Source organism: Hevea brasiliensis, chromosome 8 (assembly GCF_030052815.1).
Source record: "Hevea brasiliensis isolate MT/VB/25A 57/8 chromosome 8, ASM3005281v1, whole genome shotgun sequence".
Taxonomy (NCBI): Eukaryota; Viridiplantae; Streptophyta; class Magnoliopsida; order Malpighiales; family Euphorbiaceae; genus Hevea; species Hevea brasiliensis.
The window spans coordinates 38981846-39053934 of record NC_079500.1 but is presented as its reverse complement, the minus strand read 5'-3'; the positions used below and the strand labels follow the sequence as shown (position 1 = coordinate 39053934).

Below are 72089 nucleotides of genomic sequence, written 5' to 3'. Positions count from 1 at the left end.
AAAAAAGAATTATTATTGTAAGAATTGAATTGAATTGAACTGAATTTATTTTATTATTTTGGTTTGATTTTGATTCTTAATAAAAAACTGAAATAAAATTGAAGAATCGATTTTATACATATGTGTTTTTTTTTTATATTTTTTAGATATATTATATATTTTCAATAAAATTATATATATTATATGCAATTAAAATTATCTTATATATATATATAACTTATTTTGTCTTTAATTATAAGTGCATATATGTAACCTAATATTAATTTTTATCATTTTTAATCATAAATATATTAAATCACTTTATAGTTATTAATTATATAATTAAATCACCTTTTAATCATGTAGTATACTTTCTAGTTAAAAGTTATATAATTGAAAAATATGTATAAAATAGTAGAACATACTTATTTAGATATTTGCTATAAAGTGACTTAATTTGTAGATATGTTTTTTTTATGAGATTGAATTATGACCTACTCAAAATGCTAGCAGTGCAATCTGAATAAAATATTTTGTGAGGTCTTCACGTTGCCATGAGTCTCCTTAGACTAGTTTGACCGTGATGTGAGCTTGTAAACACAAGAAAACAAGTGAGCTCAGTGGCCTATTGATCAGTCACTCCAACGCTCAAGTTAGAGATCTGTTTGGAAGAGTTTAGAATGGAAATAGAATTCAGTAATAATCTTAGTAGAGTAAGCGTACCTAATATTTGCAACTATTTTGATATTTATAGACTAAAGACTTGAGAACCATTGGAGGTGGTTCCTGGAATTTTAGATTTCTCGGTTGTAATCCCAAGATTCTCGGCGAGTGTGACCCTTTATTAGATTACATTCCTTGCAAATCTGTCCTTTCTGTTGAGCCAATTGTTCCTCAATTTGTTACGATCCAAGCATCTGAACATCAGATAGCTTAGGATTCCTAGCTTGATGTCTGATCCATTTGATGTTCAAGTTTAGTCTCCCTTGAACTCTTGACTCCTTGACCATTATGCTGACTTTTTGACCAAGCATTCAGATTGGTTGACTCTTTGACCAAGCCCTCTAACTGGTTAACAATTTGACAAAGCCCTCTGACCAGTTGACTCGATTTTGGATGGGCTATATCATTAATTATCCCTCCAGTCCTTTGAATCTTTAAGTTCATGTTGTTTGATTGTTCAGATTTTGTGTTAGGGTGACTTTACAAAATGTAGTGTGCATTAAATATCTATGAGGCTCAAGAGAAGAGCTGTGTGGCACAGTTATTTCAAGAGTCTCCTCGATTGGACTACATGCATTAAATGTTGCCTCAAGAATGCTCAAATTTCTTTTAGTGATTCCATTTAGCGATTTTGTTTCAAAAGTTGGGCATTTAATGCCCTAGCTTTCCCCTATATATACACCATTTTTACCTTTATCACCATTTTCTAACTCTCTACTTCTTTGTTTAGCATTGAAATCCTTCGTGCATACAGGTAGTCTTCCATTTTTAATCTTGTATTTATTATTTTGTTTTTATTTCTTTATTCTATTTTCTTGAAAATATGAGTGAGTATAGTGGTAAGAGGGGCTTTAGTAGCACCCAACAATCTCCAATGATAATATATAGCGAAGATTCAAATCACGATATGCCCATCACAATTTTGAATGCCCAAGATGCTAGGGATAAGGGTGATGTGGAAGTGCTTGGTTCTCTGGACATGGATGAGGGTCAAGGTGATATTATAGGTGTAAGGGAAAGATTGATGTTGACACTACACATGTGAGTGCTTTCGTTCCAACAATTCCAAGTGGTGTGAGTGAGACTAAGTCTCAATTGAATGGTTGGGAGATTTTATGAATAACCAAACAATATAGCACTAGTTTTGCCATTTTTCAACTATCTCTTAGAGGTGAGCAAAGGCTTATGGTACTTTTCTCCATCCTATTCTGATTGTTGTCAATAAAAAGCAATTGAAGGCAAGGCTAAGATTTCCTCTAGACCCACTAGATGTGGATGTTCTACGTTATTACCAACTCTCTATTACTCAGCTTCACCCAAATTCATGAAGGTTGCTTTCAACTTTCTGATCATTGTGCTAAAGGAAAAATATGCTCGCCTTTGCCCATATATTTGCTGCTTTCTTCCAACTAAACACTAATGAAACAAAGGAGTACTGGCACTTTCATGCTTAGAAATAGATGGGGCTCTTTAGTGATCTTCCTTCATCCTTAAAAAAATGGAAAGACAAATTTTTCCTCATTAAAAATAAAATGGAAGAAGAATAGGGTGGCATATGGGTTAGCTGGAATTGTTTTGCCGATAAGAAGAAGGGCAAGCTAAAGTATACCTCCAAGGAAAAAGTTGCCATTAAAGTAATTAAAGTTATAGCTTGCCAAGGAAAAATTTTAATCGAAAAGCTTATTGCAGCATAATTCAATTTGTGGGATGCCATCCACGTTACTGGGGATCTTGTGGTGGTCAAGCATTACAACAACACTCTACTAGAGGGTAAAACCTTTAACTTAGTCATGGATGCTTTTTTACTTGTTAAGAATTTTTCACTCATGCAGATAGGACAAGCCAAGCAAGGAGTATTGAAAAATTGATTAAGCAAAAGAAAAAGGTGGGTCGAGCTTCTAGCACAGCAAGGCTGATGTCCCACCCTCCAAGAAAGTAAAAAGTATGGCTCCATTAACCTCGCCAATTTCTGGCGAGAAGTGATTTGTGACTCCTCCAATTGCTCTAGAATAAAGGAAGGGAGTAAAATAAAAAGAAACAAAGACTGCTCTACCTCCTAACCAACTACACAAATCGTCGACCAACTGCTCACCACTCAAATTGTTGTGGAGAATTATAAGCTTGCCAACTAGTTCAGTAAGAAATAAACTCTTCCTTTGGATCGAGCCAGACTAGAGAACGAGCATGGTGAATGTCACACCTTACCCCTCTGTAAGGCATAGCATGCTCCCGTAGAATACTTAATGAACTACCGAACTTCACCTACCGATAACTCATTAAGTACCCTACAAGGGATTTTAAAACAATTTTATTACATTTTGGAAGTGGTGAGCATTTTGGTAAGAATTAAAAACCATTTATTTAAAGTTTAAATACTAGTAAAAATTTTTGTCCATTCAAATTTTGTCGCAAATTTTATAAAAATTTTGACAAAGTTCCCTCTGTATTTTGAGAAACCAGTTCTTCAAATACCTGTAAAAAGCACTTCCAAAACTATTTTACAACTCCCAACCTCCAATAATTCACAATTCAACTCAAGTCAATCCATTTCAAAACAGTTTCACAATCCAAGTCAAATTTGTCAACTCAGTAGGTTCAATAATTCCATTCACAAAACATAAGGCAGAAAATCCATATGTACAAATATCAAATTTACAGAAGAAAATCTAAAATAATATTATTATAGTTTATTTACAACTGCTCAATTTACATTGATACTTATGACATTACAGTATTTACATCAAAATAACCATAAGGGTATAAAACAATACCCGTACAAAAAGGGATCAAAAAGATCTTGTCAATCCCGCAGCTCACTCTGCTGCTTTCTCCTTGCTTTTATCTGCGACAGTAAATTAAACTATCACTGAGTATAAACATACTCAGTGGTGCACAATAAAGATTTAAAATGCGATACATAAATCATTTATTGATGAAACATAATTTGAATACTTCACAATCACATTTCGCAAATATCAAAGCTCATAACAACTCATTTTGTCAAATAATATATTAAACAACAGTTTAGTCAAACAATTGCATAAACACAGTGTTGCCAAAGTCGTACACAACTTAAGCCATGACACAAAATTTCCGATCAATGCCGTGTTGTACACCACGACAAAGCAATCTCAAACCCATTAATCGAAACCAATGAGGGAGGTGGCTAGCTAGCTAATGAGTACTCATCCGATCTACAACCTCAACTGGCAAGCCAGAGAGGGAGGAAAATAAACGATCTCAACCCCATAAATGGAGGAGGAATAATAAGTAACTGTCATGCTAAGTGTGAATCAAAAATTCGTTTCAAACATTTCATTCAAATATTGCATACAAAAATCAATCCATTTCCAAAGTTACAATTTGACCACAAGGTGGCAACACAAAAGTTCATAAATTCATAATGCGTAATAAATCAATTTTTCAAGGATAAAATGCTTAAATAGGGTTTATTGTGCACAAACCTCAAGCGAGTCGTCCCTTAGCCTCGACTCGTTTCCTCGGAGTTCCTTCGATATTCTTTTCAACTGAAACACAAAATTTTACAATGTTTCAGTACTAGAACTTAACATAAATCCCAAAATAAATTTTAACTTCGCATTTACCTATTTCTAACGTGTTAAATTCGACGTTTTCGAAATTTTGTGTTTCGGGTTACTATTCACTGCACTATTTAAGTCAAATAATTGACTTTCTAAGGATTAATAGGTATGGGAACTCCAACTTCACTCACATACCACATTTTGTTCATTAAACTTGTTGGTTTTGGTCACTTTTTCAAAGCATAGGTCATTTTGGCAAAATTGCCAATTTTCGGTTTTGTGCTCAGTTGCACTATTCCATTGGTCGATCTACTGTTGGAATTTGACAAAACTTCCTTCATAGAAAATGTTCCTTATTGTCTTAAGTGTATTCTCATTTTTGGATCACCTCAATCGGAGTTTTGTAGCTCAAGTTATGGCCAAAATAAGTTTCTTGTTCACGTGTCTTGTTCATCTTGAGATTTTGGTGCTGGCAGATTTTTGGTCCAACTTTGGTTAATAATTTGATCAAGTTAAGTTCATAATTTGGTCTCACTTTCTTCATATGAAATGTTGCACTATGTCTTAGGTTTCCATCGGTTCAAGAATCGCCTAAATCCGAGTTTTCTAGAGAGAGTTATAACCATCCAAACATTGCTGCTCAATGAAAAATCTGCAGAATCTCAGTACAGTAAATTTAACTTTGCTCAATGATTTGAATGAGTTAATGGCCTAATTTAGGTTGGTGTTCTTCATGAAAGTTTTAGGTCTATATCATATCTAATTGCTGGTAAAATTTCAGGTCAATTTGACCTACCTAGCTCGAGTTATGACCAAATGAACAGTTACTATTCATTTGGTCAGTTTATCTTGAGGCAGCCTGCTAACAAGTCACTTTGGTCAATTGTTTCACCAAGTTTTGGTCAGTTTTTGGTCATGGTTCCTTAATGAAAATTGTGCTCTTTTATGTCTATTTTCATCTCCAATTGGTGGCATATCAATTGGACTTGTAAAATTTGAGTTTTGGTCCTTCAAAGTGGGTTTGGTCATGCTGCCAGTAGCATGACCATTGACCTACGAATTTAGCTAAATTTTCCACCATTCCCATACACTTTATTTGGTCCTAATTGATCATTATTTCATTTCACAATAGGTCAAATATGCCATTTATGCATTTCCCAATTTTTGGTTCATAAACCCTTGCATTGAAACCCTAAACTCACTAACTCTTGCATTTAACCATAACTAGTGCACTTAACCTTAACCATTCAACTAATCAAAGCTTTTAAACTCCTTCTAATGCATCAATTTCATGTAATTCATACTCCTATCAAGCTGCCCAAATTTCAGTTTGGTCCCTCTCCCATATTTGTTTCATTTAAATCAAGTTCTAAGCTCACTTAATTACCTAAACATGCATTTAAATGGAAAAATAAAGTTTGATATGCTAACCTCACTTAAAGCTTCAAAACCCTAACCTTTGCTCTTCTTTCTTCTTGAAATCTCCTTCTTAAGTAGTAATAACAAGCTTTAAAGAAGTCCTTATGAGAGTTATTATGGTTGGGTAAGGAAAATTTGAGCTCAATGTAAGCTTAAGAGAAAGCTTCCATGGGGATTTAAGGAAACAAGTGGGTGGCAAAGAGAGGGAAGAAGAAGAAAATCCTAAATTTTTTCTTTGTTTTTCCTTTACACGTTTTGCTTTGGAAGACCATAAATATCAAAATTAATAAATATTTAACAAATTTGTTTATGACATCATTAGTGATGTCATCAACTTTGACTTTTCCAACCTCTTTCCTTTTCTTTTTTTTTTTCTATTTATTTTTCTATTAGTTCTTTAATTCTATTGTCGATTCAAATTTTCTTTTCTCCGATTTTATTTGTGATTATGTCGAGTCACTCTCGGGGTCAATTGACCAAATTGCCCCTCGCGGTTCATCGGTTTGCAAATAATCCAATATTTCTTCCGCTCCTGACCTAATTATTTGGTGACTTATGACAGTTCTTTTTGTGATTTTCTCTTTTCCACTTTGTGTTCATAAGGGTCCTAAGGACCGCGGCGTCACTTTACGGTTCGAAATTTGAGTTTAAAAGCGACTTGTAGTCGTTCAGGAAGTCACTCATCATTTGTGACTCTCGGCTCGTTTAACCTCTTATGTTCTGTTTTTCTTATTTATAGTTAACTAATTAAAAATTACTAATTATTTGTGTTTATGGCTTCTCAAATTGTCTTAGGTGTGGCTCTAATCCCAATAATTGTCCGGATGACACAGTCAGACGATGAAATATACCGAGCTATGCAAGCGGGGTGTTACAATTCTCCCCCTTAAAATAAATTTCGTCTCAAAATTTTACACAGTATCAATCTATGAATAGCTGTGAGTCTTTGTCTCCTCATGTCCTCCTCTCGTTCCCAAGTAGCCTCCTGGCCCGAATGATGGTTCCACAGTACTTTTACTAACGGTATCTGCTTGTTCCGTAGCTGTTTCACCTCATATGCCAGAATCTCTATGGGTTCTTCTTCATATGTGAGGTCTGGATTCACTTCAATTTCCTCTACTGGTAGTACATGAGATGGGTCTGATCGATACCTCCTCAACATAGACACATGGAAGACATTATGTATCTTCTCCAACTCTGGAGGTAGTGCCAAACGATAAGCCAAAGGACCCACTCTCTCCAGAACCTCATATGGCCCAATGAAACGAGGGCTTAGTTTTCCCTTTCTGCCGAATCTCATAATTCTCTTCCAAGAAGAAACCTTGAGGAAAACTTTCTCACCCATTGCATACTCAATATCCCTTCTTTTCAAATCAACATAGGACTTTTGTGATGCGATGCGACTTTAAATCGATCTCTGATCACCCTGATTTTCTCTTCAGTCTGTTGAACAATTTCGGGTCCGATCATCTTCCTTTCACCCACGTCATCCCAACACAACGGGGTTCTACATTTTCTGCCATACAAAGCTTCATATGGAGGCATCCCAATGCTTGATTGGTAGCTGTTGTTGTAAGCAAACTCAATCAAAGGCAAGTGTGTATCCCAACTGCCCTCAAACTCAATCACACAAGCCCGTAGCATATCCTCCAAAATCTGAATTACCCTCTCGGGTGGCCATGCATGCGTGGATGGAATGCGATCTTGAAGTTCAATCTAGTTCCTAGGGCTCTCTGAAGACTACCCGGAATCTAGAAGTGAACCTAGGATCTGCATGCGTCGATGAATCTTGGCACTCCATGCAATCTCACAATCTCATTGATGTACAACTTGGCCAATCTGTCCAAACTATAGTCCATTCGGACTGGCAGAAAATGAGCAGACTTGGTTAGTCTGTCAACAATGACCCAAACTGCATCATGACTCTTCTGTGTCCTCGGAAGTCCCATCACAAAATCCATTGTTATTCTCTCCCATTTCTACTCTGGTACTGGTAGTGGATGTAACAACCCAACGGGTACTTGATGCTCTGCCTTTACTTGCTGACAAGTTAGGCATTTAGAAATAAACTCTGCCACATCTCTCTTCATACCCATCCACCAGTAATGCTCCTTTAACCCTTTATACATTTTTGTGCCACCAGGGTGCATGGCAAAAGGAGACTCATGTGCTTCCTTCAAAATGATCTTCCTCAATTCAACATCAATAGGAACACATATTCTGCCCTGGTGTAGCAGTAAACCATCATCTCTAACTGAGAACTCTGGTTTCTTGCCCTGCCGGACTTCTCCCAACGACCACGATACTTCTGATCATTCTGAGTAGCCATTCTAATCTGATCAATCAACACTGGCTGTACATGCCATGCAACTGCTGCTTGCCCATCATCATTAACCTCTAAGCTGGCATGCAATGATCTTAGCTCATGTACCAAAGACAAAGGAGTAACCCGTAGACTTGCCATAGTCTTGCGACTTAAGGCATCAGCCACAACATTAGCTTTCCCTGGCTGATAGTCTATCAGACAATCATAGTCTTTTATCAATTTTAACCATCTCCTCTGTCTCAAATTCAACTCTTTCTGGGTGCCCAAATACTTCAAACTCTTATGATCTGTGTAAATGTAACACTTCTCCCCATACAAATAATGTCTCCAGATCTTAAGAGCAAACACAATGGCTGCAAGCTCCAAATCATGCGTCGAATAATTCCTCTCATGCGGTTTTAGCTGGCGTGATGCATAGGCAATAACATTTCGATCTTGCATCAACACACAACCTAATCCGTTGTGAGAAGCATCGCTATAAACTGTATATTCTTTACCCTGTGTAGGTAAAGTCAGGACTGGAGCCTCTGTCAAACATCTTTTCAATTCATCAAAACTTTGCTGGCATTTGTCTGTCCACTGAAATTTCACATCCTTTCTAAGCAGCTTGGTCAATGGAGATGCCAACATGGAGAATCCCTTCACAAATCGACGGTAGTATCCAGCTAACTTGAAGCTGCGAATCTCTGTGACATTTCTGGGTGGCTTCCAATTAAGGACAGCTTCAATCTTGCTAGGATCTACCTTAATGCCCTCTTCTGATACTACATGCCCCAAAAAGGATATCTCATTCAGCCAAAATTCACATTTCGACAATTTGGCATATAGTTGTTTCTCCCTCAAAGTCTGTAGTACAATCCGTAGATGTCTATCATGCGCTTCTGCATTCCTCAAATAGACTAATATATGATCGATAAATACCACAACAAACTGGTCGAGGTATGGTCTGAAGATAGTGTTCATCAGATCCATAAAAGCAGCCGGAGCATTGGTTAACCCGAATGGCATGACTAGGAATTCATAATGGCCATAGCGAGTTACGAAGGCGATTTAAAATACTCGCTCTTGTACTTTTAGTGATAATAACTCGATCTCGAGTCAATTTTAGAGAACAATTGCACCCCTCAACCGATCAAACAAGTCATCAATACGGGTAATGGATATCATTTCTTTATTGTCACCTTATTCAACTGCCGATAGTCAATGCATAGCCGGAGAGTGCCATCCTTCTTCTTTACAAATAATACTGGCGCTCCCCAAGGTGACACACTAGGGCGAATGAAGCCCTTATCAAGTAACTCTTGCAACTGCACTTTCAATTCTTTTAGCTCCGCTGGTGCCATTCTGTATGGCGTTATGGAGATTGGGTCCACACTGCATAACATCAATTTCAAATGCACTTCTCTTTGGAGGTAATCACGGCAATTCATCGAAACACATCAGGAAAGTCACATCTGATAGGAATGTCCTTGATCTTTGGACTCCCCACTTGGGTGTCTATCACATGTGCCAAGTACGCCTCACACCCTTTTCTAATCATTTTTCTAGCCGGTCTGGTGAAATGATGTTTGAAGGCAATAGCGCCTCTCCCCTGTATTACTACATCACCATCTTGAGGAAGACCAAAAGTGGTATCTTGATCTCTGATCAATCATAGCATGATGCAGCTAACCAATCCATGCCCAAGATAATGTCATAATCTCTGAAGGGCATTTCAATTAAATCAGGACAAAAAGTGTGTCCTTGGATCACCAAAGGGCGATCTCTATATAGCCTATTTACCACGAACTCTGGCCTAATGGACTAGTTACTAACACATCATAGTCCATTGGTACACACGGAATAGTAGTAGAACACATCACACTAGCACTAACATACGAATGTGTGGAGCCGGATCAAATAACACATGCACATATTTGTCAAGGATGGAGAAATTACCGGCTACAACATCGATGTTTGACCTCTTCCCTTTGACGCATGGTATATACTCTAAGCCAGTGCGCCCGGATCTTTGGTGGTTAACGGTGCTCGACTTCGGGGTGTTACCGGGACCCTACCTCTGCCTCTGCCTCTAGCGGTGATTGTGACCCTGCAGGTGCGAGACTTGGTGATCCTTGGATGTAGTGAAAGACCCGGACGGTGCGGACTAGTGCAATCCTTAGCGAAATGTCCGCTCCTCCACGATTAAAACACGCACTTGATGGCTCTGTAACAAACCCCACCATGAGTTCTACCATAGGTTTCGCCGCTGCCGTCTTGATAGAGCTCCTCGGGTCTTTGGTTGGGTCTGTGACAGGCGAGGTGGTATTTGGCCGGAAATTCTGCCTCGTCCTATACGTGAGCTAGATCCCCCAAACTGTTTCCTCTTCCCAGAACCACTTACAGATGCTTATTCAGTAGTCTTTTCAGTTTTCTCTTGTGGACCCTTCTTCACTGCCCCTTCTGATTCTATCTTTTCTAGTTCTAGGGCCTGTGAGATCAATTCGGCAAAATTCTGATGTCTGAATCCCACAACTTGTATTCTCAGACTCTGTCTTAGTGACCTCAAACCTCTTGCATCTGTCTGCAGGGGTGGAGACTAAGCTTCGACAAGATAGTGGCTTAATCTTGAAAAATCTCTCTCATATTCTCTGATTCGGTTCCCTTGTTTCAAACTCAAGAATTCTTGCAACTTCATGTCCACATATGCATCGGGAACCCATTTACGTGGAACTCCTCAAGAAGTCGACCGGAGTTAACACGGTGGCTCCACCCGGTGTGGGGATGGTCTTCCACCATTCATAGGCATCCCCTTGTAATAAGGAGCAGAATACTCAAACTTCATTTCTTACGTACCTGCAGACTTTCTAAAACCCGTTTCATTCTTTCCAACCAGCATTACGCTTCGGTGGATCCACGGTGCCTTTAAACTCGGTGGCCCCAAATTTCATCAATTTTTCATCTTTGAAAGTGAAATTTGTGGTTGTCTTTGCAGATCTTGGCATTTGAGCTTGGGGTGGCACATTACTCGCCATTTGCTGAAAGAAGGCAGCCATCTACTGCATAAATTGAGCAGGAAACTGCGGTCTTTGGAGCGAGGCGAGAGTGGTGACCCACTCACATGCAGGTCTTTGGGGCTTCCCCTTGAACCTCAGCCTCAACAGATTGTTCTTCGGAATGATCTCCTCCTTCCATTCCGTTTTTCACAATTTTCTACTTCCTGAGATCAAACACAAGGAGGTTGACCTCCGTTAGTGCATATTCATGATGTAAATATGTCATATGCATCAATTAAAGACACTTGAGCAGTTGTACTTATCAAAGAAATATTCACATACATAGTCAAAATTTATTGCAAAACCATGCTCTGATACCACTAAAACATGTCACACCTTACCCCTCCGTAAGGCATAGCATGCTCCCGTAGAATACTTAATGAACTACCGAACTTCACCTACCGATAACTCATTAAGTACCCTACAAGGGATTTTAAAACAATTTTCTTACATTTTGGAAGTGGTGAGCATTTTGGTAAGAATTAAAATCCATTTATTAAAAGTTTATATACTAGTATAAATTTTTGTCCATTTAAATTTTTTAGAAATTTGTATAAAAATTTTGAAAGATTTCAATCTGTATTTTGAGAAACCAGTTCTTCAAATACCAGTAAAACGCACTTCCAAAACTATTTTACAACTCCCAACCTCCAATAATTCACAATTCAACTCAAGTCAATCCATTTCAAACAGTTTCACAATCCAAGTCAAATTTGTCAACTCAGTAGGTTCAATAATTCCATTCACAAAACATAAGGCAGAAAATCCATATGTACAAATATCAAATTCTGAAGAAAATCTAAAATAATATTATTATAGTTTATTTACAATTGCTCAATTTACATTGATACTTATGACATTACTGATTTACATCAAAATAACCATAAGGGTATAAAACAATACCCATACAAAAGGGATCAAAAGATCTTGTCAATCCATGACTCACTCTGCCGCTTTCTCCTTGCTTTTATCTGCGACGATAAATTAAACTATCATTGAGTATAAACATACTCAGTGGTGCACAATAAAGATTTAAAATGCGATACATAAATCATTTATTGATGAAACATAATTTGAATACTTCACAATCACATTTCGCAAATATCAAAGCTCATAACAACTCATTTTGTCAAATAATATATTAAACAACAGTTTAGTCAAACAATTGCATAAACACAGTGTTGCCAAAGTCGTACACAACTTAAGCCATGACACAAAATTTCCGATCAATGCCGTGTTGTACACCACGACAAAGCAATCTCAAACCCATTAATCGAAACCAATGAGGGAGGTGGCTAGCTAGCTAATGAGTACTCATCCGATCTACAACCTCAACTGGCAAGCCAGAGAGGGAGGAAAATAAACGATCTCAACCCCATAAATGGAGGAGGAATAATAAGTAACTATCATGCTAAGTGTGAATCAAAAATTCGTTTCAAACATTTCATTCAAATATTGCATACAAAAATCAATCCATTTCCAAAGTTACAATTTGACCACAAGGTGGCAACACAAAAGTTCATAAATTCATAATGCGTAATAAATCAATTTTTCAAGGATAAAATGCTTAAATAGGGTTTATTGTGCACAAACCTCAAGCGAGTCGTCCCTTAGCCTCGACTCGTTTCCTCGGGTTCCTTCCCGATATTCTTTTCAACTGAAACACAAAATTTTACAATGTTTCAGTACTAGAACTTAACATAAATCCCAAAATAAATTTTAACTTCGCATTTACCTATTTCTAACGTGTTAAATTCGACGTTTTCGAAATTTTGTGTTTCGGGTTACTATTCACTGCACTATTTAAGTCAAATAATTGACTTTCTAAGGATTAATAGGTATGGGAACTCCAACTTCACCCACATACCACATTTTGTTCATTAAACTTGTTGGTTTTGGTCACTTTTTCAAAGCATAGGTCATTTTGGCAAAATTGCCAATTTTCGGTTTTGTGCTCCGAAGTTGCACTATTCCATTGGTCGATCTACTGTTGGAATTTGACAAAACTTCATTCATAGAAAATGTTCCTTATTGTCTTAAGTGTATTCTCATTTTTGGATCACCTCAATCGGAGTTTTGTAGCTCAAGTTATGGCCAAAATAAGTTTACTGTTCACGTGTCTTGTTCATCTTGAGATTTTGGTGCTGGCAGATTTTTGGTCCAACTTTGGTTAATAATTTGATCAAGTTAAGTTCATAATTTGGTCTCACTTTCTTCATATGAAATGTTGTACTATGTCTTAGGTTTCCATCGGTTCAAGAATCGCCTAAATCCGAGTTTTCTAGAGAGAGTTATAACCATCCAAACATTGCTGCTCAATGAAAAATCTGCAGAATCTCAGTATAGTAAATTTAACTTTGCTCAATGATTTGAATGAGTTAATGGCCTAATTTGGGTTGGTGTTCTTCATGAAAGTTTTAGGTCTATATCATATCTAATTGCTGGTAAAATTTCAGGTCAATTTGACCTACCTAGCTCGAGTTATGATCAAATGAACAGTTACTGTTCATTTGGTCAGTTTGGTGCAGGGCAGCCTGCTATCAATTCACTTTGGTCAATTGTTTCACCAAGTTTTGGTCAGTTTTTGGTCATGGTTCCTTAATGAAAATTGTGCTCTTTTATGTCTATTTTCATCTCCAATTGGTGGCATATCAATTGGACTTGTAAAATTTGAGTTTTGGTCCTTCAAAGTGGGTTTGGTCATGCTGCCAGCAGCATGACCATTGACCTACGAATTTAGCTAAATTTTCCACCATTCCCATACACTTTATTTGGTCCTAATTGATCATTATTTCATTTCACAATAGGTCAAATATGCCATTTATGCATTTCCCAATTTTTGGTTCATAAACCCTTGCATTGAAACCCTAAACTCACTAACTCTTGCATTTAACCATAACTAGTGCACTTAACCTTAACCATTCAACTAATCAAAGCTTTTAAACTCCTTCTAATGCATCAATTTCATGTAATTCATACTCCTATCAAGCTGCCCAAATTTCAGTTTGGTCCCTCTCCCATATTCGTTTCATTTAAATCAAGTTCTAAGCTCACTTAATTACCTAAACATGCATTTAAATGGAAAAATAAAGAGTTTGATATGCTAACCTCACTTAAAGCTTCAAAACCCTAACCTTTGCTCTTCTTTCTTCTTGAAATCTCCTTCTTAAGTAGTAATAACAAGCTTTAAAGAAGTCCTTATGAGAGTTATTATGGTTGGGTAAGGAAAATTTGAGCTTAATGTAAGCTTAAAGAAAGCTTCCATGGGGGATTTAAGGAAACAAGTGGGTGGCAAAGAGAGGGGAAGAAGAAGAAAATCCTAAATTTTTTTCTTTGTTTTTCCTTTACACGTTTTTGCTTTGGAAGACCATAAATATCAAATTTAATAAATATTTAACAAATTTGTTTATGACATTATTAGTGATGTCATCAACTTTGACTTTTCCAACCTCTTTCCTTTTCTTTTTTTTTCTATTTATTTTTCTATTAATTCTTTAATTCTATTGTCGATTCCGAAATTTTCTTTTCTCCGATTTTATTTGTGATTATGTCGAGTCACTCTCGGGTCAATTGACCAAATTGCCCCTCAGTTCATCCGGTTTGCAAATAATCCAATATTTCTTAGGCTCCACGACCTAATTATTTGGTGACTTAACAGTTCTTTTACGTGATTTTCTCTTTTCCACTTTGTGTTCATAAGGATCCTAAGGACCGCGGCGTCACTTTTACGGTTCGAAATTTGAGTTTAAAATGACTTGTGATCGTTCAGGAGGTCACTCATCGCTGTGACTCTCGGCTCGTTTAACCTCTTATGTTCTGTTTTTCTTATTTATAGTTAGCTAATTAAACATTACTAATTATTTGTGTTTATGGCTTCTCAAATTGTCTTGGGTGTGGCTCTAATCCCAATAATTGTCCGGACTGACACCGGTCACCGGAACAGTGAAATATACCAGGCTATGCAAACGGGGGTGTTACAGTGAAGATCTTTCCCTCCGAGCAATTAGCTTGCATATGGAGCAAATTGCCTGTACCCAACTTCCATTGGAGAAACTTAGATCTCTAAGGGGACATATTGGTGTTTAGACAACTGAAATTGCCCTTCTGACTGTAGTTGTCTCTGAGACTGAGATGAAAACAAAAGACTTGGAGGGCAAGCTTCAGTTTTAAAGAGGAAGATTATCTATACTAAAGTCCTAGCTTATTACTGAGAAGATGAGTCATTCAATTGATCTGGCCAAACTAAAGAAGAAAATTAAGGAATTGGAAGCCAAAGTTGCTACCTCTGAAAACCAAGTGGTTGACATTTATGTTAAAGCCCATAATGATATTATGGTTGAGATAGAAAAGCACAATCCAGGGGGCGATTGCTCTTGGGTTGATCAGCTCAGGGGCTACGAGGCTAATGAGGAGGCAAAAGGAGATGGTGAAACTGTTAGGCAACTAAGAGGTGATGATGATATAACTCCCTCTACTTGAAAATATTTACAAAAATTCTATCTTTTGAACATTAAATGAAATTTCTGCCTCGTTATTTCTTTTTGTCTTCATATAACTTCGTATATTCTTCCAAGTATAATTGCTTGGACCATGCAATATAATCTACAAACAGATTCAAGATAACTTGGATCTTGAGTAAATATGTTATGTAAAGACTAACGAATAGGATAGCCCTGACCATAGGCTGAGTAAGACAATCTCCACATAGATTTTAACAAGTTAAATAGCTCGGACCTATAAGCCGAGTTAAATACTCTGCATAGAGATTTTAACAACTCAGACCCATAAGCCGAGTAACATAATCTGCATAGAAATTTTAACAAGTGAGATAACTCGGACACCTAGGCTGAGTAAGATTAGTTGCAAAGGAATTTTATTAATGAAATCTGTCAAGTATAATAGCTCATATTCATAACCGAGTTCTAGGTTCGGCAATAATTCATGCAATTCATCAATTAACAAGTATGTAACCTAAATTCCATGTTTGAGTAATAAAGTTTGTAGCCACTTTACAAGTACGGTGGCTCAACTTTATTGTCCGGGATTATGTTTACCGGGTTATTGCTTAGCGATTTTCTTGAGTTTTTCCTTCATTTGTTAACCTATAGACTATCATTTTAGGTGGGCTGAGCACCTTCGATTTTTAAGCTTGGCAACCTATTGCCTTAAATGAGCTAAGCACCTTCAATTTTTTAAGAACATAGAGGTACTGAATAATTCCTCTTTATTGATACTACTTGCGAAGGTTACATATGTTCCAAGCTCATGGCAAAACTCTGCCATTAACCTCTGCTAACTTATAAGACCATGGGCGAATAACTTTGGAAACAACAAAAGGTCCCACCCAATTACTATCTAACTTTCCAACTTCGGCAACACTGTTGGTTATGTCATCTTTTTCTATGACTAAATCTTCAATCATAAATGCTCGAACTTTGACTTTCTTATTATATATGTTGACCATCTTTTTTCTATATTGAGCCATCTGAGCAAAAGCTCGATCCCCTAGCTCTTCTGCCTGATCAAGGTTCAATCACAGGTCTTTCACTTGTGCAGCTTCCTTGGGGTGCTCAATTCGAGCTAATAAAACACTTATCTCAATAGGAATCACTATCTCTAACCCAAATGCAAATGAGAATGGTGTTTCCCTTGTGGCCGACTTTGGGGTTGTTCTATAAGCCCATAGGACATTCAGCAAGTGGTCAGGCCTGCTTCCTTTGGCATTGTCTAGTCTCTTTTTGGAGTATTTTCTAGTTGGTTATCTCAGTCATTCCGTTAGTTTAAGGGTGATAAGTTGAGACAAAATAAAGGTCAATTCTCATATTATTGTAAAGTTCTTTGAATTTTTTATTGGCAAATTAAGTGTCGTTATCATTGATGATGACTTTAGGGACTCTAAATTTGCAAAAGATGTTTTGCTTGATAAAGGTGATAGCTCAGTCAACTGTTACAAACTGTGTTGCCTCAACTTCTGCCCACTTGGTGAAATGATCAATACTAACGATGACATTCTAATGAGGGCCTAATGCTTTTGGAAAAGGATGAAGCATGTCAATGCACCACTGAAAGGATAGTCAAGGACTTCCAATATTGATGAGCTTTTCTACAGGAAAGAAAGGGATGTGACTATGCACCTGGCATTTTCTGCATTTTTGAACTAAGTACTTGGAGTCCTACATTGCGCTTGGCTAGAAGTAACATTGCTTAAAAGCTTTATTAGTGATTGTTCTTGCTCTTTCATGGATCCCACATAATCCTTCATGAATTTCAAGAAGAATGAGCAAGCCATCTTCTTTGTTAATGCACTTGAGCCATGGTTGAAGAAAAGACCTCCTATATAGCCAACCGTTGATGACACTGTACTTTGCATATTTTTTAATGATCTTTTTTACCTCTAATTGATTATTCAAATGTGTGCCCTATTCAAGGTAGCAAAAAATTAGAGTCATCCAAGTGTCTCCTTTGTCGATTGATAATGCCTCTTCCTTGTCCACTATTGGTGTGTTGATCTCTTCAAAAGAAATTGGGTAGCTCAAGTGTTGTTCACTTGCAACTGCCATCTTTACTAGGGAATCCACCTCCGAGTTCTCCTCCCTTGATACTTGGAGAATGTTCACTTTTTCATCATCCATTCAGATTTATGTTAGGAAGCTCTAAATCTAAAGCTCGTACTTGCCTAGGTTCGGGTCTTGTACTTGCCAAGGTTCGGGTCTTTTACTTGGTAACTTGCCTATAATTGGTTAACAACCAATTATGAGTCATAAAAAATGTTAAACTTTTTAAGCTCTTACCTCTTTGATGATCCGCAATGCCATCAAGATAGCCTTATATTTGACTACATTGTTTATTGCTTAGAATGCAAGCTTTGTTGCATATTTTAGTTTCACTTTGTGTGGCCCTTCCAAAACTATCCTGATGGCAACTTCAGATAAGCTTAAAGCACCATGATTCCATATATTCCATTGTTTCTTTATTGAGTAATTAATTATGCTACAAAGTCTGCTAACACCTAGCTTTTAAAAGTGGCTCTAGGAACATAGTAAATATCATATGCACCAAGAATCACCAAACATGTTAAAAATCATCTAGTTAGTGTAAGATTCTTCTTAATGGGTAATTTGTTCAAACTTCCACTATGTGAGCTTTAAAAAACGATTTGAGTTTTGTCGCTTTAGAGAATACTGCAAAGGCTAGCTTTTCAAGGATCGAATAGTTTAACTCAGATCCTGATAGCTCTTGGCTTGTGTGGCATATTGGCCTTTGCTCACCCTCCACTTCTCAAACTAAGATCAAACTAATGGTCTTTTTAGTTACTGTAAGATACAAAAACAATACCTCCCTTGGCTTTAGCAAGTAAAGGTGGGGAAAATAGGAATTTTTTTTAAATCATCAAATACAACCTGATATTCCTTGCCCCATTTGAATTATTTTCTTGCCTTCAATACTCGAAAGAAGGGTAGACATTTTTGGGCTGAGTAACTCATGAACTTGCCCAACATTGTAATTTTTTCATTTAGCCTTTAAACCTCTTTGATGTTGTTTAGTGGCTGCATATCCATGATTGCTCAGATTTTCTAAGGGTTAGCCTCTATGCTCTGCTCGGACACCATGTAATTGAGGAACTTCCCTGCCTTAACACTAAAAGTACATTTCTCGGGATTCAGCTTCATTCCCACTTTATCCAAGACATCAAAGGCTTTGGCGATGTCATGAGCATGGTACTCAAGTCTCTTGGACTTAATGGTTATGTCCTCGATATAGACTTCACTATTCACTCTTTAAGTTCTGTGAACATACTATCCATCAATCTCTCATATGTTGCTCCTATGTTCTTTAAGCTGAATAGCATTGCTTAGTAACAAAAAAAACTCTAGAGTTTATTATGAATGTTGTTTTCTCCTCATTGTCTTGGTCCATCCTAACGTAGTCATATCCTAAAACTGCATCCACTAAGGAGACAATTGCATATCTGGCCGTAATGTCTACAAGCTTGTCAATCATTGGGAGTAGGTAGTGATCCTTCAGGCATGCTTTGATGAGGTCTGTGTAATCGATGCGCATTCACCATTTACCATTCGCCTTTTTGAGTAAGACGACATTGGCTACCAGATATGATATTTCACCTCTCTTATTAGACATCTAGTAATTTTTAAATTTCATTGGTAATTACCTCCTGGAGTTTGGGTGTGAACCACCTTTTCTTCTACTTGACAAGTTTTACATTTGAATCTACATTAAATTTGTGGGCCATCACTGCTAGGTCTACTACAGTCACATCCTAGGAATTCCATGCAAAGGTGGTTATCTGCCTTTTAAGAATCTGAGTGATTGCTTCCTTATATACCCCATCTAAGGTTGAGCCGAGGCGAACTTTCTTCCCTAGAGCAAGCTCAACCTCTTCCACTAGATTAGCTAATTCTAGGGAATTTTGACTCTTTAGTTTCTCCAAAAACTTGATCAATAAGGTTACTCATTTCACCACCTTTGTTGACTGCTTATAACACTCTTGAGCTAACTTTTGGCTTCTTCGGACTACCACTATTTCCACCTGGGGTGAGCATCTTCATACATAGCCATTCCATGCTAATCACTACTCAGTGGTTGTTCAATACTATATGATTAAGGATTGCATTGTACAACACAAGGATGTCCACCATCGTAAATTTAGTGTAAACTTTTCTTTTGAACTTGTCGTCGCCTAAAACTATTGCCAGGTTGATTGTGCCAAGGACTACGATTGATTTGTCCCCTAAGCCAATCCATGGATACATCACTTTTGCAAGGCTTTCTTACTTCAATCTCAACTTTTTAAATGCGTCTAATGTGAGTTGGTTTATTAAACCCCCAATGTCAATTAATACTCACCAAACAATGTGCCTATTCATTCTCATAAATGAGGTTGAGACACCTTTTGGTCCTCTAGACCAAAGGTAATTGGCTCTTTGCTCAGTCCCTCTTTCTCCACTAATAGGACTTTCTAGCTATTGCCATGCTTGGCCACTCTTTTGTTGGCACCTTTGCCTGCATCTAGTCCACCAATAATAACATTTATAACACTAATAGGTTCGTCCTTATTAGTTATGGTTATTTTTTTTGCCACGAAAGTTATTCCTAATCTTTCTGATGTTCAGTCTTCTCGAGTGAACCTTCTAAGGCGACCATACTTGATAAGCCTTTCAATCTCATCCTTCAGTTATCTATACTCATTTTTGTATGGCCACAGTTTTCATGGAACCCTTGTTTTTATCTCTTTAGCTACAATGTCCAGGTTGAGCTTTCTAGGCCACCTGATTTGCTCCCATTCTTCTGGATCCACATCAAGACCCTAGATATTGTCTCATTGAGGGGTGTGTAGTTTCTAAACCTTTTTCTATTTCTTTCTAAGTTTTTGTCCAAGCTATAATCTCTTCTATCCAAACTATAACTTTTCTTTCCCAGTTTTCTATCATTATTCTACCTGGTTTTCCTTTCTTCTCATAAAGTCTATCGTTCATCATCCAATCTGATGTAATTATGGGCCCTTTCTTTAATTTGATGCTGGGTTCTTGAATAAAAAATCCATGAACTTCACATTCCTCGTTCCCTTCTTTAGAGCTTCACATGCAGGCTCATGGTTAAAATTTTCTACATGTATGGCCCCAGTGTTGAACCGACCAACATAGTCTCTAAGCAACTCAACTTCCTATTGCTTGGCCTTATCCAAGTCTGAGGATAACTTTCTTAGTGGGATGCGAGTCACAAACGTATTCTTAAACTCAGTGCAAGCTGATGAAAACATTGGATAGAGCTTGTGGTGAGGCGTTGGTACCACTTCTGGGCTAAACTAGTTGAGTGCTAGGGAACACTCGGCAGAGGATATAGTCATTCACATTTTGGAGCATCATGATCATTTTGAAGTTTTCCAGGTGGCTCCAAGATTGGTTGTCCCTTCATAGTTGTCCAATGCAAGCCGTTTGAACTTTGGTGGGAATTGCTCAGCCAAAATCACTTTTGAGAGTGGCAAGATATCCTGATCCCAAAATCATCCTCCTCAGCCTATTTTTGATACCTTTGGACAGCCTTTACCAACTTCTAATTTACCTTTGGTTCATCTAAATTGTCTTCTTCCTCATCTATCTTAAGAGCCTTAGACTTACTCTTATTACTATTAGTAGAATGAGCTTCCCTCGCTACTTCAAATCCAACTACTCAAGGTGAGGTGGGTGGAACATCACCTTATAATACCCTTTATGGCAAATCTCCAGTTGGTGCCTGAGGAGGAGCACTACTTCTAGGAAACAAACCCTTCAGGAACGCAATCTGAGCCTTCATTTCTTGTATGCGCTGAAGCACTTGTTTAGGTGTGAAACCCTGACCTTGATTCTGATTGTTAGCCCTGACAGGTGTTCTAATGTCTTGGGAAAAGTTCTGCCCCGTTACAGTTAGGTTAAGTCTTGTTGCACTTGGATTTGCTCCAAACGTTGCTAAATTTGCTCTAGTTTCATCAATGGTAACAATGGGCATTCGGGTAGCCACAGCCTTTCTTGTGTTGCGTGAATACGTTGCCATTTTACATAGAAAATAGCAAAAAGAAATAAATTAAAAGTTGAAAAATTGAAACTCAAAAAAGTACAGAAGATAAAAAAAAATGATGATGGATTGTGGGATGTCAACCGATATTAAGGTTTCCCACAAATGATGATGCTGCCATAAGTCTCCTTGACTAGTTTGACTGTGATGTGAGCATATAAACACAAGAAAACAAATGAGGCCGATAGCCTATTGGTCAGCCAATCCGAACTCAGTTAGATATCTATTTGAAAGAGTTTAGAGTAGAAATAGAATTCAATACTGATCTTAGCAAAATAAGCATACCTGATATGTGCAGCTGTTCTGATATTTATAAACTGAAGACTTGAGAACCATTGGAGATGTCTCCTAGATTTTCGGATTCCTCAGTTGTGATCCGGAGATTCTTAGTGAGTGTGACCATTACCAAATGCACATTCCTAGCAAATCTATCCTTTCCGTTGAGCCGACTATCACTCATTTTCCAAGCATCCGAACATCAAATAGCTCGGGATTCCTAGCTTGCAATCCGAGCCACTCTGCCCTTAACCTTTTGACTATTTAACCATTGTGATGGCTCTTTGATCGAACCTCTGACTGGTTGACTCTTTGATCAAGTCCTCTAACTAGTTGACTAAGTTTTGGGGGGACTATATCAAGTCTGTGTTGATAATGGAAAGCATATGCCAAAACAATATTTAGGAGTGAATATTAATAATTGAATTCATTAAATTTAAAATTATATTAACTATCTTATTTTTAATTTTAAAAAGTTTTAATTATAATATATAAAATTTTTATAAACTTCTATTATATTAAAATTAAATTTGTCTTAATACTTATTATTGTGAATCAAAATTTAAGCTAGTAGAAATTGTATATCGTCCAACAAAGTTTTAATTTTAGGGGGTATTTGGTACGTAGTTAATAAGAGATAATTGTTATCCTTATAACTTTTAACCCTTATTAATGTTTGGATATATACTTAAAGGGACTAAGCTAACTTTTCAATTCATTAATATTTATTTCTTCTTGAGGAATTAAGATCTAAATTAATAATTACCCTCTTTAAAGGTTAAAACGTATAAGAGTAACATTTAATTCTTAGCTAAACACATCCTCAATTTTGTGCTTAGATTAGATTACATTAACCCTAACCCATATCATACTTGTTGCTTTGTTGCTATTTTATAATGTAGATAAAAATATTATATTACTTATTATAGATATTTGATGTTATATTACATTTTTATGTGAATTATTAGTTTAGTTTTAATATTTTTCTTCCATAATTATGATATTAATATGATAATTTTAATATTAGTACTATTATTTTTATTAATATTTTAATATTTAAAATATATAATTTTTTTAAATAAAATAATACTACAATTTTGAATATAAGAATCGAACAGAATCAAAATTAGAATTGAAACTGAACTGAACTTTAATTCTTGTTTTGGTTCAAAAAATACGAGAATTAATTCAATTATGATTTCAATTCTTAAAAAATAAAAAATAAAAAAAAAATTAAAAAAAAAAAAAAAAAAACCTAAAATTGAAGCAAGATTGCGCACCCCGCAACGTAAATAAGTTTGAGATTTAAAGTTTGTTTCTAAAGATTAATGCGAAATGTCCTTTTGCTCTTATTGGGGATGATGGAAAAAAGTTGAGCTCCAAAACATAAATCCACCTTTTCTTCAATTTCTTCAGAAACAAGTTATTAAAATCAATTGAAAAAGAAATCTAGGTAAATGAAATTGTCACGACAGAATTTTCTTTGTAATTAAAAGTGGAAAAGCTCCCTACAATTATATATATATATATATATATATATATATATATATATATATATATATATTCTGAAGTGAGTTCTATGAATCAGAAGAGCTGACCCAAAAACTTGAAAAAAAAAATGTTCAATGAGCTTCATCTTAGTGATTATGAAATCTCAACTTCGTGTTAAAAAAAAAAATAATAAAAATAAAAAAAGGAAAAAGCAGAAGAAAACACTAGTTTAGTAGGAAAGGAGGATTCTCTGTTATTTCTACCACTCTCCAATTACCTACTGAGCAGCTTTTCATGTCCCAATCTCATTCAAAACTGTTCTTTTGCTTCAACCTAATTCATATAGTTGACACGCCGCATCCAAACTTTAAGGGAAAAATAATAAATAAGCAAAGAAATAGTTTCTATAACACAATGCTTGGCACTAGGAACAAGAGAAGCAATCTTAGTCGATGATTTCTCCCTCCTCTTCTTCAGTTTTGTCAATTTCCTTAACAAGACTAAATTTACCCCCAGCATAACGTGTCTTTTGTTCCACTCTTTCATCACCATCGTCATCATCATCAGCACCGACATGGTCAATATTTTCAGCTATTGTCTTCTTCCTAACTTCATTAACCACCTTCCCAGTAATTGAGGAATTTTCAGCTACCTGCTCATCGTCCTCCCTACCATATTCTTTAACTACTACCAAAGGAAATTTCAAAGGCTTCTCCGGCCAATCATCAAAGAAAGAGTTTGCCACCATTAGCCTAAAAACCTGCAACAAGTGGTGCTTATCTTTCCTTATGTCTGCACTCAGAAGCTTCTGCAAAAGTGTTGGCTTCCTTTCGTTGAAGGAAGACATATTAGATGAATCCTTGTTTGCTAATGTTTGCTGCTTGGCCAACCGATCATTTCTGTTATATCTTCCCCTTCTGTCACGCTTGTTCAAGAATCTACCTTTTTTAGTGACAAACATTCTATTATCTTCCCTTTCATTTACTTGTTTCTCTGAATCTGACAAATAGTGTGATGGTATTTCTGCAACTTCAACTCCTAACTCAGCCTGCTTTGCCAATATTTCCTTGAGTTGCTGCAAACAAGGTTTCCAACAAATTACCTAAGTTGAAATATAATTAGGAGTTGAAAAGAAACTTGCACTCAATAATTAAGTAACTCATTATGCATACTTAGCAGTTTGTCCATATCCATTGGCATTATTTAAATCACACTTTCAATCAAAACATAGAGTAGATTCACTGAAATTGCCACTAATATCCATTGACGTCGTTAAAAGTCATTTATATTTTATAAATCACTGAACTTTGATTATGGCAACAATAGACCATCATCACCAAATTCCGGCCAAAATTAAGACCAGATATTAATGCTTTGATAGACTTTTGTTTATTTATTTTTATTGTTAGTTGGCTATCTATGACAACCTTTCTCTCTCCTCCCTCTCACTTAAAATTAAATAAAATAAAGAACTTTTTCTCATTTCCTTCCCAAACTTCTTTATTTCCCTTTGTGCCTTCTTTCTCTAATTTCTCTCTGTTTCCAGCCTCCCTTCTATGTATTCCCATTACTAATATAGAGATCATTTCTTAAGTAATCCTTCAATAGGAGCTAAAAAGCAAGAAAAATCCAATAATGAAACTAGAGAAAGACCCACAGGAAAAATATTCAATCTTCACCAAACCAACACAAACATGAAACAAACTCATCCAAGAAACTAAAAAACAAATTTGAGCCAAAACTTCTTGAGACCAATATTGTCTACGGGTGGCAATATTTGACCCAACACAAAATTAACACGAAATAGTGGGTTTGGGTTTAGGCTTATCATGTTCGTGTCATTATCATGTTAATTTAATTATGAAATGGAAATAATAGTTATGTCACTTATTGACCCACTAACTCATTAATGACGTGTTAACAAGTTCAATCCAACACTTTCAAGATGCATAGAAACCTACGTAGATAAATATTAACTTAGTCTACTCTTCTAATGTTTTAATTAGTTATATTTCATTTAACACATATAAATTAATAAATATTAATTGGGACTCCTTCGAATAAAAAAAAAAAAAGCTATATTAGTTTATACTAGAAATTCGTTGCACAGACATAAAGATAAGCAAATTTATTTATAATTTTATGTTTGACTAACAATACCATAAATATATAAATTTTCCAATGTTTTTCTAGTTCAGTTTACTCAGAGATGGAGCCACACTAAGGCCAAGGGAGGCACTGGGCCCTGCTGAAATTTTCAAAAAATTCAGGGATTTATTAGTAATTTATAGCTTGTAGTCGTATTGGAATTGAGCACTTGTTGCAGGACGCAAAGGACAAACATCAGCACTCTTTCAACTGAGGGATTTGGAGAAGCAGCTAGGAGAAACACGAGGTTATCATTTACAGGATGTGTTCAACCATTTACAGGATGTGTTTAATCTATTACCATTGATGGAAAGCTCACATCAAATCATGAGATATAGAGGTAGATCTTGTCATTGATGGAAAGCTCTCACTGAATCATGAGACACTTCATTTACAATATGTTTTAAACCTATTACCAAATCTTAATATGACCAAGTTTATCAAGGCTTTTGCTATAAAAACAAAATGATATGATGTGGTTATATATCTATCATCTCTCATTGGCAAGTGTCATCGCATTCCACAACTTGACCAATAATAAGATGATCAACAAAGAATATAAGAAAGCGGAGGATGCAAAACCATCAACAATCCCGGCTGCCATTGGAAGCTGAAAATCTATTCTTCAAGCTTTGGGACTTCAGTCATGACACAGCTCCAAAGCGAATGGACTAGTTATAGTGTAGGACATTTGCGGCAATTTTATGTTAGCAGTAAAATACTAGAATGAAAGATGACAAAGCCCCTTAATGATATTGATTTGCGAGATGGATCAATCTAGATTAAAATTAACTCTTTAGAGCAAATAAATATATGACAAGCTCTTCAAATAAAGTCTCTACCTATTTCCCATATTTAAGAAAAAGAAAAAGTCCATATAGAGGATGGTTCATTATCCACAATTTCTGGCATAGGTTCAATTACATGCACACCTAATATAAATCTCAATTTAGTTCTTCATGTTCCTAACTTTCCTATTAATCATTTATCTGTCAGTTCTATTACCCAAGCTCTTAATTGCAAAATTAAATTTTTTTTCCTACTCATTGCATATTTCAAGATTTAAGAACAGGGAAAACAATTTGCAGTGGTAGATTGCGGAAGGTCGGTATCTTTAAATGACGAATGTGGTCCCTCAAATCCTGGAGCAAACCAGGTTTTGTTAGGAAAGTTTATGAGTGCTAATAAAGAGATTATCCAATAGCATAGGAGATTAGGACATCCATCTTTTTCTACTCTATAAAGTTTATATTCTAATTTGTTTAAGAATTGCAATTTAGATTTAATAGTTTGTGATACTTGTGAATTTGCAAAATACACTAGACAGTCTAATCCTTCTATAAATAATAAAAGTTTGGTCCTTTTTATGATTATTCATTTTGATGTGTGCAGGCCTACTAAAATAGTTTTTTGTCTGGTTATAGATAATTTGTCACTTTTATTGACTGTTGCACTAGGTTGACATGGGTTTACTTAATGAAAGCAACAAAGTAAAATAGTTTCACAAAATGATCTACACACAATTTAATGCTAAGGTTAAATTTTAAGAACTAATAATGGCACTGAATATATTAGTGGTATTTTTCGCGCCTATTTGGATTGAAATGGTATAGTGCATTAAACTAGTAGTGTCAATACTAGTGAACAAAATGGGGTGCCTAAAAAATAAAATAGACATTTATTGAAAATGGCTCAATCTCTTATGTTTACTATGAATATTGTTACACCTTATTGGGAGATGCAATTTTTGTTGCAATATGTCTTATCAATAAAATGCCTTTGAAAACATTGAATTTATGAGCCCTTTAAAAGTTTTATAAAATATTAATTCTTAAATTGTTCCTCTAAAGACTTTTTGATGTCTGTTTTGTCCATAAAACAAATGTTAGGAAGTTAGAACCTAGAGCTCTTAAATATATTTATAGGATACTTTAGTACTCAAAAGAGCTATAAGTGTTATCATCATCTTACTAGGAAATATTTTATCAATATAGATGTTACCTTTAGAGAATCTGAGCCTTATTTCCCTATAAAGTCACTTCTTCAAGGAGAGCATAAGGAGAAAGAGGAAGAGGTCCTTTTTCATAACTAGGCTATTAGGCTTCAGGAGGAGGCTATTAGGCTTCAGGAGGAGACTGTTAGGCTTGGGTCACACATTATTAACGAGCCACCTAACCAGGACCAACCGCCTCAAGAGAAGATTATTAGGCATGGGTCACACCTTAGCAATGAGCCATCAAATCAAGACCAACTACCTCCTCAAACCCTAGGGAGATTGAATAGATTACATTTGATAACCTACATGCGTTGGAATAAGATAGATACAACCATGGAGCTTCATACAACTGATCAATTAGCATCCTTGAAATCAGTTCCTGAAGAATGTAGTGAGTCTTCTTTAATTCCCAATGATCCTAATTATGTTTTGGAGTTTAATTTGAATTCTACTATTGATGATCTCGATGTTCTCACTGCTCTCAAAAAAAGAGTTAGGGCTTGTACCAGACATCGCATTTCTAATTTTATTACTTATGACTCGTTGTCTCCTTCTTATAGAGCATTTGTCTTATTTGTTTCTTTTGTTTCTACACCACAAGAGGCAGCTATAGTAGAGGAGATAAGAGCTTTGCCAAAAAATGGAACATGGGATATTGTTTCTCTTCCATTAGGAAAGAGACCAAAGGGATGCAAGTGGGTTTTCACAATAAAATATAAAACAAATACTTCCATTAAAAGATATAAGGCCAAGCTACTAGCTAAAGGTTTTACTCAGACATATTGGATGGATTATCAAGAGACTTTCAAAATCTTGTTCTCATGTGCAGCAAATCTTGAATGGAACATACAGTAATTTAATGTAAAGAATCCTTTCCTGCATGGAAACTTAAAGGAGGAGGTGCATATAAAAATTCCCCTAGGGTTTGATGATAATAGAAATGTTGGAATCCCTTGATTAGTGCATTAGCTGTAAATTAGAATGTGTTAAAATCCCTTAATTAGTGCATTAGCTGTAAATTAGAATGTAAATTAGTGATATTATAGATATTTATATTTATTAGCTTTTATTTTCTTTCCTATTAAGGCTATAGCCTTTGTGTATAAATTTGAATCATTATAACACTATGAAATACATCAAGAAATTCTTCAATTCTCTCAAATCTCAACATGATATTAGAGCCTTAGCCACTTTATCTGGCATTTTTTTTTTTTTGTGGCAAAGAGAAAATAGTGAGAAATAGTTAGGGTTTGTGTGGGTAAGCCTTGAAAGCGGGTCTGTTGAGGGAAGTAGTTGTCACTGTCCCTTTAGGAACGAAGAAAACCTCATCGCCTGGATTCTCGCCGCCATCCGGTGAGGTGCATGATCCCACGCGCCGACAGAAGGTTTCCACCTTGTGTACACAGGCCGGGGAGTGAGCCTGTTCTTGGTTAGTTTTTCTGGCTACACTTTTTTTCGACGACATCCCTAGTGTACCGCGCCTCTGCCTAGCCCATTCTTATCTCTTGGTTTGCAATTTTGTTTTTGAGTATTTGTCTTTTGCCTACTGTTTCTTTTAATCAGTTCTCTGAATCATGTCTAATGCAAAAAATTCAGTATTTGAAGGGAAAATGACTACTACAACTGAAAATCCCTCATTAATTATTAGCCCCATAAAGCTTGATGGGACAAATTATCTTGCATGGTTTAGGTCGTGTCTCCTTTTTATTCAAGCTAGAGGGTTGCAGGGTTATCTTACTGGAGATAAGTAAAAACCAGAAAAGTCTGCTTCTACCTACTGTCAATGCGAGTCAGAAAATTCTCTTATCATGTCATGACTTATCAATTCCATGCAACCACTTATAGCTCGTGAGTATTTACTATTGAATAGTGCAGCTGCCATTTAGAGTGTAGTTTCTCAGACATATTCTCAAGTTGAAAACGATGCACAAGTGTATAAGCATCGAAACAAGGTTCATGGTATGAAACAGGGTAAGCTAACTATTGCTCAATATTACGCAGAATTGAGTGGTCTATGGCAGGAACTGGACTTTTACCAGGACTTTCAGGCCTTACGTCCTGAAGATGCTGTTAAATTTCAAAAGTTGGTTGAGAAAGAGCGGATCTATGATTTTCTTGCTGAGTTAAATATGAAATATGATCAAATTAGGGTCCAAGTGCTTAGGAAGAATCATTTACCTACCTTAAGATAGACACACTCTTATGTTCAGCAAGAAGAGAGCAGGAGTAGTGCCATGATTCATTCTATGTCTATTGAAAAGGCAGGGCTAATTGCTAATTCCTCACGTGAACAATCATATGATTTATTAGATAAGAACCAACTACATTGTGACTATTATGGAAAAAACCGGCATACTAAGGAACACTATTGGAAATTGCATGGACACCCCACTAAAGGGCAAAGAGGAAAAAGGATGGGCCTTACTAGACCACAAGCTAATGTATCTGAGGCTATGAATCTGTCTGAAGATACTACCACCACTGAAATGTTTTCCAATGAAGAGGTACAGACTCTAAGGCGTTTGCTATCACAACTTGAATCGCAATCCACCACAGTTAACTCTTCTAACTTCGTCAATTCAGGTAATGTTTTTCTTGCCAATCTTAATAATTCTTTTTGGGTTATAGATTCTGGAGCAAACAAGCATATGACAGGCTCTTCAAATAAATTCATACCCTATTCTCCATGTTCAGGAAAAGAAAAAATCCACACTACGGATGGATCATTATCTAGTGTTTCTGGAACAAGTTCTGTTAAATGCACCCCTAATATAAGTCTTAGTTATGTTTTACATGTACCTAGCTTTCCTATTAACCTCTTAGACGTCAATTCAATCACAAAAGCTCTAAACTACAAAATTAAATTTTTCTCAACTCACTATGTATTTCAGGAATTGATGACAGAAAGAACGATTGGCAGTGGTAAACTGCAAGATAGGCTATATCTCTTTAATGATTATGTTAGCCAAGCGATGTTGGGGCAATCTATGGGTGCTGAGGAACAAATTATCATGTGACATAGGAGACTAGGACATCCTTCATTTACTGTGTTAGAAAAACTTTATCCTTTTTTGTTTAAACAATGCAAAATTGAATTATTAGTATGTGATGCTTGTGAGTTTGCTAAACATACTAGACAATCTGATCCTGCAATAAATCATAAGGCTTAAGTTCCTTTTATGACTATCCATTCTGATGTATGGGGGTCTACTCAAACTGTGTCTTTATCGGGTTACAGATGATTTGTGACCTTTATTGATTGTTGTAGTAGGTTAACTTGGGTAAATTTGATGAAAGGGAAAAATGAAGTTTTCTCTTGTTTCCAGCAGTTCCATAAAATGATTAGTACACAGTTTAATGCTCATGTTAAAATATTAAGAATTGATAATGGTACATGATATATGAATGGAGTCTTTCAGGAGTATTTGAAGGCACATGGGATTTTACATCAAACTTATTGTGTTAATACTAGTTCACAAAATGGGATATCTGGGAGAAAAAATAGACACTTACTTGAGGTTGCCAGGTCTCTTATATTTACTATGAATGTTCCTAAACCTTACTGGGGGGATGCTATTCTTTTTGCTGCATATCTTATTAACAAGATGCCTCTTCGGACATTGGAGTTTAAGAGTCCTTTAGAGGTTTGCAGGGTAAAAATTCATATACCGTTCCTCCAAAGGTAGTTGATTGTGTTTGCTTTGTTCATAAGCTTAATAGTGGGAAATTAGAACCTCGAGCCCTGAAATGTGTTTTTGTTATTTATTCTAACACTCAGAAGGGATATAGGTGTTATCATCCTCCTTCACGAAAATATTTTGTGAGTATGGACGTGACCTTCAGGGAATTTGAATCTTATTTCCATCCACCTCTTCAGGGGGAGCACAGGAAGAAAGAGGTATATTTTCCTTCATCCTCATCCTCTCCCAACCTTCAATTTCAGGGGGAGAATCTGGGTTTAGAGCCTATATCTAACAATGAAACTCAGGGAGAGTTAACTAAATCTCGAGAAAGACTGAAAAGGCCAGATTTGAGAACATATACTCGACGAAACAAGACAGATATAGCCATCGAGCAGGAGACTACTGATCAACCGGAATTCTTGGATTCAATTCCTGGACATCTTGAGGTATGTGATGAGTCTCCTTTGGCTCCTGATGAGTCTAATTTTGATTCTCAGTCTGTTATTGTTTCTTCTGATAATGATCTTGATATTCCTATTGCTCTCCGGAAAAGTGTTAGGACCTGTACTAAACATCCATTTCTAATTTCATCTCCTATAATTCTCTGTCTCCATCTCACAGAGCCTTTCTACTGTCTGTTTCCTTTGTCTCTATCCCACAGGATTGGAAGAAAGCTTGCCTCGATGCAAAATGGAGAGCAACTATGGTGGAAGAGATGAAAGATTTGGCAAAGAATGAGACATAGGAACTGGTTACTCTCCCACTATAAAAGAAGCCAGTTGGATGCAAGTGGGTGTTCACTGTGAAGCATAGAGCATATGGTTCAATTGAGAGGTATAAGGCCAGACTAGTAGCAAAACGCTTCACACAGATGTACGGAGTAGATTACCAAGAAACCTTTGTTACTGTTGCTAAAATGAATACCATCAGAATTCTGTTGTCATGTGCAGCGAATCTTAAGTAAGACTTGCAACAGTTTGATGTTAAAAATGCCTTTTTACATGGTGACTTGAAAGAAGAAGTGTATATGGAAATTCCTCTAGGGTTTGAGAATAAGAAGAACAGAGGGAAAGTTTGCAGATTAAAAAAGGCTTTGTATGGTCTAAAACAGTCACCTAGAGCATGGTTTAATAGGTTCAGTAAAGCGATGATCTCCTTTGGATACTGTTAAAGCAATGCTAATCATACCTTGTTAATGAGGCATCGTAGAGGCAAAATCACACTACTTATTGTCTATGTGCATGATATTGTGGTAACTGGCGACAATAAGGAAGAAATGGCTCTTTTAAAGGAGCGCCTAACATAGAAGTTTGAAATCAAAGATTTGAGAAAGCTCAAGTACTTTCTTGGAATAAAGGTTGCCAGATCAAATAAATGAATCTTAATTTCTCAAAGAAAGTATATCTTGGATCTGTTGGAAGAAACAGGAATGCTAGGCTGTAAACCGGCAAAGTCTCCTATTGAGGCCAATCATAAATTGCAAGCTGGAGTTGGAAAATCAGTGAATTTAGGGAGATATCAGAGGTTGGTTGACAAATTAATTTATCTTTCGCACACTAGACTGGACATAGCATATGCAGTTGGTCTAGTGAGCCAGTATATGCATAATCCTCATGAATCTCATTTAGAGGTTGTTTTCCGCATCTTGCGATACCCAAAATCTACACCTGGGAAAGGACTTCTTTTCCCAAAGCATGGTCACCTTTAGATTAAAGCCTTCACAGATGCAGATTAGGCTGGGTCTCTTGATGATAGGAGATCAACATCAGGATACTGTACCTCTATTGGTGGTAATCTAGTCACTTGGAGAAGTAAGAAGTAAAATGTGACAGCTAGATCCAGTGCAAGCCGAATTCAGGGCAATGGCTCAAGGTATCTGTGAGTTATTATGGTTGCGGAAGTTGATGGAAGAATTAAAATTGTTTGAAGCTAATGGTTTGTTTTTGTTTTGTGATAACAAAGCTGCAATCATAATAGTTCATAAACCAGTTCAGCATGCTCGGACCAAGCATATAGAGATTGATAGATACTTCATAAAAGAAAAAATTGTGGATGGTTCCTTAAGTGTCTCTTGCGTAGGTTCGAAAGATCAGTTAGCTGATGTGTTCACTAAGGGGTTAAGTTGTAAGGTGTTTCATAACTAGCTAGTTTGCAAGTTGGGCATGTGCAACATACATGAACTAACTTGAGGGAGAGTGTTGGAATCCCTTAATTAGTGCATTAGTTATAAATTAGAATGTAAATTAGTGATATTAAGGATATTAGTGATATTAAGGATATTTGTATTTATTAGCTTTTATTTTCTTTCCTATTAAGGCCATAGCCTTTGTGTATAAATTTGAATCATTGTAACACTGTGAATACATCAAGAAATTCTTCAATTCTCTCTAATCTCAACAAGAACCAAAGGGAAAGTTTACAGGCTGAAGAAGGCTTTATATGATCTGAAGCAGTCACCCAGAGTATGTTTCAACAAATTCAGCAAAGCAATGATCTCCTTTAGATACTATCAAAGCAATGCAGAATATATTCCATTTATGAAACACTGTAAAGGTAAGATTATATTACTTATTGTTTATGTTGATGACATAGTTGTGACAAGAGATAACAAGGAGGAGATTGCCCAACTGAAAAACTCTTAGCTCAGGAGTTTGAGATTAAAGACTTAGGTAGATTAAGGTACTTCCTTGTAATAGAAGTTGCCAGCTCAGACAAAGGAATCTTCATTTATCAAAGAAAGCATATTTGGACCTCCTAAATGAAATAAACATATTAGGCTGTAAACCAGCAAAATCTCTCATTAAAACGACTAATAAACTGCAAGCAGGATTAATCAGCATGATAGGACCTTTGTCAAATGATATACAAGACTTCCTAGTTTATAGTTTCCTATTCAATTCTGAGTCTATATATAAATAGAAGCCTTGTATATCATTTTCCATCATCAAAGAATTCACAGAAATTCTCTAAAATATCAGTCTTTCATCAAAAATCCTGCATCCGTCATTGGTTCACTTATATTCATAAGTTGCTTATTAAAATAATTATTATATATATTAGGCAAGTAACTTTTATTGCATGATTGATTTATGTAATTTTTTTCAACATTTGGCTTTGTAGACCCTTATTTTGGGATGAGTATGTGCATTGAGGCCGTGGAGAACCCGATGATGAAAAAATTGTATGACTGTAAGATGTAATTGGAGGCATAAAACTGAATTATTAATTCCGTGTCATGACCTTGAAAAAAAATATATATTTTTGAAAAATTAATTTAATTAAATTTAAATAAAATTTTGTTTTATTTAAATTTAATATGGATAATTTTTAAATGGATCTAATTAAGTTTAATTGGGCCCCCATTGGCCTAAGAAAGCCTAATTAGGAATTTTAAATAAAACCCATTTAACTTATATTCTGAAAAATTAAAATAAGAAAATATCTCTCTCTCCCTCTCCCATACAAACTCTCTTTCCCCCTTGGCCCCAAACTGTACACCCTTATTTTGTAATGAGCATGTGCATTGAGGCCATGAGGAACCCGATAATGAAAAAATTATATGACTGTAAGATATAATCTGAGGCATAAAGCTAAATTATTAATTTCGTGGCATGATCTTGAAAAAAAAATAATAATATATTTTTGAAAAATTAATTTAATTAAATTTAAATAAAATTTTGTTTTGTTTAAATTTAATATGGATAGTTCTTAAATGGATCTAATTAAGTTTAATTGGGGCCCCATGAGCCTAAAAAAACCTAGTTAAGAATTTTAAATAAAACTCATTTAATTTATTTTCTGAAAATTAAAATAAGAAAATATATTTCTCTCTCCCTCTCCCATATAAACTCTCTCACTTGGCTCCACTCTCTTCCTCACTCCCTATTGGTGCCTTCCCCTTTCCTTCTCTTCCTATTGGTTGAAACATCTCATCCATATCCCAACTCAACTCAACTAAGTCTTTATCTCAAAAATTTGGCGTCGGCTATATGGATTCTCTTTCTCCACTCGAAACAATTTGGAGTTAAATCCTCAAAAATGTGTAATGCTTCTAGGTCATGTTATACTACTCTCCTCCAAGTCAGCTTAGGTCTACCCCTTCTTTTCTTTCTATCCTCTAACCTAATGTGCTCTACTTGTCTAACTAGAGCCTCCGTATGTCTACGCTTCACATGATCAAACCACCTTGTTATGGAAAGTCAATCATTATATTATTTCTGTGTATATTCTGTATTCTGTATTCCTATTTAGGATTTCTTATTTAGGATTTCTTCCTAATTAGTATAACACAATTATAGGAATCAATTGTATATAAATACCCATGTACAGATTAATTGAAATATATGAGAATCATCTCTTTCTACATGGTATCAGAGCAGATCATCTATCTAGGGTGATTATTTACTCTCACCACCCAGCTCAGGAGAGACCTTGGCCGCCGACCGGCCGTTTCGACTCCGATCAACATTGCCATCGTCGCCTCAATCCCCTCATTCCACCACCGTGTCGTTGTTCGATCCAAGACACCATTAAAGGACTCGAGGTTTGGCTCTCGGATCCTATTTCGGTATTTGCTTGATTTGTGATTTTGGATTATTTTGTTGTCACAAGACTTTGGATTAGCGTTTCGGTTAGTTTTCTTTGTCTCAACAAATGGCAGACAATAAGAATGTTATTTCTGATGTGATTCCGATGATGACTAAGATCACGGAACACAAAATTAATGGTTCGAATTATCTGGAGTGGAGTAAGATCATAGGGTCTATTTGCGTAGCATTGATAAGGATGATCACCTTACTAAAGATCCACCTACTGATGATACACAACAAACTTGGCTAAGGGAGGATGCTCGGTTGTTTTTGCAGCTTCGGAACTCGATTCACAGTGAGGTAATTAGTTTAATTAATCACTGTGAATTTGTTAAGGAATTGATGGATTACTTAGATTTTCTCAGATTCGTAAAGGGAATATCTCCGTATTTATGATGTTTGTAAGGCATTCTACCTTGAGAAAGAGAATAAGTCTCTCACGGCTTATTTTATGGATTTTAAACGTATATGAGGAACTTAATGTATTGTTGCCTTTTAGTTACGATGTGAAAGTTCAAAGAGCCCAACGGAGCAATCGGTCGTTATGAGTTTTCTTGCAGGCCTTCCTTCAGAGTATGAGACTGCTAAATCTCATATTCTTTCCAGTTCTGAGATTTCCTCTTTGCATGAAACATTCACACGGGTCCTTCGTACAGAGAGTACCCAATCTTCACAGCTTGCCAATAGTGCTCTTATTAGCCGTAATCCAAATGTACAACAGGGTAATAGAAGAGGAAGTAGAGGAGGAATTACAGGCAACAGAAGTAATTAGCGTAATGGAGAGGCTAGTTCTAATCAGGACTCAAGAGGAGTCATTTGTTATTATTGTCATGAGCCTGGCCATACAAAATATAATTGTCCGCAACTTCAGAGGAAAAATCAGCGATCACATATGGCAAATATGGCAGCAGAGAATTCTACAGTATCTTCCTCTGAGAAAACTGTTTTGGTATCCGCAGAGGATTTTGCACAGTTTTCCCAAAGATCGTGCATCTCTAAAGCCTACCGGTTCCCTATCATCGCGATCACGAGTCGTAAATCCACTACATGCCTTGTGTCTTCCTCATCCAAATGGGTTATTGATTCGTGCAACAGATCACATGATGTAATTCTAGTCTTCCATCTACTTTTCAGTCTAATCCCACTTCCTCTACTGTTACTTTAGCTGATGGTTCTACTTCTTGTGTCATGGGTTCTGGAACTGCGAATCCGACTTCATCAATTTCTTTGTCATCTGTTTTGTGTCTACCAAATTTCTCTTTTAATCTACTTTCTGTTAGTAAACTTACTCGTACCTTAAATTGTTCTATTTCCTTTTTTTTCTGATCAGTGTTTGTTTCAGGATCTTACGACGAAGCAGATTATTGGTAGAGGACGTGAGTCAGGTGGTCTCTACATTCTGGAAAATCATGTACCGCGATCGCTTGTTTGCTCCAGTACCTTAACACCTCTTGAAGCTCATTATAGATTGGGTCATCCTTCTTTGTCTACCATGAATAAGATGTGTCCTCGATTACTTTTATCAGTACTAGAATGTGAGTCGTGTCAGTTTGTAAAACATTATCGTTTGCCTTCTGTGTCTAGAGTCAATAAACGGGCTTCATCCCCTTTTGAGTTAGTTCATTCTGATGTTTGGGGTCCTTGTTCTGTTACTTCTAAAACTGGATTTCGTTATTTTGTTACTTTTGTTGATGATTACTCTCGTGTTACCTGGTTATATTTAATGAAGAATCATTCTGAGTAGTTTTCTATCTTTTGTGCCTTTTGTAATGAAATCAAAACTCAATTTAATATTTCTGTGTGCATATTAAGAAGTGACAATGCTAAAGAATATTTTTCAGCACAATTTCAGTCTTATATGACACAAAATGGCATTCTTCATCAGTCTTCCTGTGTGGATACCCCATCCCAAATTGGCGTGGCCGAAAGAAAAAATCGGCATCTTCTTGAGGTAACTCGTGCTCTTCTTTTTCAGATGAAAGTTCCTAAACACTTTTGGGCGGATGCAGTTTCTACGGCATGTTTTTTGATCAATCGTATGCCTTCTTCTGTCCTTAATGGGGATATTCCTTATACTGCTTTATTCCCTACAAAATCTTTGTTTCCCGTTGAACCCCGTATTTTTGGTTGTACTTGTTTTGTACGTGATGTTCGTCCGCAGGTTACTAAATTGGATCCAAAGTCTCTCAAATGTGTCTTTCTTGGGTACTCCCGGATCCAAAAAGGGTATCGTTGTTTCTCTCCTACTCTTAATCGTTATCTTGTTTCTGCAGATGTCACATTTTTTGAGTCCACTCCATTTTTTTCTCAATCATCTGTGTATGAGAGTCGAGGAGGAAGATGATATCTTAATATATCTTGTCAACCAATGTCTAGTCCTCTCTCACACCTATTTCTTCTGTCTCTAGACCTACTCGGTCTCCGTTGTTCATGTTTATTCCAGAGATTGGAGATTCTCGACTCAGATCCTCCACCAGCTACTTCGTTGGGAGATCCTGTACCTCATACTGATCATGATTCTGATCTAGACTTACCCATTGCTCTTCGTAAAGGTAAACGTTCATGTACTTACCCTATCTCTTCTTTTGTTTCTTATAATCAATTGTCTTCTTGTTCTCGGTGTTTTGTTACTTCTTTAGACTCTATTCCCATCCTTAACATCCTGGCTGGTGTGCTGCTATGAAAGAGGAAATGGAGGCTTTAGATGCTAATGGTACATGGGAACTGTTGCCTTTGCCCACTGGTAAGAAAGCTATTGGTTGCAAATGGGTATTTACAGTAAAGGTAAATCCCGATGGTTCTGTGGCTAGATTAAAAGCACGCCTTGTAGCAAAAGGATATGCTCAGACATATGGGGTTGATTACTCTGACACTTTTTCTCCTGTAGCTAAACTTACTTCTGTTCGCTTGTTTATCTCTTTAGCAGCTACATATGATTGGCCCCTGCACCAATTGGATATCAAGAATGCCTTTCTTCATGGTGATCTTCAGGAGGAGGTGTATATGGAGCAACCACCTAGGTTTGTTGCTCAGGGGGAGTTGGGTAAAGTTTGTAGGCTTCGGAAGTCTCTTTATGGCTTGAAACAAAGTCCTAGGACCTGGTTTGGGAGATTCAAAGGAAGCAAGACAGAATTTGATATGCAAAAGAGTAAGTGTGATCACTCAAGATTTTATAAGCAACTGAGGTCGGGTCTAATTCTCCGGTAGTCTATGTGGATGACATTATCATCACCGGGAGTGACTCACAGCGGTATTTCATCTCTTAAAACCTTCCTCCAAACCTTTGGACCAAAGACTTGGGATTATTAAAGTATTTTTGGGTATTGAAGTTATGAGAAGTAAGAAGGGTATTTTCTTGTCTCAAAGAAAATATGTCCTTGATCTATTGACAGAGACAGAAAATTAGGTGCTAAGCCTTGTAGTGCACCAATGACTCCAAATTTACAATCAAGTAGCAGGGGATAGTGAGTTGTTTGAAGATCCAGAGATACAGGAGATTGGTAGGAAAATTGAACTACCTTACTCATCACACTGGCCCCGACATTGCTTATGCCGTTAGTGTGGTAAGTCGGTTTATGTCTTCCCAACCGTTGCTCATTGGGAAGCCTTGGGACAAATCTTGTGCTATCCAAGGGAGCTCCGGAAGAGGTTTGTTATATGGTAATCATGGGCATTTGAATGTTGAATGTTTTTCGATGCCGATCTGGCTGGATCTAAGGTTGATAGGAGGTCAACTACTGGATATTGCGTTTTTGTTGGAGGAAATTTGGTGTCTTGGAAAAGCAAGAAGCAGAGTGTAGTTTCTCGATCTAGTGCTGAATCCGAATACAGAGCCATGGCACAATCAGTATGTGAGGTAATGTGGATATTTCAATTACTAGATGAGACATGCTTAAAGACCCACCTGCCTGCGAAATTGAGGTGAGATAATCAAGCTGCTCTCCCTATTTCTTCTAATCCGGTATTTCATGAGCGGACCAAACATATTGAGATTGATTGTCACTTTGTTCGTGAAAAGATTCAACAACAGATCATCTCAACAGGACATATCAAAACTGGAGAGCAGTTAGGAGATATTTTCACAAAAGCTCTGAATGGAGCTAGGATTGACTACATTTGTAACAAGTTGGGCATGATTAACATCTATGCTCCAACTTGAGGGGGAGTGTTATGGAAAGTCAATCATTATATTATTTTTGTGTATATTCTGTATTCTGTATTCCTATTTAGGATTTCTTATTTAGGATTTCTTCCTAATTAGTATAACACAATTATAGGAATCAATTGTATATAAATACCCATGTACAGATTAATTGAAATATATGAGAATCATCTCTTTCTACACACCTCAATCTCCCTTCTCTCAACTTATCCTCAATTAGCACCACTCCTACATTTTCTCTAGTACTCTCATTACGTACTTTATCTAGTCTAGTATAACCACTCATCCACCTTAACATTCTCATCTCCGCAACTCTTATCTTAGATACATACGACTCATTCAGTGCTCAACACTCATTACCATATAACATGGCCAGTCGTATAGCTGTACGGTTAAATTTTCCTTTCAACTTATTAGGAATTTTGCGATCACATAAAACTACCATGGCACGTCTCCACTTCAACCATCTAGCTTTAATCCTATGACTAACATCCTCCTCACATCCCCCATTTACTTGAAGGACTGAGACGAGATATTTAAAGTGATTACTTTGGGACAATACCTCTCCTTCCAAGCTAACTCCTTTCCTATCACCAATTTGGCCTTCAATAAACTTGCAATGTATGTATTCTATATTTGTTCTACTTAACTTAAAGCCCTTTGACTCTAGAGTACTTCTCCAAAGCTCTAGTTTTCTATTGACTCCTTCTCGCATTTCATCTATCAAAACTATATCATCTGCAAACATCATGCACCAATGAATACTCTCTTGTATATGTTTCGTCAATTCATCTAAAACTAATGTAAAAAGGTAAGGGCTTACAGCTAAACCTTGGTGTAATCTAACTGAAATAGGAAAATCTCCTGTGTCCCCCCCCCCCAACTGTGCGCACAATAGTAATTGCTCCTTCATACATATCTTTCAACACTTGTATATACCTAAATACCTTATTTTGTTCTAACACTCTCTATAATACATCTTTTGGAACACTATCATAAGTCTTATCCAAATCGATAAAAACTATGTGTAGATCTTTCTTCACATTTCTATATTTTTTCATTAAGCTTCTAATGAAAAAGATCGCTTCCATAGTTGAACGACCAGGCATGAAGTCAAATTGATTGGGAGAGATAAAAGTATCATGACGTAGTCAATGTTCCACAACTCTCTCCCACAATTTCATAGTATGGCTCATGAGTTTAATTCCCCAATAGTTTAAGCAACTCTGTATGTCTCTCTTATTTTTAAAAATAGGTACTAAAATACTCCTCCGTTCATCAGGCATTTTCTTTAAGTTTAGAATCTTATTAAATAATTTAGTTAACCATGCCACTCCCATTTCTCCCAAACACTTCCACACTTCAATTGGTATTCCATCGGGTCCACAGGTTTTATCCACTTTCATTCTCTTAAGTGCTTCCTTCACTTCTAAAGATCTAATCCTTCTAGTATAATTCACATTCTTTTCTATTGCTCTGTAATTATATTCACATTATTACCATTTTGACAATTATTAAAGAGATCGTCAAAATAATTTCTCCATCTTTCTTTAATGTCCTCATCTTTCACCAGCATTTTTCCTTCTTTATCCTTAATGCACCTAACTTGATTAAGATATTGTCATTTCTTTTCTCTCCTCATTGCTAATCTATAAATATCTTTCTCCCCTTCTTTAGTTCTAAATTTCCCATATAACTTTTCAAATGCCAGCGCTCTTGCTTGACTAACTGCCTTTTTTGCCTCTTTCTTTGCTATTTTGCACTGTTTATATGCTTCATTATTATCATACTTAAGTAATTTCTTATACCATTCCCTCTTTCTCTTCACTGCCTTTTGTACTTCCTCATTTCACCATCTCTCTTTTGAGGGTGGTCCATATCCTCTAGACTCTCCAAGTACTTTTGTAGCTACTTCTCTAATCTTTAATACCATCTGTATCCACCTACCATTGGCCTCCATATCCAGCTTCCATACTTCGGACTCGAGAAGCTCATTTTTGAACTTCACTTGCTTTACTCCTTTGAACTCCCACCACTTAGTTCGAGCTACACTATTTCTTCTGACCTTACTTGAATTGTTCATAAACTTGATATCCAATACCACTAACCGATGTTTACTTGTGTAAGTCTCTCCTGGAATGACCTTGCAATCCTTGCATAGAGCTCTATTTGTCTTCCTGGTTAAGAGGAAGTCAATTTGGTTTCTATGTTGCCCACTTTTGAAAGTCATTAAATGTGACTCTTTTTATAAAGTAGGTATTTGCTAGTATTAAATCGTATGCCATAGTAAAATCCAAGATACTTTTTCCCTCCTCATTTAAGCTGCCAAAACTAAAACCTCCATTAACATTCTCATAATCTTGCCTATCACTTCCTACATGTCCATTCAAATCTCCACCAATGAAAACACTCTCTTCATTCAGTATGTTTTACATTAGATCATCCATATCTTCTCAGAAACTTTGTTTACTCTCACTATCTAGTCCTATTTGTGGGGCATAAGCACTAACTGCATTTATTGTTTCTCCTTCTAATACTAGCTTTACTAGTATAATTCTATCTCCTACTCTTTTCACAGCTATTATAGCATCTTTCAATATCCTGTATATGATTATGCCCACTCCGTTCTTATTTTTCTCCTTTCCGGTAAACCACAGTTTGTACTCTGAATCACCCACTTCCTTGCTTCTCTCCTACCCATTTAGTCTCGTGAATGCAAGCAACATTCACCCTTCTCCTTTCCAAAGTATCCACAAGCTCCATTAATTTTCCTATAAGTGATCCAACATTCCAAGTACCAACCCTGATTCTCCTCCTATCCTGTTCCTTCCTAATTGATCTCCTTCTATGATATCTTCCATTGCTCTCTATGCCTATCTTATGTTCTGTTCCACTATCTGTTCTACTATCTGTCTTATGGACTAACTTCTTTACCCACACCCGTCCATGACGTGGGAACCCTTGCTCATTTAACACCACACTCGGTCGCCAGCATGGCACGTCGCTTACGGTGAACACCCTACACCCTTGCATATTTCTCACTACACCCGAGCTCCGATGTAGCGCGTCATAAGTAGAGGACGCCCCAACATTTATATCATTTAAATCCATATCATAAGTTGTGACAATTTTTATGCTGGTTGTCACTTACCGCAACTCTCCTCCTTTATCCAGGCTTGGGACCGAATAAGCGCAAACTACTTAGGCGGAGTTCTCATCCATATCCTAGTCTCACCCAAATTCTCCAATCCCAGTTGTTTAAGTTATCTGAACCTTATCACCCTAGGACTCCAAACCCTACCACACCTCTTTCCCAAAACCCTATAAATACCCTACTGAGGAAGGAGAAAAAAAAAAAGGAAAGATGGAAAAAATTCAAAGCTATTTAGAGATATTTTAGAGCTATAGGAAATTTAGAGAGATATTCAACTCTTTTGGTTCTTTTCTTTTCTTTTCTTCAGGAAGATTTTCTTACAAGATTTTTCTTGAAGGTTGGTTTTTATCATTTTCTTTTCAAGATCTATGCCCTGTAATAATTAATTATGTGCTCTGTCTTCTAATTTATCTTGCATGTTCATGTGGATCATGTAATCATGTTTAATTTGAAGAGATACACAACTCTGCACACTCAGTTTTCTATCTCCCATGTTTTTATTATTTTTTGTTATATTCTAAATATGTAAAAATTTTAGAGAAATTATATTCATATTCTGCACGAAATTTTATTAATTTTAGAATTAAGAATCACTGAAAAAGCTTTTGTATTTTGTAAGTTATGGCTATTTAAATTTAGGATTCCCGCAAAACCTGATTTGCAGAATACCTGATTTGTGAAGCCAATATCTCCCTTATTTGTTAATATTTTGGTGTGAATTTGGTATCTAAACTTAAGTTCAAAATCTTATGAATCTTTTCCAATTGGTTTCGCATTCATATCTGTTGTGGTTAATGAATTATGAATTTCACAAAAAAGTGATGCGATTATGTCGCTAGAAAAAGTTACGATTTGTGTAGACCATTCGGCTAGAGTTTTGTTTGGTTTATAAATTTTATGATCTTGTATGATATTTTGGCTATCTTATGTAATTTTTTCATGATTTTTAAACATGTCTAACTATTTTTCAAAAATCGGATTTCTTACTACTGTCAATCTGCTAAAATCTGAAAATTGCATGTTTATGCATGTTTTTGTGTGTTCTTGGGTTCTAATTAACATTGGATCTATTTTTCTGTGTTCTTTTAATTCAAGAGGTATTATGAAGTGTTTTGGATCATGTTAGAAAACTTAGACCATTAGGTAGTTGTAACTTATTAGGAATTTTAATCCCTTTAAGAGACTAGAGTTAGAATTCAATGTGAATTGTTATTTGTATTTTCTTATTTTTTTTATTTTTTTATTTTTTTATTTTTTTTTATTACAAACAAAATTGTTAAGTAGCCCTAAGGTAAGTACCGAAGAGGACATTTGCGTGGAGCTTACATGGAGCTAAACGGGAGTAAGCTATGGATATCATTACCATACTAGAAGAGAGAGCCCTTTTTTAAAGGTAGCTTACCTCAATGGCAACTGCAATTACTAATAAGTAATCTTAAATTCTTAAAATAATTATTGTCATGAAAATATAGGAATAATAGAATTTTTATTTGGTAAATTAAAATTAACTTTATTTTTAATTTAACTAACTTTTGCATGTAAATAATTTAATAAATACTTAGTAAATTAAAATTAATCTTATTTGTAAATTAAACTAATCTTGGCATGTAAAATTAATATAATTTAATACTTAGTAATTGTAAAATAAATTTGCATGTTATAAATCTTTATTAGGTTGTAATTGTTTAGGCCTTATGTGATATTAGAATAAATTACACATGTACATAATTAATTTAGTTTAATCATCTTTAGGGTAACTTGATGAAAAATTAATTAATTAGGTTAAATAGAAACTTAGAGTTATTTGAAATTGAATTTGTTTGTATTTTAAATTCTCAATAATAAATTAATTTTAGTTATCTGGTAAATATCATTTAAATAATTAGCAACCCCATAGATAGGAATTACTTGTACATGAAAACTGTTTGTAAACAATAAACCTTTTGTAAATTACTTGTGTGTAAGACTATATTTGCATTTTCAGGATAAAGTTTAATAGAGAAATAATAAACAAGACTACTAAAAACATTAGTAGAGGACTGACACTCGAATTAACGAGGTTAGACTAGGCGTAAGGAGTGCCTAACACCTTCCCCTTACGTACTCACTATCCCGAACCTAGACATTGGGCTATGGTAATGACAGTTGTGGAAACTCTGTAAGAAGTGAGTTGTCATCCATGACCCTCAGAAGAAACACTGAACATGTCTCGGTTATTACTCGGGTGGCGACTCATGTCCATCTATGCCTTCGTGGCATAAATCTTTAGTACCGTGATAGTTTTATGGGAATACGGTACTTACCAGTGGTTTGATTCTATTAGGATTGTATGAAGTGCATGTCTAAGAAATGCTGTCTAAGGAGGTAGTACTTAAGTAAGACCATTGTGACTCCACCATCTTTCCTGGGCATTACCTGGTGCATTTTACATAATTCTAGTAGATGATATTTCGTCTTACTACGACCCCCCCTCCTACAAGCTTAATACATAAATTGGACCCTGAACTTTACCCAAAAAAAACTAGTTACCCAACTATACTTCTATTTTTACCTATTGAACCTCCAAACTTATATTTATATAGGGATTTAAATCGTGTGGCTAATGTCACCAGAGTGCATGCTGGCATGCTCTTAACTGGCAAGTAAAGCCTAAAGAAAACCGTCCAACGTGAATTAGAAAAAAGATAGCTTCATAGGCTCTTTGTCTCTCTACTTGACACTGCACTTTTCTCTCCCTCTATCTTCAAACAATTCCAATTTCTTTCTCAAGCATTTGTGAAGCAGGTAGGAGTTAAGATATTTTAATTTCTTCATCTTAATACAATTTGTTGCTTATCTACCCATAGTCCAGCCACAACACTATCCCACCATAAGGAACCAATTGTTAATATTAACAAATTCTCTTAACCACTCATCTAGATAGGTTTTCAAAAAATGCTACATGTCCACAACATCCTCTTAGGCAGCCAGTAGATCTTGCTCAATACCATAAGGATACTTAGCGGAGATGACAAAAGTATGGCTCAAAAGAAATGTTTGCATAGGAATCACGGAAATAGGTTGAAGATGCACTGAAGAGGATGACCCCTCCTTCATGGAACCAAATTATAAAGCACTTTCCTCTCCCTCTATCTTTAAACAATCCCATTTTCTTTCTCAAGCATTTGTAAAGCAGGTAGGAGTTTAGATATTTTAATTTCTTCATACTACTACAATTTGTTGCTTATCCACCCGTAGTCCAGCCCCATCACTATCCCACTGTAAGAAAACAATTGTTAATATTAACAAATTCCCTCAACCACTCAAACATAATTTTCACTATTTATGAATTATGATAATAAAAAATATTATATTTAGTAAGATTTTTCCTTCCTTAAGATTAATATTTTTATTTTCAAAATATTACAAAAAAATTAATAAAAATATGTTTTTAGAAGAAAATTTTCTACTTACAAAAATTCAAATAAATAAAATAATTTTATTTTTATTTTATATGGGTTGGATTGGGTTAATTGGCTTTATAATTACTACAAACTTTTAAATTGAACTAAAATTGCAAAAGATTAAAAAACATTTGGATTTTTTCATCATTAGGTTGCAAGAAATGTGGGAACCACTAATAAATTTTTTTTTTTTTTTTTTTGAGTCAGACGCCAACTCCGCCTAAATAGTTTGCGCTTAGCCGGTCCCAAGCCCGGATAAAGGAGGAGGGTTGCGGTACGTGACAACCAGCGTAAAAATTTCGTCACACCTTATGATATGGATTCAAATGATATAAACGTTGGGGCGTCCTCTACTAACGACGCGCTACATCGGAGCCCGGGTGTAGTGAGAAATATGCAAAGGTGTAGGGCGTTCACCGAAAGCGACGCGCCATGCCGGTGCCCAGGGGTGTGGTGTTAAGTGAGCAAGGGTTCCCACATCATGGACGGGTGTGGGTAAAGAAGTTAGTCCATAGGATAGATAGTAGAATAGATAGTGGAACAGAACACAAGATAGACATAGAAAACAATAAAAGATATCATAAAAAGAGACCAATTAGGAAGGAACAGGATAGGAGGAGGATCAGGGTTGGTACTTGAAATATTGGATCACTTACAGGAAAATTAATGGAGCTTGTGGATACCTTGGAAAGGAGAAGGATGAATATTGATTGCATTCAAGAGACTAAATGGGTAGGAGAGAAAAGCAAAGAAATGGGTAATTCAGGGTACAAATTGTGGTTTACCGGAAAGGAGAGAAATAAGAACGGAGTGGGCATAATCATAGACAGGACATTGAAAGACGTTGTAATAACTGTGAAAATAGTAAGAGATAGAATTATACTAGTAAAGCTAATACTAGAAAGAAAAACAATAAATGTAGTTAGTGCTTATACCCCACAAATAAAACTAGATAGTGAGAGTAAACAAAGGTTTTGGGAAGATATGGATGATTTAATGCAAAGCATACCAAATGAAGAGAATATTTTCATTGATGGAGATTTGAATGGACATGTAAGAAGTGATAGGCAAGGCTATGAGAATATTCATGGAGGTTTTGGTTTTGACAGTCCAAATAAGGAGGGAAAAAGCATCATGGATTTTGCTATGGCATATGACCTAATACTAGCAAATACCTACTTTATAAAAAGAGAGTCACATTTAGTGACTTTCAAAAGTGGGCAACATAGAAGCCAAATCGACTTCCTCTTAACCAGAAAGACAAATAGAGCTCTATGCAAGGATTGCAAGGTCATTTCAGTAGAGACTTTAACAAGTCAACATCGGTTAGTAGTCTTGGATGTCAAGTTTAGGAACAATTCAAGTAAGGTCAGAAGAAATAGTGTAGCTCGAACAAAGTGGTGGAAGTTCAAAGGAATAAAGCAAGTGAAGTTCAAAAATGAGCTTCTCGAGTCTGAAGCATGGAAGCTGAATATGGAGGCCAATGATATGTGGATACAGATGGTATCAAAAATTAGAGAAGTAGCTAGAAAAGTACTTGGAGAGTCTAAGGGACATGGACCACCCTCAAAAGAGAGATGGTGGTGAAATGAGGAAGTACAAAAGGCAGTGAAGAGAAAAAGAGAATGGTATAAGAAATTACCTAAATGTGATAATAATGAGGCATATGAACAGTACAAGATAGCAAAGAAAGAGGCAAAAAAGGCAGTTAGTCAAGCAAGAGCACAGGCCTTTGAAAAGTAATATGAGAAACTTGAAACTAAAGAAGGGAAGAAAGATATTTATAAATTAGCAAGGAGGAGAAAAAGAAAATGTCAAGATCTCAATCAAGTTAGGTGCATTAAGGATAAAGAAGGAAAAGTGTTGGTGAAAGATGAGGACATTAAAGAAAGATGAAGAAATTATTTTAATGATCTCTTTAATAATAGTCAAAATGGTAATAGCGTGAATATAGACTATAGAACGATAGAAAAGAATGTGAATTATACTAAAAGGATTAGATCTTTAGAAGTAAAGGAAGCACTTAAGAGAATGAAAGTGGGTAAAGCCTGTGGACCCGATGGAATACCAATTGAAGTGTGAAAGTGTTTGGGAGATATGGGAGTGGCATGGTTAACTAAATTATTTAATAAGATTCTAAATTCAAAGAAAATGCCTGATGAATGGAGGAGGAGTATTTTAGTACCTATTTTTTACAATAAGGGAGACATACAGAGTTGCTCGAACTATAGGGGAATTAAACTCATGAGCCATACTATGAAGTTGTGGAAGAGAGTTGTAGAGCATCAACTACGTCGTGATACTTCTATCTCTCTCAATCAATTTGGCTTCATGCCCGATCGTTCAACTATGGAAGCGATCTTTCTCATTAGAAGCTTGATGGAGAAATATAGAAATGTGTAGAAAGATCTACACATGGTTTTTATTGATTTGGAGAAGACTCATGATAGTGTTCCAAGAGATGTCCTATAGAGTGTGTTAAAACAAAAGAGGGTATCTATTAGGTACCTACAAGTGTTGAAAGATATGTATGAAAGAGCAACTACTATTGTGCACACAGTGGGAGGGGACACGAGAAATTTTCCGATCTCAATTGGATTACACTAAGGATCAGCTATAAGCCCTTACCTTTTTACATTAGTTTTAGATGAATTGACGAAACATATACAAGAGAGTATTCCTTGGTGCATGATGTTTGCGGATGATATTGTTCTGATAGATGAGACGCGAGAAGGAGTCAATAGAAAGCTAGAGCTTTGAAGAAGTACTCTAGAGTCAAAGGGTTTTAAGTTAAGTAGAACGAAAGCAGAATACATGCATTGCAAGTTCAGTGAAGGCCAAACTGGTGATAGGGAAGGAGTTAGTTTGGATGGAGTAGTACTGTCCCAAAATAATCACTTTAAATATCTCGGTTTAGTCCTTCAAGTAGATGGAGGATGTGAGGAGGATGTTAGTCATGGGATTAAAGCCGGATGGTTGAAGTAGAGACGTGCCACGGGAGTTTTATGTGATCGCAAGATTCCCAAAAAGTTGAAAGGAAAATTTTACCGTACAGCCATACGACCGGCTATGTTATATGGTAGTGAGTGTTGAGCATTGAAGGAGTCGTATGCGTCTAAGATAAGAGTTGTAGAGATGAGAATGTTAAGGTGGATGAGTGGCCATACTAGACTAGATAAAGTCCGTAATGAGAGTATTAGAGAAAAGGTAGGAAAGGTACCAATTGAGGATAAGTTGAGAGAAGGGAGATTGAGTTGGTTTGGTCATGTGAAGCGTAGACATACGGAGGCTCCAATCAGACAAATAGAGCACATTAGGTTAGAGGATATAAAGAAAAAAATGGGTAAACCTAAATTGACTTGGAGGAGAGTAGTACAACATGACCTAGAAGTATTACAAATTTCTGAGGATTTAACCCAAAATCGTTTAGAGTGGAGAAAGCGAATCCATATAGCCGACCCCAAATTTTTAGGATAAAGGCTTCGTTGAGTTGAGTTGAGTTGAGTAGTTTGAGTCAGACGCCATGTTAGCATTGTTAAACTCAATTTTGGCCATGCACTACAATTCCAACAAACCTTTGAAATTGGGCATTAACCAAAAAAAATTGAATATAATTGGAAAATGCATTCAAAGTTTGAATTTTTTTTTTTTTTTTTTTTTTTGATAATTAGGCCTAAATTAAAGCACTTGAGCAACATAATACTATAATATTGTACCAATACCATTGCATTGAGCAACATAATACTATTTTGAGTGTTTATTGACTTGATATCTTCCATATTAAGTTAAATCCTTTGTATTGTTAATTTTAGTAATTATAGTTAGGGATGGTAACAGGTAAGGTACCCGTGAAAATAGCCTTACTTGAACTCATCCCAAACTTGACTAAAATTTATCATAAACTACCGTATCCATTCCAAACCCGATTATCATTATCCATATATTACTTGAACCCATTTAATTTTATATATTTTAATTAATTATTTATATAAAAATTTCTATTAATATTTTATATTTTAAAATTTTAATAATCTTATAAAAATATTTAAAATATAATATAATAATATTTATAAAAATTATTTATCTATATAAGCGAGTTCGGGCAACAGATACCCAAAGCATGAAATCCAAACCCAAACTAAAACTTATCTTAACCCCAATTATATACTACACAAACCCGTCCTAATATTGTTCAGTCAAATTGGGTACTCAAAAATACCTAATGCACTACCAACCATAATTATGGCTTTAAAAAAATTCATAGATTTAACGACCAACGAATCCAATTTTATTACATTGTTTCCAATTTAATTATTTAAATTTTAAAATACTTAATGGTGCCATTGTTGAGGTCATGAAAGCAAGTTCTTGCCTTCAAGTTTATGCATTTATCATGTTTACAACCATAATTACTTAATTCACTCATCCACCAAGTAATCTAGTATGTGCATTCCCAAACGCGATACTTCGGCATTCCAAAACGCTGTCGCACTCGATCTAGTTCACTAATAAAGAGGTTTTCAAGGAGAAGGAGAAGCAGAAGTATAACTAAATCAAAGGTTTCACTTCGCTAAATCAACGGTTTTGAGGAAGAACAAGAAAAAAGAAAAAAAAAAGTACAAGGAATAAAAGAAAGACAAACAGAGAAGGAGAAAATAAAATGAGAAACTTATTTTTTTATCGTTTTTTGTGTTGCTAATGCTAAGAGTTTCTAGGAAATACAATAATAATTACCAATCATATTCTTTAATTACTTTTTATTTTTAACATTAAAAACAGTTTATCATATTAACTAATTGCTCCCTATTAAATCACTATTTTTAAACTTTTTATAAATACCTTATCCTAAATAAAATAATAAAAAGAAAATGAATTGTGCCTCAAAAAATTAATTCACGTACTACTACCCTATATTTAATTAAGTAGTGTGCCAAGAACTATGTTCACAACAATTATCCCAAATATATGCATGCATATGTAAAATACCTCTCGACGTTGTTTGGCCTCTTTATTGAAAACTCCAGAGTTTGTTAGTCTTTCATTGCCCTTATGCAGGAGGTCAAGTCAACCATTAAAACACTATTTTAATAAAAATGATATGGCAAGCAGGTACAGTAGTAAATAAAACCTTCTCAATGTTTGCTTTTGATGGGTAGTTCTTCCTTCGTTCTTCACGCCATTGTTTGATTTCTTGTTCCGTATAGATCAAAGCAAGAGACCTTCTCATGTTTAAAAAAAACAGAAATATAAGGTTAAAAAAATAAATATATAAAACAAAAGCCTATGTAGAACACAGTTGCAAAAATTCAACTCCTATGTTATTTAGAGTCTCAAACTCAGGTACGAGTGTCGAAAATGGGTACATATACATATGTCAAACTTGTAAACTTTCTAAATAGAAAATATGGGGATATGGATCTAAATTTAGACACAAGTGCTCGGATACATTATGTAGGCCAAAAGGGTTGAAAAAATGTATCCAAAAGGGGTCAGCCACAATTAAAATTGTGATCTGCAACCATTGGATTCTCAATATATTCAATATTTTTAACTTGTTTTGTACCTATCCTTTAATTCAAAGTTTCATTCTCTTTTTAACTTGTTTTTTACTTATCCTTTAATTCAATATGCTTTTCATCTTGAGATATCTGTCACTTGAGTATCCGACTACATAACTATGTGTCGGACACATATTCCATGTCATGTCCCTCGTCATGTCATGTCGTGCCGACATGGCTACCGCAGGGCAAAATGAAGAGTTGGAGTATTAGAGTTTAATACTACACAAGCAACAAAGTACACATGCTAAATCATGAGAACAATCACATTCAATATACAATCTCAAGCACAAACTAACAAATATATAATTAGGTATAAATAAATAAAAAAATGTAGAGCTAATGTGTCTTTGACAATGCATAGGAAAACATGACAAACACAACTTATTTTTTGTTGTTTTGGGCAAATGGCTTAGCTATTTTGGCTCTTTTTTAAACATTTTCTTGTCCTCTGCTTACAAGGAATAAGAACTTAACCATATGTCTATTTTGCAAAGAAAAAGTAAAATTGTTGAGGCTTTCAAAATAGATGTGAGCTCAAAGTATGCTTATCAAGTTAAGCATCTCAAAAAGCAACATAGTACCAGCAATCATTAATTCTTGCCAGAATTTTCAATGATACTTGTTCAAACTTATCAATTATCGAATTGTAAACCGATAAAAAGAAGCTTATGAAAGAGCAATAACCTTGATATTTACATTTAGACTAATTTAAAACTACAAGCAAATCACAAAAAATGGCTTTTTGGATAATCCATTCCTACATGAATTTTCTCCATTGTTCACTGAAGAAGACATATTTACCAGCCAATAAACTTTGGTTCAATGCTCTGATACTTGGACTCTTACGTACCCGTGTCTACACGACACGATGACATGGCACAGGATATGCGTCGGACACATATCCATCACGTTGGACACGTAGAGACAAGATGAAGAGAGCGGCCACACAAAATTGTTATGACCGTTGCAAACCTAGACAAAACAGATTAAAAAATAAAAAAGAGAGAAGAAGAAGAAGAAGAAGAAGAAGAAGAAGATCTAACCTGGCTCATAGATATGCTTCCCAATCAATACAGATATTTTATTTTTTTTAATTTTTCTTCTTCCTTCTCATTGCTCCTCTCTTTCCACACCATTTCTTTTCTTTTTTATCTTTTCTTTACCTAATGTTGTCCCTTTCTTTTTTGCTAACAATGATATTTTTGAGCTAATCCATTTGCATGCATGCTATTTTTTAATTTAAAAATTAAGCATAAACTATTATTATTTTAACTTGTTATTTTTGACCCATTGAATTAGTACCAATTAAAATTGCAGAATATATTTAATTATGCTAATTATAATTTAGAAAATTTATAGTAAAAAAAATTAACATTGTATTATTTATCTACTTAACTCTATTTTGTCACAATAGTTATTATATATTATAATGTTGTATTTTTTTTTATTTTTTTTTATCTACATAACGCATCCATGCAACTATGTCCAATTTTAGATTCATATTCCCATATTTTCTACTTAGGAAGTTTACACGTCTAATACATGGATATGTATCTATTTTCGACACCCATACTCTAGTTCAAGTAACATAAGTTCAATCAACAAAGGTGTTGTGGTTACTTCTTAGATAGAAAATTGACCTGACAGGCCAAAACAAAAATAAAAACATTTTACAGTTTCAAGCAACTACTAATTAGGGGAGAGCACTATTTAGTTTGGACCAAAATAATCAAGCTGAAATGATCATTCGGTTTGGTTTTTATGAAGATTCAGTTCAATTTCGTTTTTTGTATATTTTGATTAGTTCGGTTCAATTTTTAAAGAAAATTTTCGGTTAGCTGAACCGAACCAAATTCCTTAAACACGTAGTCATTTAGTGTTGGTATATCTATTAATATCTTTCTCCCTCACTTCCTTCGTGTTCTGCAACCTACAATCCTTCTTTGCTTTAGGCCTTTCCCTTCCCTAATCCCTTTTTCAAGTTTTAGTTTCTCATCTTGTCCAGCCTCCACGCCTCAAATTTCCTCCCCTGCAATCTCGTTATTCTCATCCTAATAGCCCTTGACCCTTAAGTACCTCAAACCTCCTGTTCTCCATCTCGATTCTCGACTCGTTTTATTGCATATTGCCTTGATTCCCATTGAAAGGGACGCCGTGGGTCTGCGTTGTCATTGAAGCCGTTCTCTCCCTCAATCCTCGATTGTTTGCTACGTTCATTAAAGCTGACTTTGCTCATAGATTTGAGAATTTTCGTTTTCCTTGATTTGAGGATTTCATTCCTGTTTGCTGTAATCTGATTTTGTTTCCATAAGTGTCTCTTGCCGATTCTGTTTCTTATCGATTGAGGTGTTAGAAACTCTTTATAATTATGTTTCTGTTAGTTTAATTTTACTCTATCAAGGATTCAATTCAAGGGTTAATCTTTAAGTATATTCATGAAATAAATGGTATCAACTTCATTTCATTTGCTTTGTCATTCTCTTCTCTCTTGACTGTGTATTAACATGGTGATAAGGAAGAATAAGTAGCGTATATGTTAAATTTGACAGTAAATTAAGGAATTGTATGATAGGGTACATTAGAGAGCTGCCAATAGAGCATGAGAAGATCCCAAAAAGCAATACAAAAAGCCCAAACCAATTAAACCAAACCGAACCAAATTAGTGCGATTTGGTTCACTTCAGTTTTCTTGCTTGTTCAGTTCAGCTACAGAAATTAAAAATTCGGTTAATTCGGTTTTGGTAGTTCGGCTCAATTTGAACCGAATGCTCACCCCTATCTCCAATCATGTTGGAGTAGCCATGGAGGCACCCCTCTTTCCATACATATTATACAAATAGCCTATTTCATAATATGTAGTGCATGTTTAACATTTTTTAAAGAAGTTCAACTGATAAAATGAGATATGGGTAATGCAACTTTTTTCCTTAATTAGTAACACCATAAATTTTAAGAGAGAGATCAAATAGAAAGTACCTTTTGTTTTCCATAGTCTGCTCAATAGGATTAGTGCGACCATATTTAGTTGCCCTTTCATAGCGATACCCTATTAGGTTAGGAAAAAGGCAAAAATCAAGATACAATAATCCCCAGCCGCACACACCATGGGATATTTAAATGTGCTTCAGTTTTCAGCACTGCCCTCTACATCTAGTGAAATGTTGAAGCATGCACAAACCAAAAAGATAAAAGATAAAGTGAAGAGACCACAGATAGGTATATTTAAAACAACTATCACAAAGGAATTTATGACAGGTTTCAAGGGTTTCACAGTAAAGATGTAAAGTTAATGAGTTTTCCTTGAGCTTCTTCAAGGTTTGTTATTCTTCTAATCCATAGGCAAAAGCAGCCCTAGAAAAGAGAATGATTCTCTAGGTCAATGAGTGAGATCCAAAAGGCTTCTATAATGTTTTAAGAAGGATCCATTTTACAATTGACACCAAGTAATAACAAAATGCTGGATAAGATTTTCAGTGATTTAGAGATTTGACCAGTTAGTAGATCCACCAACCACCTCAGGTCCAACAACCATGTTAGATTTCATTACAACCACCATGCAGTGGTCAACAACATCCGCAAAACTTAAGGTTTCATTCCATGTCTATAAGGAATACAAGCATAAAAGGGGGGGAAAAAAAGAAAAAAGAAGCATGTTGAAAGGGCTTGTACTAGACAGTGAGAGTAAACAAAGGTTTTGGGAAGATATGGATGATTTAATGCAAAGCATACCAAATGAAGAGAATGTTTTCATTGGTGGAGATTTGAATGGACATGTAGGAAGTGATAGGCAAGGTTATGAGAATATTCATGGAGGTTTTGGTTTTGACAGTCGAAATGAGGAGGGAAAAAGCATCCTGGATTTTGCTATGGCATACGACCTAATACTAGCAAATACCTACTTTATAAAAAGAGAGTCACATTTAGTGACTTTCAAAAGTGGGCAACATAGAAGCCAAATCGACTTCCTCTTAACCAGGAAGACAAGTAGAGCTCTATGCAAGGATTGCAAGGTTATTCCAGGAGAGGCTTTAACAAGTCAACATAGGTTGGTGGTCTTGGATGTCAAGTTTAGGAACAATTCAAGTAAGGTCAGAAGAAATAGTGTAGCTCGAACAAAGTGGTGGAAGTTCAAAGGAGTAAAGCAAGTGAAGTTCAAAAATGAGCTTCTCGAGTCCGAAGTATGGAAGCTAGATATGGAGGCCAATGATATGTGGATACAGATGGCATCAAAGATTAGAGAAGTAGCTAGAAAAGTACTTGGAGAGTCTAAAGGACATGGACCACTTTCAAAAGAGAGATGGTGGTGGAATGAGGAAGTACAAAAGGCAGTGAAGAGAAAAAGGGAATGGTATAAGAAATTACCTAAATGTGATAATAATGAGGCATATGAACAGTACAAGATAGCAAAGAAAGAGGCAAAAAAGGCAGTTAGTCAAGCAAGAGCACAGGCCTTTGAAAAGTTATATGAAAACTTGGAACTAAAGAAGGGGAGAAAGATATTTATAGATTAGCAAGGAGTAGAGAAAGGAAATGTCAAGATCTCAATCAAGTTAGGTGCATTAAGGATAAAGAAGGAAAAGTGTTGGTGAAAGATGAGGACATTAAAGAAAGATGGAGAAATTATTTTAATGATCTCTTTAATAATAGTCAAAATGGAAATAGCGTGAATATAGATTATAGAACAATAGAAAAGAATGTAAATTATACTAGAAGGATTAGATCTTTAGAAGTAAAGGAAGCACTTAAGAGAATGAAAGTGGGTAAAGCCTGTGGACCCGATGAAATACCAATTGAAGTGTGGAAGTATTTGGGAGATATGGGAATGGCATGGTTAACTAAATTATTTAATAAGATTCTAAACTCAAAGAAAATGCCTGATGAATGAAGGAAGAGTATTTTAGTACCTATTTTTAAAAATAAGGGAGACATACAGAGTTGCTCAAACTATAGGGAAATTAAACTCATGAGCCATACTATGAAGTTGTGGGAGAGAGTTGTGGAGCATCGACTACGTCATGATACTTCTATCTCTCTCAATCAATTTGGTTTCATGCCCGGTCGTTCAACTATGGAAGCGATCTTTCTCATTAGAAGCTTGATGGAGAAATATAGAGATGAGAAGAAAGATCTACACATAGTTTTTATTGATTTGGAGAAGGCTTATGATAGTGTTCCAAGAGAGGTCTTATGGAATGTGTTAGAGCAAAAGAGGGTATCTATTAGGTACATACAAGTATTGAAAGATATGTATGAAGGAGCAACTATTATTGTGCGCACAGTGGGAGGGGACACAAGAGATTTTTCGATCTGAATTGGATTACACCAAGGATCAGCCATAAGCCCTTACCTTTTCACATTAGTTTTAGATGAACTGACAAAACATATACAAGAGAGTATTCCTTGGTGCATGATGTTTGCGGATGATATTGTTCTGATAGATGAGACACAAGAAGGCGTCAATAGGAAGCTAGAACTTTGGAGAAGTACTCTAGAGTCAAAGGGTTTTAAGTTAAGTAGAACGAAGACAGAATACATGCATTGCAAGTTCAGTGAAGGCCAAACTGGTGATAGGGAAGGAGTTAGTTTGAATGGAGTGATATTGTCCCAAAGTAATCACTTTAAATATCTAGGCTCAGTCCTTCAAGTAGATGGGGGATGTGAGGAGGATGTTAGTCATAGGATTAAAGCCGGATGGTTGAAGTGGAGACGTGCCACGGGAGTTTTATGTGATCGTAAGATTCCCAATAAATTAAAAGGAAAATTTTACCGTACAGCCATACGATCGGCTATGTTATATGGTAGTGAGTGTTGGGCACTGAAAGAGTCGTATGCATCTAAGATAAGAGTTGCAGAGATGAGAATGTTAAGGTGGATGAGTGGCCATACTAGACTAGATAAAGTCCATAATGAAAGTATTAGAGAAAAGGTAGGAGTGGTGCCAATTGAAAATAAGTTGAGAGAAGGGAGATTGAGGTGGTTTGGTCATGTGAAGCGTAGACATACGGAAGCTCCAGTTAGACAAGTAGAGCACATTAGGTTAGAGGATAGAAAGAAAAAAAGGGGTAGACCTAAATTGACTTGGAGGAGAGTAGTACAACATGACTTAGAAGCATTACACATTTCTGAGGATTTAACCCAAAATCGTTCAGAGTGGAAAAAGCGAATCCATATAGCCGACCCCAAATTTTTGGGATAAAGGCTTAGTTGAGTTGAGTTGAGTTGTTGAAAGGGCTTGTACTATAGATGCTATAACGTCCTCAGTTGGTAATGTTACATTCTTTTTAAACATATAAATTTTTTAATGAAGTGTAAGATCACAACACCTTTTCCCTTATGCTCATTAGAGAACCCAAACATTCTCTTTCTATTATTCACATGATGGAACTGGGACTTTTGATATCTGCAGAAATCAAATTTAACATGATTATAAGCCACATGCCCCAATCAATTAGTCAAAAAGAACCCAAAAGCAGGATAGAAGTACCTACCCCAATTTTGATGCCTCTTTCTTTGGATTCTTTTTGAAGCCCTTGCCTGGGAAGCTTTTCCAATTAGAAGTTGAAGTACTATTCCGGCCATCACTAACAGGATTACCCTGTAACAAGATTGAAACTTAAATGCACCAATAGTTGCTGCAAAACATTTAGTAAGAAAAAGCACCAATTTTTTTTTTGTAAGTGCTTGGTTAGACCACAAAAAGCAATATTTGAGGTAAAAAAAAAAAAAAAAAAAAGCAATTCCTTGTTATAGTTGCCTTTCTACATTTTCCAATGTGAAACGAAATTCATGTATTTATTAAGCATTTGCTCTTATCATTATACTTGCTTTTAAGTAAAATAAATATTAGTGGGAGTACTTTTTAGGAAGCAAATAAGAGATCTAATTAAATGGAGCCTTAGTAATTAATTGGAAGATCTTGCATTCAAGCATAGTTGTTTTCTCAAATAATAGCAATAGCATTAACCTAAGATGGCAACAGTAATGATTTTTGAAATGAATCAAATTATCTTACGAACAATAATGCTATTAGCACCACTAATAGCAACCTAGAATTAACATCAGGAACTATAACCACCTATCTCAACTTAATGATAATAAAAAAAAAAATAACAAAAATATAAAAACAGAACAAACTTTCTCAAATAAGACTGAAATAAGTGATTCATCAATGCCTGGAAGATTGCTACAGTAAACTCCTAATGGCCCTGGTATGTTCTGATTGCAGTTTTGGGTATGTCTGGAATATGATTTCTTATCTGATGATACGCTACTCTAAGATCTATCTTGGGAAAAACACAAGCTCCATGCAATTCATCTAATAGATCATCAATCATAGGAATAGGGAACTTATCCTTGATTGTTTGATCATTCAATTTCCAATAATCAACACAAAATCTCCATGTCCAATCTTTTTTCTTCACCAAAAGGACTGGAGAAGATATGGGCTAATACTAAGCTGAACGATTTGAGATTGCAGCATATCAGAAAATAAATTCTCAATTTTAGCTTTCTGAAAATGGGGATACCTGTATGGTCTAAAATTAAAGGATTGAGAGGTTGGATTCAATGGAATGGCATGATTGTGGCTTCTAAATGGTGGAAGGCCTTGAGGTTTCTCAAATATACTATGATACTTTTGCAATAGCTTCTGCAAACCCTTACCGACATCCACTGTTAACCACATAATTCTGTTGCTCCATTTTTTAAATTGAAATACAAAAATTAGGTGTTACAAAATCAGCCCCTCCTTTCCACAGTAATTCAGAAATAGTATCCCAGAATTTCACAACAGATCCTAAAGAGGAATCATTCAGCCCTTGTAAGACAATAGGTTTTCCATCACCACTCAATATGACCCTTGGAAGCATTAAAATCAAACAAAACTGGATTAAAACTTTTAAGGCAATCAACCCTTAAAATCATATCAAAACTTCCCAACTGCAAAATCCTCAAGTCAAAATTAAAATGATAAGACTACACATGCCAAGAAAAGTGTTGACATTTGTGTTCACAAGTGATTTTCCTTCCATAAACAATAAAAATATTGGCAACTAGTATTTCCACCATTGATGGATTCAATTCCTCAACAACTTTCTTATCCAAGCTATTAGTACTCCCTGTGTCAATAAGAATCACCAACTGTCTACTCCTATGCTTCCCTAAGACTTTAATAGTTTCATTCCCTCGCTTTCCTTCCACAGCATATACTAACAGCACAGGTTCTCCCATATTTTCCAACTCATGAGATTCCTCTAACATATTCAAACCTTCTTCCTCATTTCCCCCTTCTACTTCCTCAATATGAACAACCATTGCAGCCTTAGGTTTACATTGGTGCCCAGGTACAAACTTCTCCCCACACTTATAACAAGGACTTGGCTTGGTTTTAGTGTTTGAATTAGGTTGATTATAAGGTTTGTTGACTGAAAAATTGCCTGTAACAACAAGGGCGGTATTGCCAGTAATTGTTTTATTAAAAGGAAAAGTTCGCTTAGGAAGAGAATTAACAAGAGGTGGTCTCGGAGGGTAAGAGTATAGCTAATTAGGTCTGGGATTTTGGTAGGGTTGGCTAGCATTTGCATAACTAAAGTTATTACCAGAATTGCTATTGTTAGGGTTGCTATAAGAAATGGATCTAAAACTTGCAATGGTATAAGAATTCTTAGCAGAACCTTTGTACTTTCTGGTATTATCCAAAAGTTGCTCCTGCAATCTAGCAACCTCAATAGCTTGAGGAAGAGCGGTTGGTTTCATCATTCTTACCATAAGTCTCACCTCATCCTTCAAACACCCAATAAATCTTGAAAGAAATTAGGATTCACCTAAATCTGGCATAACCATCTCCATTCTAATCCTTAGATCCTCAAAAGCATTTTTATATTCATGTATAGTTCCCTCTTGCCTTAACTTCATAAATTCCTCAACAATATCTTGTAACTCTTGATCCCCAAACCTCTCACAAATAATATGCTCAAATTCCTCCCAAGAATGACTCTTTTCCCTATTTCAATTACGAAACCATGCATTTGCCCTATCAGTTAAAAATAGACGAGCAATCCCCATCCTTTTATCTTTTCCCATCAAAATATTTAACACATTTCATAATCCAAACCTTAGGATCATTTACATCAAAAGTCATCAATTCAATCTTAGGCAAATAAGGGTTTGATCCCTCATTACCAAAAGAACTATTAGGATTTCCAGAACTACCTTGAGAAGGAATGGGTATCAGCACCTTGTTTTCAAGCACACCAGATCTACCGTCATCACTGCTACAAATTCCTTTTGCCTTTTCTTTGCTTTTTTCCACCATCATAATGCTCATGAAAGCCCAAAATTCCTCCCTGAAAGAATTGAGTTTTAGAGAAGTTTTCTTTGCCGCCTCCTTCATTCCTCGAGTATCCTCTTAGAGATCTCTCATTTTTTCCTCTAGCTCAGCAATTTTGACCATCTCAGAACTCACCAACACAAATCTAGTCATATTTCCGACTCACAAGAACCAAGAACAACCACGTACCAACTCTAATACCAAATGTTAGGGTTTTGGAACCCTAACAAGAGAAATTAGGAGAATAGAAGAAAAAATAAGTAATTGAGAGAGAAAAAGTAAGAAAGGGTATCGGAAGAGTGAAGAATTAGAGGGAAAATCAGAGAGAAGAGAAGAAAAATATTATTTCTGAGATTTCAATTTTGTTATTACAAGGCAACTGCCCTGTTTTACACACTTCAGTAGTTGTGACTGCTTATCTAATTAATTGTAGCTGCTTGTTGACTTTTATAACTGCTATCAACTACTCTCCTTCAGTTACAACAATCTTTCCCTTCTTTTTATTCCTAAACTTCTTCCTATAATATGTAACATTCAAGAGGGAGTTAGGGATGTCTGAAGTAATAGGAGTTGTAGCAGAAGCAGTTAGGTGTGCCTATAGTAGTAGGTATGATGAGTTGGAGTTGTTAAAAAGAAGTTGGAATTGGCGGAAAAGTTGTAACAGTAGAACAAGCTGTCTAAAGAGCAGCTAATAAGCTGGAAGAAAGGCATTCAAGAAACATATTAATTCTCTCCCTACTTCTACTATATTATTCTCTTCCTAAAGTCTATTTTCTCTGTTTTCCCTACTCTTCTACTCTTTCTCAATTTCTTTATAGCAACAGGCTGTTAGGGTTTCTATCCCTAACTTTTGGTATCAGAGCAAGGACATAGTAAGTGGCCAATATTTTAGCAATTGGGGTCACAATAATGACCAGGTTAGATATAGTAAGTTCCGAAGCTGTGAGATTGGCAAAATTTGAGGAACAAGAAAGGATTCTTCAAGGTGAATCAAGAAATGGGATCAAGGAGTTGAGAGGGAAAATTAGGAGAATCAACGATGAAATTAAACAATCAAGTAGTAGTTAGAGATGTCTGAAGTAATAAGAGTTGTAGTAGAAGTAGTTAGGGGTGTCCATAGTAGTTGGTATGATGAGCTAGAGTTGTTAAAAAGAAGTTGGAATTGGTGGGAACTGTTGTAACAGTAGAATAAGTTGTATAAACTATGAAGAGCAACTAAGAAGCTGAAAGAAAGGCTTTCAAGAAAGATATTAATTCTCTCCCTATTTCTACTCTATTCTCTTCTTCCTAAATTCTATGTTGTACATTCTCCCTATTCTTCTTCTGTACTTTCTCAATTTTTTCAGTAACAAGCTGTTAGGATTTCTAACCCTAATGATATAACATAGCACAAAAACCATAGTTTTCCACTCATAGCATCGTCATATGGATTATAGACACAAAAAGAAATAGTCGGGCTAAAAGTAACCTCTCTTCAACAAGTCCACCAAAAAAATAAAAAAAAAAATTAAGGGGTTAATTAGTGCTTTAGTCAAAATTCAAATGTAGTTACCTGCCGCCTAAATGAAGCAGAGGGTCTCGAGTTTTGAGTTTGTGGCATTGTGAACAAGCTCCCTTGTACTTGCTGAGTTCTCTTATCCTCCAAAAAGTTCTGCTGATTCGAATTGCCTTGCTGCCCAACAACAAACAATGGATTTGCAAAAGAGCTGGGATTTCGAGGACCAACAGCTTGAGAAGGATTTGACATTTGGATGGGCACAACAGGGTTCAGATTTTGCATTATAGTTTTTGGATTGGGGAACACCATATTATGATGGAGCTGTTGAGGCAAATTGGAGAAATTAAAGGCAAATGGTTGACCTTGAGGTTGACATGGGTTCAGTTGATTCATGAACATGGGGATGGTATTCATATTGGTTTGTGGAGCAAAACCCATTTGAGGTATACCCAGTTGATTAACAAAGCCAGGTTGTTGAGTCATCAAAGGTGGCATATTTGGCATAATGGTATTGGAATTGTTGAAAGGAATTGGAATTTGAGGATTGATAATACCCAGTTGAGGTTGAATTGGCATAGAATTTTGCAACATGTTGCATAAATTTGCTAGAGATGGATTTGTTGGGAAAACCTACCAAGCGAGCAAAGTTTTATTACAAAAAATTAACCAAAAGTTAGCTCAATAATTAGATAAAACCTAACATTCAGACAGAAAGAGAGATGCAGTTGTACCTGAACTGGAACAGTACTATTGTTGGATTGGATTTGGCTGGAATGTTGAGAGGGAAATGAATTAAAATGATGCTGCATTGTTTGAGCATCAAGATATAACCTACAATTGCAAAGTTGGTTTACAGGCATGAGAGAGTAAAAAGTAGGTATTAAGCTTTAACTAACACCCTAGCATTCTTGCCATGTCTCTACTGCTTCCTTTTTCTTTTCTTCTATCAGTGAGTTGGGATTTTTTTTTTAAATTACAAAAAACTTTTCTTTTCTTTTATTAATCACTCAAAAGAAATAATTCATATTTAAGTATCATAAAAAGCCTTCATATTTGAGTAGCCAATCATGACTGACTGGCAAATCTTCAAAAGAATAGCAAAATTATAAACCTACCACCACCCACTCATTTCCTTCCTCAGTTGAAAAGCTACTGATTTGAAGTATTCCGCCCAAATCAAACAATTGTACAAATTTGTCAAAGACGGAAAAATTTAAAAGAAAGAACAGCATTCCTCTTTCTTTTTTTTTTAAATAAAAATTAAAAAAAAAAAAAAAAAAAAAAAAGAGTGAAGAACTTCCTTCTGAAAAGATAAAAAGAAAAGCATCACTTCACTAGATTATAAAATAACACAATAAACCATTCTGGGGTCTCATCAGGAGGCATAAGCATCAAGCAATGTTAATAGATCATCTGAATTTCTAGAATTAATGAACAATCAAAATGTTATTGGTTATCAATCATTTACACACATGTCAAACATTCTAGTTAAGATACCATACATTAAAAATTATGGATATTAAATCATCTAAATCAAGGCATTAAGTAGCAATTAGAATAATCCTATTCTTGCCATTTGGGTTCACTGATTAAAGCACAGGAAAGTGGTTTAACTCAAAAACCACTGGAATCATGAATATAAAGGTAAAATAATATATTAAATCAAACACAACCCAAATGATGAATTTAAACCGCAAAAGCAAAATTGATTCCCCAAGAGATTTCAAGAACCTAAATATTTCACCTCTATCTAAATCTCCCTCCATTTAAAAAATTAACATACGAGGGAAAAAGCTGATTTTAAAATTAAAGAACATTAATAAGTCTGAAATTAGAACCAATGGTAGCATTAAAGACCAGAGACCAGAGAAAAAGATGACGAGGCCAATTCAAATAGATCTCATTGAGAATTCACAGCAACAGAATTTAATAAACCCATACCTATAAATACAAATTACAGCTATATATCATGAAATTAACATATCTACATTAGATAATTGCATCGAAGTAGAACATCGTAAAACAGTAACAAGCATCACCAGAAATTCAACCCTCAAAGCTGTTGAAGCCAAAAGGCTCATTAATAAGAAAATGGTTTCAAATGGGATACATCAAGAAAATGAGGTAGAGAGACGGGAAATTCACCTTCTCTTCTTCTTCTCTCTTACCTTTGCTAAAACCCTACCAGAGAAAGATTAAGAGACACAAGCTTGAGCGACAGAGCCAAAACCCCTAAAACCCCAGCTGCACTGGATGTCATGTTTTTAAACCGCACCAGAAGACCGGTTCATACTTTAATCCGTACTGCTCAGAGTCGATAATAGACCGACAGCGGGTTTTTTTTGGTAAATTATAATTTAGTATCTTATATATTACAAAATTTATATATTAATTACTGACTATTAACAATATATATATATACACATACGGATAAATTTTTAAGTAGGTAAAAATATTTTTATTTTTTATATTATTTATAATTATATTATTTTTTATTTTTTAAAGTAACTTTAAAATTTTAATAAATTTAAAATTTTTTAATCATATTTATACTTTCCATTATAATTTAAAATAAAATCTTATAAAAAAATAAAATCATAAATTTACGTTGCTAAACATAAAAATCAAAAAAATAATTTATAATAATAATAATAATAAAACTAAACCTTTTCACTTTTTTATGATTATAAATTAAAAAAATCTAAACCTTTTAACTTTTTTATGATCATAAATTAAAAAAATAAAATAAATAATAAAGTAATCAAAAATAATATTAATTTTAAGAAACAATAAAAGTAAAATTTAAAGAAAAAGAATTTTATTTGATTTTAATAAAAAAATTAACATTAACAAAAATAGTAGATGATAATTACGCCTAAATTCAATTAATTTTTTTTCTTATACATTTGTATTATGATAATTATTTTAAAATTTTATTAAAAACTATAATTACTTTATTTATTACATTTTACCAAAAATTACTACTGCAGAGTTATTATTTTTTTCTTTTATTTTTATTTTATGTGTTGAAAATAGAGTGTGCATGATTTACAAAAATCAATACTTTAAAAAATTGAACCAATTAATAAAAATTTTAATTGGAAAAATTGATCTTATTAAAACTTAATCGTATAGATGTGAACTTATTTTATAATTTTGATATGGTTTTAGTTTTTTTTTAATAATTAAATTAAAAATTGTATCAAATAGTACCAAATAAGAGAATGAAAATAAAAAAATAATTTAATACATATATTTTTATATTTTTAAATATATTATATAATTTAATATAATTATTTCAAAAACTAGTAATATTTAAATTTGTAAACTTATTTAATGATTCATTTAAAAATATTTAGAACAATTTAAAATTTTTAATTTAGTGAAAATATAATTATAATCATTAAATTACCTTATTTTAATCAATTTAAGCTTATTTTGAGTGATTAAAAAATAAAAAGATATGGGTAATAATTAGGCCCAATAAAATTTTACTTTAATTGCCCATAAAATAATATATTTTATTTTTATTTTGAGTGAGGTACATAGAAAAGTCAATTAATTAGGCTATTAATTTTTTTTATTAGCCCAAGTAATTAGACCAATTTTATATACTAGACCTAGACAGTTAAGAATATATGTATATTTAAAGTATTCTAAATTAAAAATTAAAATTTTGGAAAGGTTGTGACTCTGTTTAATAATTCTGTTTCAACTCTCAAGTTTGGTATTAAACGAATGGATGTCACACCTTATTCCTCTGTAAGATATAACATGATCATGTAGTATACCTAATGAATTACTAACCTTCACCTACCGATAACCCATTAAATACACTACAAGGGATTTTAAAACAATTTTCTTACTTTTCAAAGGTAGCGAACACTTTTGGTAGGAATTAAAAACTTTTATTTAAAGATAACCACACATCAAATTTTCAATCAACTTAAAATTTTCACAAATTTTATAAAAATTTCGATAGAGTACCATCTATAATTGAGAAAAACTAGTTCTTCAAAACCTGTGAAAACACTCCCAATAATTTCATTTCTCAACCCCAACCGCTAATATATTCTCAAATCAATACAATTCAACCAAATTTCAATTCAAAATTCACAACTCAAATTTTTTTTTTTAAATAATTCGATAAACTCATAAATATTACATTAAATTAAATTTACATACACAAATCTTAATTTACAAAAGAAAAATCAAAAATAACATTATTACAACTTTAATGTACAACTATTCATCTAACTACTTAGATACATATAAACAAAAAATTATTTACATCAAGTCAAATTTTACAAGGGTATAAATAAATACTCATATAAAAAGTCAGTGCAGTCTTATCAACAGCAGCACACTCTGCTGCTTTCTCCTTACTCCTATCTGCAACAGCAAAAGAAACTATCGCTGAGTATAAAAATACTCAGTAATGCACAATAAGGTATAAAATGCATAATATAAAATATTTGTTATCAATTCATAGTTCAAATATATCACAATTACATTTCAATTTTCAAATCACATTTATAACAAATCAACATTTAAATATTTGACAATTTTTAAAATGTAATATAACACAAATTTGAAATTGTACTCTCTCAAGCGAGTACACTTAATCCTAGAGTTCTTCTGCCTCTTCAGGCCAAAGCGGACAATTCCTCTAGCGGTTGGAGCCCGATCGTTACAATGTAACCTTTAAATATAACTGATTTATTTATTTAACTCATAGTTAATAAAATTTTTTTATTTCTTAACAGTCATTCAAATCCTAGTTGAAAATTTATATGGTAAATGAAACAAAATTTTTTCAAAACTATCTGGTTTAATATTAATTTTTGTTTAGTAATTTAAGTTTAATTTACAATACACCATAATCTTTTGGTTTATAACAAATTTAATTTAGTTTAAAAATATTTTAAATATTTTAATTCAACCAGTTAAAATAAATATTAATTGATCCATGTAATATTAACCTATATATTAACTTTAGAAATTAATATTATTACCTAAACAATATTAGTTTTCATGGTTATATTTTCACAATAGGTTGTAAAAATATCAATTAAACTAAGCTTGTTATGGGCCATCAATAATACTTAGCATAATAAAATTTTAAGCATGTAAAGTATTTGATAATATTTTAATTTACCTATTTTGAAATTAACCCATGTGTAATAATATCAATTCTAAAATTACTAATATTAAAACAATTTAAATTAAATATTAAGATTTTCAAGAATTAACTAATTGGAAGTAAAGTATATTATTAAATATTCTCATATTTAACAAATTCTAAATATGATTAATGGAAAATTTAATAATTAACAAAACACCTACGCCATTTTAATTTTTTTATTAAATAACAATTAAATTTTTTTATAATTGTTTTTTTTTAATTGACTTCTAGAGCTAATGTTTACGGTACTCATTTTTAAATTAAAACTAGTACATATAAATATACAAATGAGTGGCAAACTTTGAGTAGACAAAAATATCTTTACTTTTTTATACTATTTATAATTATATTATTTTACATGATTTAAATTAACTTTAAAGTTTTAATAAATTTAAAATTCTTAATCCTACTTGTTGGGGTTTTCCAGCATCTCTGCCATAGCGGAGGCCAGGTGAGTCGAGTCACATTCAAAACGTAGCGCTGGCTGCTATGCAATAATAAGTAAATTGGAAATTTGCCTCTACTGACAGCTTAAGTCTTTTTCACGGTGGCAAGCGCTCGATCTTACAATTTGTATCAAAGCAGGTTGCGTGTTCGAATCCCGGTAGTGTGCTAGGGGAGGGATTGTTAGGGGTGTCCAGCATCTTTAGAGTCCCGGAGGCCACTAACAGCTTAAGCTTTTAACATGGTAATAAACGCTCGATCCTACAATTAGTATCAGAGCACTTGTTGTCCCTTGCAGCAACCCAAGAAAAGGGGTGAATTAGGTGTTAATTAAAAATTTTGATGGTTAAGAGGGAATTTTGAGAATAAGCACAAGAAAAGGAGAAAAAAAGAATGAACAATATAGATTTTATAGAGGTTTGGCTATCCCAAACCTACGTTCTCTTCTCAAGGCCCTCCTTGAAAGTTAACTTCACTAAAATTCTTATTTGGGTCAAGAATAAACCTTTTATAATCACCATAAGAGCAAACCCTTACTCTTTTACAAATCTCTTTATACTCAAAAGCAATTTAATGCTTTATTATACTTAAGTACTAATAAATATTCACAATAACGTTGAATAAATTCTCAGAACAAATAAATTACAACTCAAACTATCAAGCTCTTAACAATTATTTATGGTAGCTCAAGTTTTAGAGAGAGAAGAAAAAGAAAATCTTTTGAATACAATAAATTCTAAAGGAAATAGTTATTATCACTTCTCTCCAGTCATAAATGGCCCTTATTTATAGTTTTAATAAGAAAATGACCATTAGAGGTGTATTAAATATAAATATAGCCGTTTAAATATCCAAAACCTCGTTTTATCAAGTTTAAGAAACTTAGGTTCAGCTGTCGAAGTCTTTTAATTCGGCTGTTAAAGGTTGAAGCGCAAAAAAATATTATTTAAAAAGTGAATTTCGACTGCCGAAGGTTCCAACTTAGGCTGCCGAAGTGGTCTCTGAATAAAAAGGGTATTTAGGTTTTAAAAACTTAAAAACTATCATTTTAAAGAGTGAACTTCAACTACCAAAGTTCCCACTTTCAACTGCTGAAGTGCTCTTTGGACAAAAAGGTACAAAAGGGCACCTCGGCTTTAAAAGCTCATAACTTTTTGACCTGAACTCGAATTTTCAATCCGTTTAAACCGTTGGAAAGCTAATTTGATAAATTTTTTAATGAAAACACTTTTAAAAATAAATTTGCATTTCTTAAAAGTGCAAATGTCATTTTAATCTCCATTGATCAAGAAAAAGTTAAAAATAAAGATACTAAGAAATAAAGAAACCTAGACTTGAGCCAACATAACCAACCATTTAAGATTCACTAGATAAAATAAAAATTTATGCCTCAATAATTAGAATTTGGAGAGCACATAAGAGAAGTTTTGACTCAATGAATACATTGCCATAATGTCATGAGTCCTAGATGAATGATGATACAAAGATATTTCTAAATGAATACCAATCCAATAGACAAGAAAGCATCATATAAATATACAAAAATCAAGTATCCCAAAAGCATGTATACCTTGTATATACTATGTATAAAGTTATTTCTAGAATATGGAACTATACATCCACCATTTACATATCTCTCCCTTTTGGCATCATCAAAATACACTCCAAAGGGGAAGATGAACAAGGTTCTTTCTCAAGAAAACAAAAAGAGTTTATAACTAAGTCAAATGCAGCATAGAATAAACCATTCATCAAAAGATTGCTAGGCCAAGGTACAATAGCCATAAAATATTGCCTCTCAAGTTAACAATAGAGAATTATGCAGCAAAAACAATAATATTATGCAAACCAAATCAACTTAAGCAATATAAGTCAAACATGTGTATAGAATGCCAACAAGAGTAATTCAAAAGAAGCATATCTAACCTTAGCAATTGTATAATAAATGTGAAGATATAGAGACACATGGCAATATATGAAAATTATAAGAATACTTCATATAATGACAAACTCATAAGGTGCATTTCCAAGATAAGACATTTCAAGGATAACTCCAGCTAGGAAGTTCACAAAAAGTAATATTGTAACGTTCTGAAAATTCTGAGCTCTAAATAGTACTAATTCTGATCTATGAATAGTATTATTCAAAGCTAACTCGATAACTAAAAATGAGATGGGAATTAATTGAGATAAGCAGAATAAAAATTAAAGTGACAATCGGGTTATGGACTTAATCGATATTAATGAAAAAGATGGACTATAATCAGATAAAGAGCATTTTGGTCAATTTACTTGAAAAACTAAGTTTTGACTAAAATGTCAATTAAAATGAGTAAGATTGATATATTAAAATGGGAATTAATTAATTGAAAGAAGTATGAAAAATAAAAAGAGACATAAGAGGAATATTTGAATTGTTATAAATATAAATAAAATTATAATTATAATTAATTTGAAATATTTTGTAATAAGACAAAAATTTATTTATTTATTTAAGATAAATTCTCATTTAACACATCACTACACCATCATCAACTTCATCTTCTTCCTTCTTTCTTCCTTTGTGCCATCCCCATGCTCTCTCTCTACCTCCATTGAAGCTTCAATCCAAGCTTTAAAACCCCTAATTTCTCCCATAATTTCCATACTAAATTAATAGAAATCCTTGAATTAAGCCCTAAATTGAAGATAGCAAGCAAGAAATTAAAGGAAATTGGAAGATTTGTGAAGAAGGGAAGTGAGTCAATTGAGATAAGTTGTGATTCAAGCTTAATTAGTTGTGAATTCATTGAATTTAAGTTTGATTGTGGAGAAATACTATGGAAATTGCTTGAAAATATGTATGTTATGAAAGAAGGGAATTTTGGTCATAGAGGATAGGAGTTAGAGGTTTTGAGCTTTTATGAAATTAACTTGATTTCTAGGCTTGAATGAAGTAGTAAGCATGATTTGGGAACTTGGAATTGATTGAATTTGGAAGATGAGAACTAGGGTTTTTATGCAATTAGCGTTTTTATGGTATAAATCTTGTTTAATGCTATTATAGTTATATTATGATGATTGGATGTGTATTTATTGAGAAATAATGAGGATTTGGTGAAGAAGTTAATTGGATTGAAGTTGTGCCTTATGTGCTGAATCTGAATAGCTTGAGTCTAGTAAGATTAAATGTTCATAACTTGAGCTACATAACTTTAATTGATGTGAAACCAATGGCAAATGAAAACTAAGAAAATATACTAAAACTTTCATGAAGAACAGTTGCCCTGAAAAATGATTAGAAGATACCTAAATTAGGGCTAGAATCTGGCAATGCAAAACTAAAATCTAAAAAACTGATCAAATGGACAGTACGTACTTAATTGAGCATAACTCACTCTACAAAACTCCAAATTGAGTAATTCTTGAATCTGTGTAATTTTGAGACACAGTGGAATAATTCATATGCAGATCGTAATGCCAAATTATGATTGTAATCTATCCAAATTTGCTTGAAAAAGTAAGTTCAGAAATATGACTGGATTTTGAAACAGACCTG

At 34.7% G+C, this 72089-nt stretch overlaps 1 protein-coding gene across 3 annotated transcripts; it reads right to left on the bottom strand.

Moving 5' to 3' along the window:
* Positions 1-23588: 23588 nt before the first annotated feature.
* Positions 23589-65224, bottom strand: LOC110657013 (uncharacterized). Of its 3 annotated transcripts, none has more exons than XM_058151545.1 (9): positions 65091-65224; positions 63654-63753; positions 62977-63552; positions 58585-58691; positions 58420-58496; positions 55073-55142; positions 51664-51754; positions 51522-51584; positions 23589-24462 (listed from the first exon to the last, which is right to left on the bottom strand). In XM_058151545.1, exons 2-9 carry the CDS (start codon positions 63729-63731, stop codon positions 23806-23808), a joined length of 1719 nt encoding a protein of 572 aa, XP_058007528.1. In that variant the 5' UTR covers positions 63732-63753; positions 65091-65224; the 3' UTR covers positions 23589-23805. The 3 variants fall into 3 exon arrangements, with proteins under 3 accessions (XP_058007528.1, XP_058007527.1, XP_021669746.2); XM_058151544.1 differs by having other exon boundaries at positions 65068-65211; XM_021814054.2 differs by having other exon boundaries at positions 23589-24435; positions 65068-65210.
* Between the last annotated feature and the right edge of the window lie 6865 nt (positions 65225-72089).

What these genes read in the sequence shown, in the direction of transcription:
- LOC110657013 (XM_058151545.1), bottom strand. Translation starts at nt 63,731, where the DNA reads ATGCAGCATCATTTTAATTCATTTCCCTCTCAACATTCCAGCCAAATC. An exon ending in CTGCTTCATTTAGGCGGCAG is followed by an intron (nt 58,692 to 62,976) that starts GTAACTACATTT and finishes ATCTTGTTACAG; the next exon opens with GGTAATCCTGTTAGTGATGG. An exon ending in AAAGAGGCATCAAAATTGGG is followed by an intron (nt 58,497 to 58,584) that starts GTAGGTACTTCT and finishes TGATTTCTGCAG; the next exon opens with ATATCAAAAGTCCCAGTTCC.